Consider the following 72,089-nt stretch of genomic DNA (forward strand, 5'->3'; position numbering starts at 1 on the left):
GACTCCCCCACTATAGGAAACATCCTCTCCACATCCACTCTATCTGTGTCCTCTTGTCCTAGACTCCCCCACTATAGGAAACATCCTCTCCTCATCCACTCTATCCGTGTCCTCTGGTCCTAGACTCCTCCACTATGGGAAACATCCTCTCCACATCCACTCTATCTGTGTCCTCTGGTCCTAGACTCCCCCCATTATAGGAAACATCCTCTCCACATCCACTCTATCTGTGTCCTCTGCTCCTAGACTCCCCCACTATAGGAAACATCCTCTCCAGATCCACTCTATCCATGTCCTCTGGTCCTCGACTCCCCCCATTATAGGAAACATCCTCTCCACATCCACTCTATCTGTGCCCTTTGGTCCTTGACTCCCCCACTATAGGAAACATCCTCTCCACATCCACTCTATCTGTGTCCTCTGGTCCTAGACTCCCCCCTATAGGAAACATCCTCTCCACTTCCACTCTATCTGTGTCCTCTGGTCCTAGACTCCCCCCTATAGGAAACATCCTCTCCACATCCACTCTATCTGTGTCCTCCTGTCCTAGACTCCCCCACTATAGGAAACATCCTCTCCACATCCACTCTATCCATGTCCTCTGGTCCTAGACTCCCCCACTATAGGAAACATCCTCTCCACATCCACTCTATCTGTGTCCTCTGGTCCTAGACTCCCCCACTATAGGAAACATCCTCTCCACATCCACTCTATCTGTGCCCTCTGGTCCTATACTCCCCCACTATAGGAAACATCCTCTCCACATCCACTCTATCTGTGTCCTCTGGTCCTAGACTCCCCCCATTATAGGAAAGATCCTCTCCACATCCACTCTATCTGTGCCCTCTGGTCCTAGACTCCTCCACTATAGGAAACATCCTCTCCACATCCACTGTATCTGTGTCCTCTGGTCCTAGACTCCCCCCATTATAGGAAACATCCTCTCCACATCCACTCTCTCTGTGTCCTCTGGTCCTAGACTCCCCCACTATAGGAAACATCCTCTCCACATCCACTCTATCCATGTCCTCTGGTCCTAGACTCCCCCACTATAGGAAACATCCTCTCCACATCCACTCTATCTGTGTCCTCTGGTCCTAGACTCCCCCACTATAGGAAACATCCTCTCCACATCCACTCTATCTGTGCCCTCTGGTCCTAGACTCCCCCACTATAGGAAACCTCTTCTCCACATCCACTCTATCTGTGTCCTCTGGTCCTAGACTCCCCCCATTATAGGAAAGATCCTCTCCACATCCACTCTATCTGTGCCCTCTGGTCCTAGACTCCTCCACTATAGGAAACATCCTCTCCACATCCACTGTATCTGTGTCCTCTGGTACTAGACTCCCCCATTATAGGAAACATCCTCTCCACATCCACTCTCTCTGTGTCCTCTGGTCCTAGACTCCCCCACTATAGGAAACATCCTCTCCACATCCACTCTATCTGTGTCCTCTGGTCCTAGACTCCCCCACTATAGGAAACATCCTCTCCACATCCACTCTATCTGTGTCCTCTGGTCCTAGACTCCCCCCTATAGGAAACATCCTCTCCACATCCACTCTATCTGTGCCCTCTGGTCCTAGACTCCCCCCTATAGGAAACATCCTCTCCACATCCACTCTATCCGTGTCCTCTGGTCCTAGACTCCCCCCATTATAGGAAACATCCTCTACACATCCACTCTATCTGTGTCCTCTTGGTCCTAGACTCCCCCACTATAGGAAACATCCTCTCCACATCCACTCTATCTGTGTCCTCTGGTCCTAGACTCCCCCACTATAAGAAACATACTCTCCACATCCACTCTATCTGTGTCCTCTGGTCCTAGACTCCCCCACTATAGGAAACATCCTCTCCACATCCACTCTATCTGTGTCCTCCTGTCCTAGACTCCCCCTCTATAGGAAACATCCTCTCCACATCCACTCTATCCATGTCCTCTGGTCCTAGACTCCCCCACTATAGGAAACATCCTCTCCACATCCACTCTATCTGTGTCCTCTGGTCCTAGACTCCCCCACTATAGGAAACATCCTCTCCACATCCACTCTATCTGTGCCCTCTAGTCCTAGACTCCCCCACTATAGGAAACATCCTCTCCACATCCACTCTATCTGTGTCCTCTGGTCCTAGACTCCCCCCATTATAGGAAAGATCCTCTCCACATCCACTCTATCTGTGCCCTCTGGTCCTAGACTCCTCCACTATAGGAAACATCCTCTCCACATCCACTGTATCTGTGTCCTCTGGTCCTAGACTCCCCCCATTATAGGAAACATCCTCTCCACATCCAGTCTCTCTGTGTCCTCTGGTCCTAGACTCCCCCACTATAGGAAACATCCTCTCCACATCCACTCTATCCATGTCCTCTGGTCCTAGACTCCCCCACTATAGGAAACATCCTCTCCACATCCACTCTATCTGTGTCCTCTGGTCCTAGACTCCCCCACTATAGGAAACATCCTCTCCACATCCACTCTATCTGTGCCCTCTGGTCCTAGACTCCCCCACTATAGGAAACCTCCTCTCCACATCCACTCTATCTGTGTCCTCTGGTCCTAGACTCCCCCCATTATAGGAAAGATCCTCTCCACATCCACTCTATCTGTGCCCTCTGGTCCTAGACTCCTCCACTATAGGAAACATCCTCTCCACATCCACTGTATCTGTGTCCTCTGGTACTAGACTCCCCCCATTATAGGAAACATCCTCTCCACATCCACTCTCTCTGTGTCCTCTGGTCCTAGACTCCCCCACTATAGGAAACATCCTCTCCACATCCACTCTATCTGTGTCCTCTGGTCCTAGACTCCCCCACTATAGGAAACATCCTCTCCACATCCACTCTATCTGTGTCCTCTGCTCCTAGACTCCCCCCTATAGGAAACATCCTCTCCACATCCACTCTATCTGTGCCCTCTGGTCCTAGACTCCCCCCTATAGGAAACATCCTCTCCACATCCACTCTATCCGTGTCCTCTGGTCCTAGACTCCCCCCATTATAGGAAACATCCTCTACACATCCACTCTATCTGTGTCCTCTTGGTCCTAGACTCCCCCACTATAGGAAACATCCTCTCCACATCCACTCTATCTGTGTCCTCTGGTCCTAGACTCCCCCACTATAGGAAACATCCTCTCCACATCCACTCTATCCATGTCCTCTGGTCCTAGACTCCCCCACTATAGGAAACATCCTCTCCACATCCACTCTATCTGTGTCCTCTGGTCCTAGACTCCCCCACTATAGGAAACATCCTCTCCACATCCACTCTATCTGTGCCCTCTGGTCCTAGACTCCCCCACTATAGGAAACCTCCTCTCCACATCCACTCTATCTGTGCCCTCTGGTCCTAGACTCCTCCACTATAGGAAACATCATCTCCACATCCACTGTATCTGTGTCCTCTGGTACTAGACTCCCCCCATTATCGGAAACATCCTCTCCACATCCACTCTCTCTGTGTCCTCTGGTCCTAGACTCCCCCACTATAGGAAACATCCTCTCCACATCCACTCTATCTGTGTCCTCTGGTCCTAGACTCCCCCACTATAGGAAACATCCTCTCCACATCCACTCTATCTGTGTCCTCTGGTCCTAGACTCCCCCCTATAGGAAACATCCTCTCCACATCCACTCTATCTGTGCCCTCTGGTCCTAGACTCCCCCCTATAGGAAACATCCTCTCCACATCCACTCTATCCGTGTCCTCTGGTCCTAGACTCCCCCCATTATAGGAAACATCCTCTCCACATCCACTCTATCCATGTCCTCTGGTCCTAGACTCCCCCACTATAGGAAACATCCTCTCCACATCCACTCTATCTGTGTCCTCTGGTCCTAGACTCCCCCACTATAGGAAACATCCTCTCCACATCCACTCTATCTGTGCCCTCTGGTCCTAGACTCCCCCACTATAGGAAACCTCCTCTCCACATCCACTCTATCTGTGTCCTCTGGTCCTAGACTCCCCCCATTATAGGAAAGATCCTCTCCACATCCACTCTATCTGTGCCCTCTGGTCCTAGACTCCTCCACTATAGGAAACATCCTCTCCACATCCACTGTATCTGTGTCCTCTGGTACTAGACTCCCCCCATTATAGGAAACATCCTCTCCACATCCACTCTCTCTGTGTCCTCTGGTCCTAGACTCCCCCACTATAGGAAACATCCTCTCCACATCCACTCTATCTGTGTCCTCTGGTCCTAGACTCCCCCACTATAGGAAACATCCTCTCCACATCCACTCTATCTGTGTCCTCTGGTCCTAGACTCCCCCCTATAGGAAACATCCTCTCCACATCCACTCTATCTGTGTCCTCTGGTCCTAGACTCCCCCCTATAGGAAACATCCTCTCCACTTCCACTCTATCTGTGTCCTCTGGTCCTAGACTCCCCCCTATAGGAAACATCCTCTCCACATCCACTCTATCTGTGTCCTCCTGTCCTAGACTCCCCCACTATAGGAAACATCCTCTCCACATCCACTCTATCCGTGTCCTCTGGTCCTAGACTCCCCCACTATAGGAAACATCCTCTCCACATCCACTCTATCTGTGTCCTCTGGTCCTAGACTCCCCCACTATAGGAAACATCCTCTCCACATCCACTTTATCTGTGCCCTCTGGTCCTAGACTCCCCCACTATAGGAAACATCCTCTCCACATCCACTCTATCTGTGTCCTCTGGTCCTAGACTCCCCCCATTATAGGAAAGATCCTCTCCACATCCACTCTATCTGTGTCCTCTGGTCCTAGACTCCACCACTATAGGAAACATCCTCTCCACATCCACCCTATCCGTGTCCTCTGGTCCTAGACTCCCCCCATTATAGGAAACATCCTCTCCACATCCACTCTATCTGTGTCCTCTGGTCCTAGACTCCCCCCTATAGGAAACATCCTCTCCACATCCACTCTATCCGTGTCCTCTGGTCCTAGACTCCCCCCATTGTAGGAAACATCCTCTCCACATCCACTCTATCTGTGTCCTCTGGTCCTAGACTCCCCCACTATAGGAAACATCCTCTCCACATCCACTCTATCTGTGTCCTCTGGTCCTAGACTCCCCCACTATCGGAAACATCCTCTCCACATCCACTCTATCCGTGTCCTCTGGTCCTAGACTCCCCCTTATAGGAAACATCCTCTCCACATCCACTCTATCTGTGTCCTCTGGTCCTAGACTCCCCCCTATAGGAAACATCCTCTCCACATCCACTCTATCTGTGCCCTCTGGTCCTAGACTCCCCCCTATAGGAAACATCCTCTCCACATCCACTCTATCCGTGTCCTCTGGTCCTAGACTCCCCCACTATAGGAAACATACTCTCCACATCCACTCTATCTGTGTCCTCTGGTCCTAGACTCCCCCACTATAGGAAACATCCTCTCCACATCCACTCTATCTGTGTCCTCTTGTCCTAGACTCCCCCACTATAGGAAACATCCTCTCCTCATCCACTCTATCCGTGTCCTCTGGACCTAGACTCCTCCACTATGGGAAACATCCTCTCCACATCCACTCTATCTGTGTCCTCTGGTCCTAGACTCCCCCCATTATAGGAAACATCCTCTCCACATCCACTCTATCTGTGTCCTCTGCTCCTAGACTCCCCCACTATAGGAAACATCCTCTCCAGATCCACTCTATCCATGTCCTCTGGTCCTCGACTCCCCCCATTATAGGAAACATCCTCTCCACATCCACTCTATCTGTGCCCTTTGGTCCTTGACTCCCCCACTATAGGAAACATCCTCTCCACATCCACTCTATCTGTGTCCTCTGGTCCTAGACTCCCCCCTATAGGAAACATCCTCTCCACTTCCACTCTATCTGTGTCCTCTGGTCCTAGACTCCCCCCTATAGGAAACATCCTCTCCACATCCACTCTATCTGTGTCCTCCTGTCCTAGACTCCCCCACTATAGGAAACATCCTCTCCACATCCACTCTATCCATGTCCTCTGGTCCTAGACTCCCCCACTATAGGAAACATCCTCTCCACATCCACTCTATCTGTGTCCTCTGGTCCTAGACTCCCCCACTATAGGAAACATCCTCTCCACATCCACTCTATCTGTGCCCTCTGGTCCTATACTCCCCCACTATAGGAAACATCCTCTCCACATCCACTCTATCTGTGTCCTCTGGTCCTAGACTCCCCCCATTATAGGAAAGATCCTCTCCACATCCACTCTATCTGTGCCCTCTGGTCCTAGACTCCTCCACTATAGGAAACATCCTCTCCACATCCACTGTATCTGTGTCCTCTGGTCCTAGACTCCCCCCATTATAGGAAACATCCTCTCCACATCCACTCTCTCTGTGTCCTCTGGTCCTAGACTCCCCCACTATAGGAAACATCCTCTCCACATCCACTCTATCCATGTCCTCTGGTCCTAGACTCCCCCACTATAGGAAACATCCTCTCCACATCCACTCTATCTGTGTCCTCTGGTCCTAGACTCCCCCACTATAGGAAACATCCTCTCCACATCCACTCTATCTGTGCCCTCTGGTCCTAGACTCCCCCACTATAGGAAACCTCTTCTCCACATCCACTCTATCTGTGTCCTCTGGTCCTAGACTCCCCCCATTATAGGAAAGATCCTCTCCACATCCACTCTATCTGTGCCCTCTGGTCCTAGACTCCTCCACTATAGGAAACATCCTCTCCACATCCACTGTATCTGTGTCCTCTGGTACTAGACTCCCCCATTATAGGAAACATCCTCTCCACATCCACTCTCTCTGTGTCCTCTGGTCCTAGACTCCCCCACTATAGGAAACATCCTCTCCACATCCACTCTATCTGTGTCCTCTGGTCCTAGACTCCCCCACTATAGGAAACATCCTCTCCACATCCACTCTATCTGTGTCCTCTGGTCCTAGACTCCCCCCTATAGGAAACATCCTCTCCACATCCACTCTATCTGTGCCCTCTGGTCCTAGACTCCCCCCTATAGGAAACATCCTCTCCACATCCACTCTATCCGTGTCCTCTGGTCCTAGACTCCCCCCATTATAGGAAACATCCTCTACACATCCACTCTATCTGTGTCCTCTTGGTCCTAGACTCCCCCACTATAGGAAACATCCTCTCCACATCCACTCTATCTGTGTCCTCTGGTCCTAGACTCCCCCACTATAGGAAACATACTCTCCACATCCACTCTATCTGTGTCCTCTGGTCCTAGACTCCCCCACTATAGGAAACATCCTCTCCACATCCACTCTATCTGTGTCCTCCTGTCCTAGACTCCCCCTCTATAGGAAACATCCTCTCCACATCCACTCTATCCATGTCCTCTGGTCCTAGACTCCCCCACTATAGGAAACATCCTCTCCACATCCACTCTATCTGTGTCCTCTGGTCCTAGACTCCCCCACTATAGGAAACATCCTCTCCACATCCACTCTATCTGTGCCCTCTGGTCCTAGACTCCCCCACTATAGGAAACATCCTCTCCACATCCACTCTATCTGTGTCCTCTGGTCCTAGACTCCCCCCATTATAGGAAAGATCCTCTCCACATCCACTCTATCTGTGCCCTCTGGTCCTAGACTCCTCCACTATAGGAAACATCCTCTCCACATCCACTGTATCTGTGTCCTCTGGTCCTAGACTCCCCCCATTATAGGAAACATCCTCTCCACATCCAGTCTCTCTGTGTCCTCTGGTCCTAGACTCCCCCACTATAGGAAACATCCTCTCCACATCCACTCTATCCATGTCCTCTGGTCCTAGACTCCCCCACTATAGGAAACATCCTCTCCACATCCACTCTATCTGTGTCCTCTGGTCCTAGACTCCCCCACTATAGGAAACATCCTCTCCACATCCACTCTATCTGTGCCCTCTGGTCCTAGACTCCCCCACTATAGGAAACCTCCTCTCCACATCCACTCTATCTGTGTCCTCTGGTCCTAGACTCCCCCCATTATAGGAAAGATCCTCTCCACATCCACTCTATCTGTGCCCTCTGGTCCTAGACTCCTCCACTATAGGAAACATCCTCTCCACATCCACTGTATCTGTGTCCTCTGGTACTAGACTCCCCCCATTATAGGAAACATCCTCTCCACATCCACTCTCTCTGTGTCCTCTGGTCCTAGACTCCCCCACTATAGGAAACATCCTCTCCACATCCACTCTATCTGTGTCCTCTGGTCCTAGACTCCCCCACTATAGGAAACATCCTCTCCACATCCACTCTATCTGTGTCCTCTGCTCCTAGACTCCCCCCTATAGGAAACATCCTCTCCACATCCACTCTATCTGTGCCCTCTGGTCCTAGACTCCCCCCTATAGGAAACATCCTCTCCACATCCACTCTATCCGTGTCCTCTGGTCCTAGACTCCCCCCATTATAGGAAACATCCTCTACACATCCACTCTATCTGTGTCCTCTTGGTCCTAGACTCCCCCACTATAGGAAACATCCTCTCCACATCCACTCTATCTGTGTCCTCTGGTCCTAGACTCCCCCACTATAGGAAACATCCTCTCCACATCCACTCTATCCATGTCCTCTGGTCCTAGACTCCCCCACTATAGGAAACATCCTCTCCACATCCACTCTATCTGTGTCCTCTGGTCCTAGACTCCCCCACTATAGGAAACATCCTCTCCACATCCACTCTATCTGTGCCCTCTGGTCCTAGACTCCCCCACTATAGGAAACCTCCTCTCCACATCCACTCTATCTGTGCCCTCTGGTCCTAGACTCCTCCACTATAGGAAACATCATCTCCACATCCACTGTATCTGTGTCCTCTGGTACTAGACTCCCCCCATTATCGGAAACATCCTCTCCACATCCACTCTCTCTGTGTCCTCTGGTCCTAGACTCCCCCACTATAGGAAACATCCTCTCCACATCCACTCTATCTGTGTCCTCTGGTCCTAGACTCCCCCACTATAGGAAACATCCTCTCCACATCCACTCTATCTGTGTCCTCTGGTCCTAGACTCCCCCCTATAGGAAACATCCTCTCCACATCCACTCTATCTGTGCCCTCTGGTCCTAGACTCCCCCCTATAGGAAACATCCTCTCCACATCCACTCTATCCGTGTCCTCTGGTCCTAGACTCCCCCCATTATAGGAAACATCCTCTACACATCCACTCTATCTGTGTCCTCTTGGTCCTAGACTCCCCCACTATAGGAAACATCCTCTCCTCATCCACTCTATCTGTGTCCTCTGGTCCTAGACTTCCCCACTATAGGAAACATACTCTCCACATCCACTCTATCTGTGTCCTCTGGTCCTAGACTCCCCCACTATAGGAAACATCCTCTCCACATCCACTCTATCTGTGTCCTCTGGTCCTAGACTCCCCCACTATAGGAAACATCCTCTCCTCATCCACTCTATCCGTGTCCTCTGGTCCTAGACTCCTCCACTATGGGAAACATCCTCTCCACATCCACTCTATCTGTGTCCTCTGGTCCTAGACTCCCCCCATTATAGGAAACATCCTCTCCACATCCACTCTATCTGTGTCCTCTGCTCCTAGACTCCCCCACTATAGGAAACATCCTCTCCACATCCACTCTATCCATGTCCACTGGTCCTAGACTCCCCCCATTATAGGAAACATCCTCTCCACATCCACTCTATCTGTGTCCTCTGGTCCTAGACTCCCCCACTATAGGAAACATCCTCTCCACATCCACTCTATCTGTGTCCTCTGGTCCTAGACTCCCCCCTATAGGAAACATCCTCTCCACTTCCACTCTATCTGTGTCCTCTGGTCCTAGACTCCCCCCTATAGGAAACATCCTCTCCACATCCACTCTATCTGTGTCCTCCTGTCCTAGACTCCCCCACTATAGGAAACATCCTCTCCACATCCACTCTATCCATGTCCTCTGGTCCTAGACTCCCCCACTATAGGAAACATCCTCTCCACATCCACTCTATCTGTGTCCTCTGGTCCTAGACTCCCCCACTATAGGAAACATCCTCTCCACATCCACTCTATCTGTGCCCTCTGGTCCTAGACTCCCCCACTATAGGAAACATCCTCTCCACATCCACTCTATCTGTGTCCTCTGGTCCTAGACTCCCCCCATTATAGGAAAGATCCTCTCCACATCCACTCTATCTGTGCCCTCTGGTCCTAGACTCCTCCACTATAGGAAACATCCTCTCCACATCCACTGTATCTGTGTCCTCTGGTCCTAGACTCCCCCCATTATAGGAAACATCCTCTCCACATCCACTCTCTCTGTGTCCTCTGGTCCTAGACTCACCCACTATAGGAAACATCCTCTCCACATCCACTCTATCCATGTCCTCTGGTCCTAGACTCCCCCACTATAGGAAACATCCTCTCCACATCCACTCTATCTGTGTCCTCTGGTCCTAGACTCCCCCACTATAGGAAACATCCTCTCCACATCCACTCTATCTGTGCCCTCTGGTCCTAGACTCCCCCACTATATGAAACCTCCTCTCCACATCCACTCTATCTGTGTTCTCTGGTCCTAGACTCCCCCCATTATAGGAAAGATCCTCTCCACATCCACTCTATCTGTGCCCTCTGGTCCTAGACTCCTCCACTATAGGAAACATCCTCTCCACATCCACTGTATCTGTGTCCTCTGGTACTAGACTCCCCCCATTATAGGAAACATCCTCTCCACATCCACTCTCTCTGTGTCCTCTGGTCCTAGACTCCCCCACTATAGGAAACATCCTCTCCACATCCACTCTATCTGTGTCCTCTGGTCCTAGACTCCCCCACTATAGGAAACATCTTCTCCACATCCACTCTATCTGTGTCCTCTGGTCCTAGACTCCCTCCATTATAGGAAACATCCTCTCCACATCCACTCTATCTGTGTCCTCTGGTCCTAGACTCCCTCCATTATAGGAAACATCCTATGTCCCCTCTATCTCAGCCTTTCCATATTCCATCGGTTTCAATGAGATCCCCCGTCATTCTTTGAAATTCCAGTGAGTCCCGGCCCAGAGCCTTCAAATGCTCCTGATGTTCATCTTTTCATTCCCAGGGTTATTCTCGTGAACCTCCTCTGGACCCCCTCCAATGCCAGCATATTCTCTCTTCGATAAAGGGCCCAAAACTACTCACAATACTGCAGGTGTGGTCCGACCTTATAAAGCCTCAGCATTACATCCTTGAGTTTATATTCTAGTCCTTTCAAAGTGAATGCTACCATTGCACTTGGCTTCTTTACCACTGGCTCAAACTGCAGGTTAACCTTGAGGGAATCCTGCACATGGACTCCCATGTCCCTTTGCACCTCTGTCTGGTGCCAGTATTTTGCCACTGATTAGTCAGTGTCAGAATATCGTCCAAACCACTTGGTGAGATTTGAAGTGTGTGGAAGATTAAGGAGGGAAAATCGTTCCCTCTTTCAGACACTTCAAATATTACCAAGTCTGGATGGGGGTTAGGGGGTGGGAGGTCGACAGCAAAGATCGAAGCCTGAAGGTTGTTTGAAGTCTAGAAGCAGATGCCAGATGATCGAAGCCATGGACCTGCGAGTTGAAGACCTGATGTCTGCTAGTCCTGCAGTGAAGGCCCAAAGCCTGCTAGTCCACACTTGAAGGCCCAAAGCCTGCTAGTCCACACCTGAAGGCCCAAAGTCTGCCAGTCCTGCAGTGAAGGCCCAAAGCCTGCTAGTCCATACCTGAAGGCCCAAAGTCTGCCAGTCCTGCAGTGAAGGCCCAAAGCCTGCTAGTCCACACCTGAAGGCCCAAAGTCTGCCAGTCCTGCAGTGAAGGCCCAAAGCCTGCTAGTCTATACCTGAAGGCCCAAAGTCTGCCAGTCCTGCAGTGAAGGCCCAAAGCCTGCTAGTCCACACTTGAAGGCCCAAAGCCTGCTAGTCCACACTTGAAGGCCCAAAGTCTGCCAGTCCTGCAGTGAAGGCCCAAAGCCTGCTCGTCCACACTTGAAGGCCAAAGCCTGCTAGTCCACACCTGAAGGCCCAAAGTCTGCCAGTCCTGCAGTGAAGGCCCAAAGCCTGCTAGTCCATACCTGAAGGCCCAAAGTCTGCCAGTCCTGCAGTGAAGGCCCAAAGCCTGCTAGTCCACACTTGAAGGCCCAAAGCCTGCTAGTCCACACTTGAAGGCCCAAAGTCTGCCAGTCCTGCAGTGAAGGCCAAAGCCTGCTAGTCCACACCTGAAGGCCCAAAGCCTGCTAGTCCACACTTGAAGGCCAAAGCCTGCTAGTCCACACCTGAAGGCCCGAAGTCTGCCAGTCCTGCAGTGAAGGCCCAAAGCCTGCTAGTCCACACCTGAAGGCCCAAAGCCTGCTAGTCCATACCTGAAGGCCAAAGCCTGCTAGTCCACACCTGAAGGCCCAAAGCCTGCTAGTCCACACTTGAAGGCCAAAGCCTGCTAGTCCATACTTGAAGGCCCATTGTCTGCTCATCAACACGTGATGCTCCAAAGTCTGCTCCTCCACAAGAGTAGGTCCGAAGTCTGTTTGTACACAGGTGAACTCATGTTTCCTACTCCATGAGTGAAGCCCAATGTCCGCTAGTCTATGCGAGAAGGCACGTTGCCTGTTCATGCACAAGTGAAGGCCTAGTGCCTGGTAGTTGAGGGGTGAAGGCCCAATAGCAGATAGATGACAAACCGTTCTCTGCAAGACCACTGAGGCCTGGAGGCAGCTTGTCCTGGGCTTAGCGGACTGTGTATGTGTGTGTGTGCGCGCGTGCGCGATGGAAGGAACTTGTTTTTGTAGCCTATGTATCCTGTGGACCTTCCCTCCCCTCAGCCAACATCCAAACCTTCCCTCCCCTCGGCCAACATCCAAACCTTCCCTCCCCTCGGCCAACATCCAAACCTTCCCTCCCCTCGGCCAATATCCAAACCTTCCCTCCCCTCTGCCAACATCCAAACCTTCCCTCACCTCGGCCAACATCCAAACCTTCCCTCACCTCGGCCAACATCCAAACCTTCCCTCCCCTCGGCCAACATCCAAACCTTCTCACCCATCGGCCAATATCCAAACACATAGACAACAGACAATAGACAACAGGTGCAGGAGTAGGCCATTCGGTCCTTCTAGCCAGCACCGCCATTCACTGTGATCATGGCTGACCATACACAATCAGTACCCCGTTCCTGCCCTCTCCCCATATCCCTCGACCCTGCTATCTATAAGAGCACTATCTAACTCTCTCTTGAATGCATCCAGAGACTTGGCCTCCACTGCCTTCTGGGGCAGAGCATTCCACATATCCACCACTCTCTGAGTGAAAAAGTTTTACTGCACCTCAGTTCTAAATGGCCTACCCCTTATTCTTAAACTGTGGCCTCTAGTTCTGGACTCACCCATCAGCGGGAACATGCTTCCTGACTCCAGCGTGTCCAATCCCTTAATAATCTTATATGTTTCAATCAGATCCCCTCTCATCCTTCTAAATTCCAGTGTATACAAGCCCAGTCGCTCCAATCTTTCAACATATGGCAGTCCCGCCATTCCGGGAATTAACCTTGTGAACCTACACTACACTCCCTCAATAGCAAGAATGTCCTTCCTCAAATTTGGAGACCAAAACTGCACACAATACTCCAGGTGGGGTCTCACCAGGGCCCTGTACAGCTGCAGAAGGACCTCTTTACCCCTATACTCAATTCCTCTTGTTATAAAGGCCAGCATGCCATTAGCTTTCTTCACTTCCTGTTGTACCTGCATGCTTGCTTTCATTGACTGATGTACAAGAACACCTAGATGTCAGTGTACATCCCCTTTTCCTAACTTGACTCCATTTAGATAGTAATCTGCCTTCCTGTTCTTGCCACCAAAGTGGACAACCTCTCATTTCTCCACATTAAACTGCATCTGCCATACATTTGCCCACTCACCCAACCTGTCCAAGTCACCCTGCATTCTCACAACATCCTCCTGACATTTCACACTGCCACCCAGCTTTGTGTCATCGGCAAATTTGCTAATGTTACTTTTAATCCCTTCATCTAAATCTTCCCTCTAAACCTTCCCTCCCTTTGGCCAATATCCAAACCTTCTCTCTCCATGGCCAACATTCCAACCTTCCGTCCCCTTGTCCAATATTCAAACCTTCCCTCCCCTCGCCCAATATTCAAACCTTCCCTCCCCTCATCCAATATCCAAACCTTCTCTCCCCATCGTTGAATATCCAAACCTTCTGCCCCATCGGTGAATATCCAAACCTTCTCTCCTCACGACCAATATCCAAACCTTCTCTCCTCACGGCCAATATCCAAACCTTCTCTCCCCTTGGCCAATATCCAAATCTTCTCTCCCCTCGGCCAATATCCAAACCTTCTCTCCCCATCAGTGAATATCCAAACCTTCTCTCCCCATCAGTGAATATCCAAATCTTCTCTCTCCACGGCCAGTATCCAAACCTTCTCTCCCCTCGGCCAATATCCAAACCTTCTCTCCCCTCGGCCAACTTCCAAACGTTCCCTCCCCACAGCCAATATCCAAACCTTCTCTCTCCATGGACAATATCTGAACCTTCCCTCCCCTCCGCCAATATCCAAACCTTCTCTCCCCACAACCAATATCCAAACCTTCTCTCCTCTCGGCCAATATCCAAATCTTCTCTCCTCACAGCCCATATCCAAACCTTCTCTCCCCTCGACCAACATTCAAACCTTCCCTCCCCTCATCCAATATCCAAACCTTCTCTCCACGGCCAATATCCGAACCTTCCCTCCCCTCCGCCAATATCCAAACCTTCTCTCCCCACAACCAATATCCAAACCTTCTCTCCTCTTGGCCAATATTCAAACCTTCTCTCCTCTCGGCCAATATCCAAACCTTCTCTCCCCTTGGCCAATATCCAAATCTTCTCTCCCCTCGGCCAATATCCAAACCTTCTCTCCCCATCGTTGAATATCCAAACCTTCTCTCCCCATCGGTGAATATCCAAATCTTCTCTCTCCACGGCCAGTATCCAAACCTTCTCTCCCCTCAGCCAATATCCAAACCTTCTCTCCCCATCGGTGAATATCCAAAACTTCTCTCCTCATGGCCAATATCCAAATCTTCTCTCCTCACAGCCAATATCCAAACCTTCTCTCCCCTCGGCCAACTTCCAAACGTTCCCTCCCCACAGCCAATATCCAAACCTTCTCTCTCGACGGACAATATCCAAACCTTCCCTCCCCTCCGCCAATATCCAAACCTTCTCTCACCACAACCAATATCCAAACCTTCTCTCCTCTCGGCCAATATCCAAACCTTCTCTCCTCTCGGCCAATATCCAAATCTTCTCTCCTCACAGCCCATATCCAAACCTTCCCTCCCCTCCGCCAATATCCAAACCTTCTCTCCCCACAACCAATATCCAAACCTTCTCTCCTCTCGGCCAATATCCAAACCTTCTCTCCTCTCGGCCAATATCCAAATCTTCTCTCCTCACAGCCAATATCCAAACCTTCTCTCCCCTCGACCAATATTCAAACCTTCTCTCTCCACGGCCAACATTCAAACCTTCCCTCCCCTCATCCAATATCCAAACCTTCTCTCCTCACAGCCAATATCCGAACCTTCTCACCCCTCGGCCAACTTCCAAACGTTCCCTCCCCACAGCCAATATCCAAACCTTCTCTCTCCATGGCCAATATCCGAACCTTCCCTCCCCTCCGCCAATATCCAAACCTTAACTCCCCACAACCAATATCCAAACCTTCTCTCCTCTCGGCCAATATTCAAACCTTCTCTCCTCTCGGCCAATATCAGAACCTTCTCTCCCCTCGGCCAACTTCCAAACGTTCCCTCCCCACAGCCAATATCCAAACCTTCTCTCCCCACAACCAATATCCAAACCTTCTCTCCTCTCGGCCAATATCCAAATCTTCTCTCCTCACAGCCCATATCCAAACCTTCCCTCCCCTCCGCCAATATCCAAACCTTCTCTCCCCACAACCAATATCCAAACCTTCTCTCCTCTCGGCCAATATCCAAACCTTCTCTCCTCTCGGCCAATATCCAAATCTTCTCTCCTCACAGCCCATATCCAAACCTTCCCTCCCCTCCGCCAATATCCAAACCTTCTCTCCCCACAACCAATATCCAAACCTTCTCTCCTCTCGGCCAATATCCAAACCTTCTCTCCTCTCGGCCAATATCCAAATCTTCTCTCCTCACAGCCCATATCCAAACCTTCTCTCCCCTCGACCAATATTCAAACCTTCTCTCTCCACGGCCAACATTCAAACCTTCCCTCCCCTCATCCAATATCCAAACCTTCTCTCTCCATGGCCAATATCCGAACCTTCCCTCCCCTCCGCCAATATCCAAACCTTAACTCCCCACAACCAATATCCAAACCTTCTCTCCTCTCGGCCAATATTCAAACCTTCTCTCCTCTCGGCCAATATCAGAACCTTCTCTCCCCTCGGCCAATATCCAAACCTTCTTGCCCCACAGCCAATATCCAAACATTCCCTCCCCTCGGCCAACATCTAAAACTTCTCTCTCCATGGCCAATATCCGGACCTTCTCTCCCCACAGCCAATATCCAAACCTTCTCTCTCCACGGCCAATATCCGAACCTTCTCTCCCCTTGGTCAATATCCGATCCTTCTCTCCCCATAGCCAATATCCAAACCTTCTCTCTCCACGGCCAATATCCGAACCTTCTCTCCCCTTGGTCAATATCCGATCCTTCTCACACCTCGGCCAATATCTGAACCTTCTCTCCCCACAGCCAATATCCAAACCTCCTCTCACCTTGGCCAATATCCGAACCTTCTCTCCCCTTGGCCAATATCCGATCCTTCCCTCCCTTTGGACAAATATCCAAACCTTTCTTTTCTCAGCCGATATCTAAACCTTCCCTTTCTCGGCCAATAGCCAAACCTTCTCTCTCCACGGCCAATATCCAAACCTTCTCTCACCTCGGCCAATATCCGAACCTTCTCTCACCTTGGCCAATATCTGATCCTTCCCTCCCTTTGGCCAATATCCAAACCTTTCTTTTCTCAGCCGATATCTAAACCTTCCCTTTCTCGGCCAATATCCAAACCTTCTCTTTCTCGGCCAATATCCAAACCTTCTCTCCCATCGACCAACATCCAAGCACATAGACAATAGACAATAGACAACAGGTGCAGGAGTAGGCCATTTGGTCCTTCTAGCCAGCACCGCCATTCACTGTGATCATGGCTGACCATACACAATCAGTACCCCGTTCCTGCCCTCTCCCCATATCCCTCGACCCTGCTATCTATAAGAGCTCTATCTAACTCTCTCTTGAATGCATCCAGAGACTTGGCCTCCACTGCCTTCTGGGGCAGAGCATTCCACATATCCACCACTCTCTGAGTGAAAAAGCTTTTCTGCACCTCAGTTCTAAATGGCCTACCCCTTATTCTTAAACTGTGGCCTATAGTTCTGGACTCACCCATCAGCGGGAACATGCTTCCTGTCTCCAGCGCTTCCAATCCCTTAATAATCTTATATGTTTCAATCAGATCCCCTCTCATCCTTCCAAATTCCAGTGTATACAAGCCCAGTCGCTACAATCTTTCAACATACGACAGTCCCGCCATTCCAGGAATTAACCTTGTGAACCAACGCTGCACTACCTCAATAGCAAGAATGTCCTTCCTCAAATTTGGAGACCAAAACTGCACACAATACTCCAGGTGGGGTCTCACCAGGGCCCTGTACAGCTGCAGAAGGACCTCTTTACTCCTATACTCAATTCCTCTTGTTATAAAGGCCAGCATGCCATTAGCTTTCTTCACTTCCTGTTGTATCTGCATGCTTGCTTTCATTGACTGATGTACAAGAACACCTAGATGTCAGTGTACATCCCCTTTTCCTAACTTGACTCCATTTAGATAGTAATCTGCCTTCCTGTTCTTGCCACCAAAGTGGACAACCTCACATTTATCCACATTAAACTGCATCTGCCATACATTTGCCCACTCACCCAACCTGTCCAAGTCACCCTGCATCCTCACAACATCCTCCTGACATTTCACACTGCCACACAGCTTTGTGTCATCGGCAAATTTGCTATTGTTACTTTTAATCCCTTCATCTAAATCTTCCCTCTAAACCTTCCCTCCCTTTGGCCAATATCCAAACCTTCTCTCCCCACAACCAATATCCAAACCTTCTCTCCTCTTGGCCAATATTCAAACCTTCTCTCCTCTCGGCCAATATCCAAACCTTCTCTCCTCTCGGCCAATATCCAAACCTTCTCTCCCCTTGGCCAATATCCAAATCTTCTCTCCCCTCGGCCAATATCCAAACCTTCTCTCCCCATCGTTGAATATCCAAACCTTCTCTCCCCATCGGTGAATATCCAAATCTTCTCTCTCCACGGCCAGTATCCAAACCTTCTCTCCCCTCAGCCAATATCCAAACCTTCTCTCCCCATCGGTGAATATCCAAAACTTCTCTCCTCATGGCCAATATCCAAATCTTCTCTCCTCACAGCCAATATCCAAACCTTCTCTCCCCTCGGCCAACTTCCAAACGTTCCCTCCCCACAGCCAATATCCAAACCTACTCTCTCCACGGACAATATCCAAACCTTCCCTCCCCTCCGCCAATATCCAAACCTTCTCTCACCACAACCAATATCCAAACCTTCTCTCCTCTCGGCCAATATCCAAACCTTCTCTCCTCTCGGCCAATATCCAAATCTTCTCTCCTCACAGCCCATATCCAAACCTTCCCTCCCCTCCGCCAATATCCAAACCTTCTCTCCCCACAACCAATATCCAAACCTTCTCTCCTCTCGGCCAATATCCAAACCTTCTCTCCTCTCGGCCAATATCCAAATCTTCTCTCCTCACAGCCAATATCCAAACCTTCTCTCCCCTCGACCAATATTCAAACCTTCTCTCTCCACGGCCAACATTCAAACCTTCCCTCCCCTCATCCAATATCCAAACCTTCTCTCCTCACAGCCAATATCCGAACCTTCTCACCCCTCGGCCAACTTCCAAACGTTCCCTCCCCACAGCCAATATCCAAACCTTCCCTCCCCTCCGCCAATATCCAAACCTTAACTCCCCACAACCAATATCCAAACCTTCTCTCCTCTCGGCCAATATTCAAACCTTCTCTCCTCTCGGCCAATATCAGAACCTTCTCTCCCCTCGGCCAACTTCCAAACGTTCCCTCCCCACAGCCAATATCCAAACCTTCTCTCTCCATGGACAATATCTGAACCTTCCCTCCCCTCCGCCAATATCCAAACCTTCTCTCCCCACAACCAATATCCAAACCTTCTCTCCTCTCGGCCAATATCCAAATCTTCTCTCCTCACAGCCCATATCCAAACCTTCTCTCCCCTCGACCAACATTCAAACCTTCCCTCCCCTCATCCAATATCCAAACCTTCTCTCCACGGCCAATATCCGAACCTTCCCTCCCCTCCGCCAATATCCAAACCTTCTCTCCCCACAACCAATATCCAAACCTTCTCTCCTCTTGGCCAATATTCAAACCTTCTCTCCTCTCGGCCAATATCCAAACCTTCTCTCCCCTTGGCCAATATCCAAATCTTCTCTCCCCTCGGCCAATATCCAAACCTTCTCTCCCCATCGTTGAATATCCAAACCTTCTCTCCCCATCGGTGAATATCTAAATCTTCTCTCTCCACGGCCAGTATCCAAACCTTCTCTCCCCTCAGCCAATATCCAAACCTTCTCTCCCCATCGGTGAATATCCAAAACTTCTCTCCTCATGGCCAATATCCAAATCTTCTCTCCTCACAGCCAATATCCAAACCTTCTCTCCCCTCGGCCAACTTCCAAACGTTCCCTCCCCACAGCCAATATCCAAACCTTCTCTCACCACAACCAATATCCAAACCTTCTCTCCTCTCGGCCAATATCCAAACCTTCTCTCCTCTCGGCCAATATCCAAATCTTCTCTCCTCACAGCCCATATCCAAACCTTCCCTCCCCTCCGCCAATATCCAAACCTTCTCTCCCCACAACCAATATCCAAACCTTCTCTCCTCTCGGCCAATATCCAAACCTTCTCTCCTCTCGGCCAATATCCAAATCTTCTCTCCTCACAGCCAATATCCAAACCTTCTCTCCCCTCGACCAATATTCAAACCTTCTCTCTCCACGGCCAACATTCAAACCTTCCCTCCCCTCATCCAATATCCAAACCTTCTCTCCTCACAGCCAATATCCGAACCTTCTCACCCCTCGGCCAACTTCCAAACGTTCCCTCCCCACAGCCAATATCCAAACCTTCTCTCTCCATGGCCAATATGCGAACCTTCCCTCCCCTCCGCCAATATCCAAACCTTAACTCCCCACAACCAATATCCAAACCTTCTCTCCTCTCGGCCAATATTCAAACCTTCTCTCCTCTCGGCCAATATCAGAACCTTCTCTCCCCTCGGCCAACTTCCAAACGTTCCCTCCCCACAGCCAATATCCAAACCTTCTCTCCCCACAACCAATATCCAAACCTTCTCTCCTCTCGGCCAATATCCAAATCTTCTCTCCTCACAGCCCATATCCAAACCTTCCCTCCCCTCCGCCAATATCCAAACCTTCTCTCCCCACAACCAATATCCAAACCTTCTCTCCTCTCGGCCAATATCCAAACCTTCTCTCCTCTCGGCCAATATCCAAATCTTCTCTCCTCACAGCCCATATCCAAACCTTCTCTCCCCTCGACCAATATTCAAACCTTCTCTCTCCACGGCCAACATTCAAACCTTCCCTCCCCTCATCCAATATCCAAACCTTCTCTCTCCATGGCCAATATCCGAACCTTCCCTCCCCTCCGCCAATATCCAAACCTTAACTCCCCACAACCAATATCCAAACCTTCTCTCCTCTCGGCCAATATTCAAACCTTCTCTCCTCTCGGCCAATATCAGAACCTTCTCTCCCCTCGGCCAATATCCAAACCTTCTTGCCCCACAGCCAATATCCAAACATTCCCTCCCCTCGGCCAACATCTAAAACTTCTCTCTCCATGGCCAATATCCGGACCTTCTCTCCCCACAGCCAATATCCAAACCTTCTCTCTCCACGGCCAATATCCGAACCTTCTCTCCCCTTGGTCAATATCCGATCCTTCTCTCCCCATAGCCAATATCCAAACCTTCTCTCTCCACGGCCAATATCCGAACCTTCTCTCCCCTTGGTCAATATCCGATCCTTCTCTCACCTCGGCCAATATCTGAACCTTCTCTCCCCACAGCCAATATCCAAACCTCCTCTCACCTTGGCCAATATCCGAACCTTCTCTCCCCTTGGCCAATATCCGATCCTTCCCTCCCTTTGGACAAATATCCAAACCTTTCTTTTCTCAGCCGATATCTAAACCTTCCCTTTCTCGGCCAATAGCCAAACCTTCTCTCTCCACGGCCAATATCCAAACCTTCTCTCACCTCGGCCAATATCCGAACCTTCTCTCACCTTGGCCAATATCTGATCCTTCCCTCCCTTTGGCCAATATCCAAACCTTTCTTTTCTCAGCCGATATCTAAACCTTCCCTTTCTCGGCCAATATCCAAACCTTCTCTTTCTCGGCCAATATCCAAACCTTCTCTCCCATCGACCAACATCCAAGCACATAGACAATAGACAATAGACAACAGGTGCAGGAGTAGGCCATTTGGTCCTTCTAGCCAGCACCGCCATTCACTGTGATCATGGCTGACCATACACAATCAGTACCCCGTTCCTGCCCTCTCCCCATATCCCTCGACCCTGCTATCTATAAGAGCTCTATCTAACTCTCTCTTGAATGCATCCAGAGACTTGGCCTCCACTGCCTTCTGGGGCAGAGCATTCCACATATCCACCACTCTCTGAGTGAAAAAGCTTTTCTGCACCTCAGTTCTAAATGGCCTACCCCTTATTCTTAAACTGTGGCCTATAGTTCTGGACTCACCCATCAGCGGGAACATGCTTCCTGTCTCCAGCGCTTCCAATCCCTTAATAATCTTATATGTTTCAATCAGATCCCCTCTCATCCTTCCAAATTCCAGTGTATACAAGCCCAGTCGCTACAATCTTTCAACATACGACAGTCCCGCCATTCCAGGAATTAACCTTGTGAACCAACGCTGCACTACCTCAATAGCAAGAATGTCCTTCCTCAAATTTGGAGACCAAAACTGCACACAATACTCCAGGTGGGGTCTCACCAGGGCCCTGTACAGCTGCAGAAGGACCTCTTTACTCCTATACTCAATTCCTCTTGTTATAAAGGCCAGCATGCCATTAGCTTTCTTCACTTCCTGTTGTATCTGCATGCTTGCTTTCATTGACTGATGTACAAGAACACCTAGATGTCAGTGTACATCCCCTTTTCCTAACTTGACTCCATTTAGATAGTAATCTGCCTTCCTGTTCTTGCCACCAAAGTGGACAACCTCACATTTATCCACATTAAACTGCATCTGCCATACATTTGCCCACTCACCCAACCTGTCCAAGTCACCCTGCATTCTCACAACATCCTCCTGACATTTCACACTGCCACCCAGCTTTGTGTCATCGGCAAATTTGCTATTGTTACTTTTAATCCCTTCATCTAAATCTTCCCTCTAAACCTTCCCTCCCTTTGGCCAATATCCAAACCTTCTCTCCCCACAACCAATATCCAAACCTTCTCTCCTCTTGGCCAATATTCAAACCTTCTCTCCTCTCGGCCAATATCCAAACCTTCTCTCCTCTCGGCCAATATCCAAACCTTCTCTCCCCTTGGCCAATATCCAAATCTTCTCTCCCCTCGGCCAATATCCAAACCTTCTCTCCCCATCGTTGAATATCCAAACCTTCTCTCCCCATCGGTGAATATCCAAATCTTCTCTCTCCACGGCCAGTATCCAAACCTTCTCTCCCCTCAGCCAATATCCAAACCTTCTCTCCCCATCGGTGAATATCCAAAACTTCTCTCCTCATGGCCAATATCCAAATCTTCTCTCCTCACAGCCAATATCCAAACCTTCTCTCCCCTCGGCCAACTTCCAAACGTTCCCTCCCCACAGCCAATATCCAAACCTTCTCTCTCCATGGCCAATATGCGAACCTTCCCTCCCCTCCGCCAATATCCAAACCTTAACTCCCCACAACCAATATCCAAACCTTCTCTCCTCTCGGCCAATATTCAAACCTTCTCTCCTCTCGGCCAATATCAGAACCTTCTCTCCCCTCGGCCAACTTCCAAACGTTCCCTCCCCACAGCCAATATCCAAACCTTCTCTCCCCACAACCAATATCCAAACCTTCTCTCCTCTCGGCCAATATCCAAATCTTCTCTCCTCACAGCCCATATCCAAACCTTCCCTCCCCTCCGCCAATATCCAAACCTTCTCTCCCCACAACCAATATCCAAACCTTCTCTCCTCTCGGCCAATATCCAAACCTTCTCTCCTCTCGGCCAATATCCAAATCTTCTCTCCTCACAGCCCATATCCAAACCTTCTCTCCCCTCGACCAATATTCAAACCTTCTCTCTCCACGGCCAACATTCAAACCTTCCCTCCCCTCATCCAATATCCAAACCTTCTCTCTCCATGGCCAATATCCGAACCTTCCCTCCCCTCCGCCAATATCCAAACCTTAACTCCCCACAACCAATATCCAAACCTTCTCTCCTCTCGGCCAATATTCAAACCTTCTCTCCTCTCGGCCAATATCAGAACCTTCTCTCCCCTCGGCCAATATCCAAACCTTCTTGCCCCACAGCCAATATCCAAACATTCCCTCCCCTCGGCCAACATCTAAAACTTCTCTCTCCATGGCCAATATCCGGACCTTCTCTCCCCACAGCCAATATCCAAACCTTCTCTCTCCACGGCCAATATCCGAACCTTCTCTCCCCTTGGTCAATATCCGATCCTTCTCTCCCCATAGCCAATATCCAAACCTTCTCTCTCCACGGCCAATATCCGAACCTTCTCTCCCCTTGGTCAATATCCGATCCTTCTCTCACCTCGGCCAATATCTGAACCTTCTCTCCCCACAGCCAATATCCAAACCTCCTCTCACCTTGGCCAATATCCGAACCTTCTCTCCCCTTGGCCAATATCCGATCCTTCCCTCCCTTTGGACAAATATCCAAACCTTTCTTTTCTCAGCCGATATCTAAACCTTCCCTTTCTCGGCCAATAGCCAAACCTTCTCTCTCCACGGCCAATATCCAAACCTTCTCTCACCTCGGCCAATATCCGAACCTTCTCTCACCTTGGCCAATATCTGATCCTTCCCTCCCTTTGGCCAATATCCAAACCTTTCTTTTCTCAGCCGATATCTAAACCTTCCCTTTCTCGGCCAATATCCAAACCTTCTCTTTCTCGGCCAATATCCAAACCTTCTCTCCCATCGACCAACATCCAAGCACATAGACAATAGACAATAGACAACAGGTGCAGGAGTAGGCCATTTGGTCCTTCTAGCCAGCACCGCCATTCACTGTGATCATGGCTGACCATACACAATCAGTACCCCGTTCCTGCCCTCTCCCCATATCCCTCGACCCTGCTATCTATAAGAGCTCTATCTAACTCTCTCTTGAATGCATCCAGAGACTTGGCCTCCACTGCCTTCTGGGGCAGAGCATTCCACATATCCACCACTCTCTGAGTGAAAAAGCTTTTCTGCACCTCAGTTCTAAATGGCCTACCCCTTATTCTTAAACTGTGGCCTATAGTTCTGGACTCACCCATCAGCGGGAACATGCTTCCTGTCTCCAGCGCTTCCAATCCCTTAATAATCTTATATGTTTCAATCAGATCCCCTCTCATCCTTCCAAATTCCAGTGTATACAAGCCCAGTCGCTACAATCTTTCAACATACGACAGTCCCGCCATTCCAGGAATTAACCTTGTGAACCAACGCTGCACTACCTCAATAGCAAGAATGTCCTTCCTCAAATTTGGAGACCAAAACTGCACACAATACTCCAGGTGGGGTCTCACCAGGGCCCTGTACAGCTGCAGAAGGACCTCTTTACTCCTATACTCAATTCCTCTTGTTATAAAGGCCAGCATGCCATTAGCTTTCTTCACTTCCTGTTGTATCTGCATGCTTGCTTTCATTGACTGATGTACAAGAACACCTAGATGTCAGTGTACATCCCCTTTTCCTAACTTGACTCCATTTAGATAGTAATCTGCCTTCCTGTTCTTGCCACCAAAGTGGACAACCTCACATTTATCCACATTAAACTGCATCTGCCATACATTTGCCCACTCACCCAACCTGTCCAAGTCACCCTGCATTCTCACAACATCCTCCTGACATTTCACACTGCCACCCAGCTTTGTGTCATCGGCAAATTTGCTATTGTTACTTTTAATCCCTTCATCTAAATCTTCCCTCTAAACCTTCCCTCCCTTTGGCCAATATCCAAACCTTCTCTCCCCACAACCAATATCCAAACCTTCTCTCCTCTTGGCCAATATTCAAACCTTCTCTCCTCTCGGCCAATATCCAAACCTTCTCTCCTCTCGGCCAATATCCAAACCTTCTCTCCCCTTGGCCAATATCCAAATCTTCTCTCCCCTCGGCCAATATCCAAACCTTCTCTCCCCATCGTTGAATATCCAAACCTTCTCTCCCCATCGGTGAATATCCAAATCTTCTCTCTCCACGGCCAGTATCCAAACCTTCTCTCCCCTCAGCCAATATCCAAACCTTCTCTCCCCATCGGTGAATATCCAAAACTTCTCTCCTCATGGCCAATATCCAAATCTTCTCTCCTCACAGCCAATATCCAAACCTTCTCTCCCCTCGGCCAACTTCCAAACGTTCCCTCCCCACAGCCAATATCCAAACCTTCTCTCTCCACGGACAATATCCAAACCTTCCCTCCCCTCCGCCAATATCCAAACCTTCTCTCACCACAACCAATATCCAAACCTTCTCTCCTCTCGGCCAATATCCAAACCTTCTCTCCTCTCGGCCAATATCCAAATCTTCTCTCCTCACAGCCCATATCCAAACCTTCCCTCCCCTCCGCCAATATCCAAACCTTCTCTCCCCACAACCAATATCCAAACCTTCTCTCCTCTCGGCCAATATCCAAACCTTCTCTCCTCTCGGCCAATATCCAAATCTTCTCTCCTCACAGCCAATATCCAAACCTTCTCTCCCCTCGACCAATATTCAAACCTTCTCTCTCCACGGCCAACATTCAAACCTTCCCTCCCCTCATCCAATATCCAAACCTTCTCTCCTCACAGCCAATATCCGAACCTTCTCACCCCTTGGCCAACTTCCAAACGTTCCCTCCCCACAGCCAATATCCAAACCTTCCCTCCCCTCCGCCAATATCCAAACCTTAACTCCCCACAACCAATATCCAAACCTTCTCTCCTCTCGGCCAATATTCAAACCTTCTCTCCTCTCGGCCAATATCAGAACCTTCTCTCCCCTCGGCCAACTTCCAAACGTTCCCTCCCCACAGCCAATATCCAAACCTTCTCTCTCCACGGACAATATCCAAACCTTCCCTCCCCTCCGCCAATATCCAAACCTTCTCTCCCCACAACCAATATCCAAACCTTCTCTCCTCTCGGCCAATATCCAAACCTTCTCTCCTCTCGGCCAATATCCAAATCTTCTCTCCTCACAGCCCATATCCAAACCTTCCCTCCCCTCCGCCAATATCCAAACCTTCTCTCCCCACAACCAATATCCAAACCTTCTCTCCTCTCGGCCAATATCCAAACCTTCTCTCCTCTCGGCCAATATCCAAATCTTCTCTCCTCACAGCCCATATCCAAACCTTCTCTCCCCTCGACCAATATTCAAACCTTCTCTCTCCACGGCCAACATTCAAACCTTCCCTCCCCTCATCCAATATCCAAACCTTCTCTCTCCATGGCCAATATCCGAACCTTCCCTCCCCTCTGCCAATATCCGAACCTTAACTCCCCACAACCAATATCCAAACCTTCTCTCTTCTCGGCCAATATTCAAACCTTCTCTCCTCTCGGCCAATATCAGAACCTTCTCTCCCCTCGGCCAATATCCAAACCTTCTTGACCCACAGCCAATATCCAAACATTCCCTCCCCTCGGCCAACATCTAAACCTTCTCTCTCCATGGCCAATATCCGGACCTTCTCTCCCCACAGCCAATATCCTAACCTTCTCTCTCCACGGCCAATATCCGAACCTTCTCTCCCATTGGTCAATATCCGATCCTTCTCTCACCTCGGCCAATATCTGAACCTTCTCTCCCCACAGCCAATATCCAAACCTCCTCTCACCTTGGCCAATATCCGAACCTTCTCTCCCCTTGGCCAATATCCGATCCTTCCCTCCCTTTGGCCAAATATCCAAACCTTTCTTTTCTCAGCCGATATCTAAACCTTCCCTTTCTCGGCCAATAGCCAAACCTTCTCTCTCCACGGCCAATATCCAAACCTTCTCTCCCCTCGGCCAATATTCAAACCTTCCCTCCCCTTGTCCAATATTCAAACCTTCCCTCCCCTCATCCAATATCCAAACCTTCTCTCTCCTCTGCCAATATCCAAACCTTCTCTCACCTCGGCCAATATCCGAACCTTCTCTCACCTTGGCCAATATCTGATCCTTCCCTCCCTTTGGCCAATATCCAAACCTTTCTTTTCTCAGCCGATATCTAAACCTTCCCTTTCTCGGCCAATATCCAAACCTTCTCTTTCTCGGCCAATATCCAAACCTTCTCTCCCATCGACCAACATCCGAACACATAGACAATAGACAATAGACAACAGGTGCAGGAGTAGGCCATTTGGTCCTTCTAGCCAGCACCGCCATTCACTGTGATCATGGCTGACCATACACAATCAGTACCCCGTTCCTGCCCTCTCCCCATATCCCTCGACCCTGCTATCTATAAGAGCTCTATCTAACTCTCTCTTGAATGCATCCAGAGACTTGGCCTCCACTGCCTTCTGGGGCAGAGCATTCCACATATCCACCACTCTCTGAGTGAAAAAGCTTTTCTGCACCTCAGTTCTAAATGGCCTACCCCTTATTCTTAAACTGTGGCCTATAGTTCTGGACTCACCCATCAGCGGGAACATGCTTCCTGTCTCCAGCGCTTCCAATCCCTTAATAATCTTGTATGTTTCAATCAGATCCCCTCTCATCCTTCCAAATTCCAGTGTATACAAGCCCAGTCGCTACAATCTTTCAACATACGACAGTCCCGCCATTCCAGGAATTAACCTTGTGAACCAACGCTGCACTACCTCAATAGCAAGAATGTCCTTCCTCAAATTTGGAGACCAAAACTGCACACAATACTCCAGGTGGGGTCTCACCAGGGCCCTGTATAGCTGCAGAAGGACCTCTTTACCCCTATACTCAATTCATCTTGTTATAAAGGCCAGCATGCCATTAGCTTTCTTCACTTCCTGTTGTACCTGCATGCTTACTTTCATTGACTGATGTACAAGAACACCTAGATCTCGTTGTACTTCCCCTTTGCCTAACTTGACTCCATTTAGAGAGTACTCTGCCTTCTTATTCTTGTAACCGAAGTGGACAACCTCACAGTTCTCCACATTAAACTGCATCTGCCATACATTTGCCCACTCACCCAACCTGTCCAAGTCACCCTGCATTCTCACAATATCCTCCTGACATTTCACACTGCCACCCAGCTTTGTGTCATCGGCAAATTTGCTAAAGCTACTTTTAATCCCTTCATCTAAATCTTCCCTCCAAACCTTCCCTCCCTTTGGCCAATATCCAAACCTTCTCTCTCCACGGCCAACATTCAAACCTTCCCTCCCCTCGTCCAATATCCAAACCTTCTCTCCCCTCGGCCAATATTCAAACCTTCCCTCCCCTTGTCCAATATTCAAATGTTCCCTCCCCTCATCCAATATCCAAATCTTCTCTCTCCTCTGCCAATATCCAAACCTTCTCTCACCTCGGCCAATATCCAAACCTTCCCTCCCTTTCGCCAATATCCAAACCTTCCCTCCCCTCATCCAATATCCAAACCTCCTCTCACCTCGGCCAATATCCGAACCTTCTCTCCCCTTGGCCAATATCTGATCATTCCCTCCCTTTGGCCAATATCAAAACCTTTCTTTTCTCAGCCGATATCCAAACCTCCTCTCCTCTTGGCCAATATCCAAACCTTCTCTCCCTTCAACCAATATCCAAACCTTCCCTTTCTCGGCCAATATCCAAACCTTCTCTCACATTGGCCAATATCCAAACACATAGACAATAGACAATAGACAACAGGTGCAGGAGTAGGCCATTTGGTCCTTCTAGCCAGCACCACCATTCACTGTGATCATGGCTGATCATACACAATCAGTACCCCGGTCCTGCCCTCTCCCCACATCCCTCGACCCCGCTATCTATAAGAGCTCTATCTAACTCTCTCTTGAATGCATCCATAGACTTGGCCTCCACTGCCTTCTGGAGCAGAGCATTCCACATATCCACCACTCTCTGAGTGAAAAAGTTTTACTGCACCTCAGTTCTAAATGGCCTACCCCGATTCTTAAACTGTGGCCTCTAGTTCTGGACTCACCCATCAGCGGGAACATGCTTCCTGACTCCAGCGTGTCCAATCCCTTAATAATCTTATATGTTTCAATGAGATCCCCTCTCATCCTTCTAACTTCCAGTGTATACAAGCCCAGTCGCTACAATCTTTCAACATACGACAGTCCCGCCATTCCAGGAATTAACCTTGTGAACCAACGCTGCACTCCCTCAATAGTAAGAATGTCCTTCCTCAAATTTGGAGACCAAAACTGCACACAATACTCCAGGTGGGGTCTCACCAGGGCCCTGTACAGCTGCAGAAGGACCTCTTTACCCCTATACTCAATTCCTCTTGTTATAAAGGCCAGCATGCCATTAGCTTTCTTCACTTCCTGTTGTACCTGCATGCTTACTTTCATTGACTGATGTACAAGAACACCTAGATCTCGTTGTACTTCCCCTTTGCCTAACTTGACTCCATTTAGAGAGTAATCTGCCTTCCTGTTCTTGTAACCAAAGTGGACAACCTCACATTTCTCCACATTAAACTGCATCTGCCATACATTTGCCCATTCATCCAACCTGTCCAAGTCACCCTGCATTCTCACAGCATCCTCCTGACATTTCACACTGCCACCCAGCTTTGTGTCATCGGCAAATTTGCTAAAGCTACTTTTAATCCCTTCATCTAAATCTTCCCTCCAAACCTTCCCTCCCTTTGGCCAATATTCAAACCTTCCCTCCCCTCATCCAATATCCAAACCTTCTCTCTCCTCTGCCAATATCCAAACCTTCTCTCACCTCGGCCAATATCTGAACCTTCCCTCCCTTTGGCCAATATCCAAACCTTTCTTTTCTCAGCCGATATCTAATCCTTCCCTTTCTCGGCCAATATCCAAACCTTCTCTCTCCACGGCCAATATCCAAACCTTCTCTCTCCACGGCCAATATCCGAACCTTCCCTTCCTTTGGTCAATATCCAAACCTTTCTTTTCTCAGCCGATATCTAAACCTTCCCTTTCTTGGCCAATATCCAAACTTTCTCTCTCCACGGCCAATATCCAAACCTTCTCTCTCCACGGCCAATATCTGAACCTTCCCTCCCCTCCGCCAATATCCAAACCTTCCCTCCCCTCCGCCAATATCCAAACCTTCTCTTCCCTCGGCCAATATCCAAACCTTCTCTCCCCTCGGCCAATATCCAAACTTTCCCTCCCTTTGGCCAATATCCAAACCTTTCTTTTCTCAGCCGATATCCAAACCATCCCTTTCTTGGCCAATATCCAAACCTTCCCTCCCTTTCGCCAATATCCAAACCTTCCCTCCCCTCGGCCAATGTCCTGTATCTCCTCCCATTTGGCAGGAGGGGTCTTTTCCTTTCAATTAGCTTAACGTTTCGGAGTTTACAAAACAACAACTCTGGCATGGTGATGTGGCGGTTAGCCTGGTGGTGTAGTGGTCAGCCCGGTGGTGTGGCGGTCAGTACGGTGGTGTGGAGGTCAGCACGGTGATGTGGTGGTCAGCACAGTGAAATGGTGGTCAGCACGGTGGTGTGGTGGTCAGCCCGGTGGTGTGGTGGTCAGCACGGTGATGTGGTGGTCAGCACGGTGGGGTGGCGGTCAGCCCGGTGATGTGGCGGTCAGCACGGTGGCGTGGTAGTCAGCACGGTGGTGTGGCGGTCAGCACGGTGGTGTGGCGGTTAGCACGGTGATGTGGCGGTCAGCCCGGTGATGTGGCGGTCAGCACGGTGGTGTGGCGGTCAGCCCGGTGGTGTGACGGTCAGCACGGTGATGTGGCGGTCAGCACGGTGGCGTGGCGGTCAGCACGGTGCTGTGACGGTCCGCACGGTGGTGTGGCGGTCAGCCCGGTGATGTGGCGGTCAGCACGGTGGTGTGGCGGTCAGCACGGTGACGTGGCGGCCAGCACGGTGGCGTGGCGGTCAGCACGGTGATGTGGCGGTCAGCACGGTGATGTGGTGGTCAGCCTGGTGATGTGGGGGTCAGCACGGTGACGTGGCGGTCAGCACGGTGATGTGGCGGTCAGCCCGGTGGTGTGGTGGTCAGCACGGTGATGTGGTGGTCAGCACGGTGGTGTGGTGGTCAGCACGGTGACGTGGTGGTCAGCCCGGTGGTGTGGTGGTCATCACGGTGGTGTGGTGGTCAGCATGGTGATGTGGCAGTCAGCCTGGTGGTGTGGTGGTCATCACGGTGGTGTGGTGGTCAGCACGGTGATGTGGGGGTCAGCACGGTGGTGTGGCAGTCAGCACGGTGGTGTGGTGGTCAGCACGGTGGTGTGACGGTCAGCACGGTGATGTGGCGGTCAGCCCGGTGGTGTGGTGGTCAGCCCGGTGATGTGGCGGTCAGCATGGTGATGTGGTGGTCAGCACGGTGGTGTGACGGTCAGCACGGTGATGTGGCGGTCAGCACGGTGATGTGGCGGTCAGCACGGTGATGTGACGGTCAGCACGGTGACGTGGCGGTCAGCACGGTGGTGTGGCGGTCAGCATGGTGATGTGGTGGTCAGCACGGTGGTGTGACGGTCAGCACAGTGATGTGGCGGTCAGCACGGTGATGTGGCGGTCAGCCCGGTGATGTGGTGGTCAGCACGGTGATGTGGCGGTCAGCACGGTGATGTGGTGGTCAGCCCGGTGATGTGGCGGTCAGCCCGGTGGTGTGGCGGTCAGCCCGGTGATGTGGCGGTCAGCATGTCACTTTACAGTAATGGCGACCCGGCTCCGATTCCCACCGCTGCCTGTGAGGAGGTTGTAGGTTCTCCCCATGACCGGGTGGGTTTACTCCGGATGGCCCCGGTTTTCCCTCCCGCGTTTCAAAGACGTACCCGGTTGGTAGGTTAGTCAGACGTTGTAAGTAGTCCCGCAATTAGGCCAGGATTAAATTGGGGAGGGTGGGGATCGCTGGGTGCCGCGGCTCAAAGGAAGGGCCTATTCCGCGCTGTATCTCAGTAAGAAAAAAAATTAATGCTAACCCATGCGTCTTTGGGATGTGGGAGGAGACCGGAGCACCCAGAGGAGAATCTACAAACTTTACGGGCAACAGTGGGAATCGAACCCTGGTTTTCCAATTGCTGGGCGCTGTAAAGAGTCACGCCATGCGACGTGCTGCCCCAATGAATGATGGGAGAGGTTTGAGGAGCCAAGTGGCCCATTCCTGCTCCAATATCCTTCTGTTCCTGAAACTCACCTTCCGAAATAGGAACACTATTCTTCCTTACGGTCGCCATAGCTGGAACGGTTGGGATGGTGGTGTAGTGGGAATGAGTTCCCACTAGCTGTTAAATCGGGTGGTGGGGTGGAGATACGTCTCCACCAAAGGAGGTGTGAGGCACTCCTTCCCTCCGCTCACCTGCAGGTCACCCTTGGGCGAGGTGTAGCACCTGCTTACCCCCCCGATCAGGGTCAGGTGAAACCGTGGGAGCAGGTGGTGGACGGTCGTACGAGCAGCCGGTGCGGATCACAAGTCCTGGTGATGCGACCGCTGACGCCAGGCGGACAATCTCTGAAGAGTATTGATAATGGCCGGGGGGTCACCCGTCTTGTAAAGACACCGCCCCAGAAGAAGAAAATTGCAAACCACTTTGCTCAAAAAATCTGCCAAGAACAATCATGGCCATAGATAGACTGCATCATGTGACACGGCGCACAATGATGATGTCATACAACATGGCTCATAATGATGGTGATGATGACCTGTTAACTGCTCCCAGTGGCATGTGTCTCAAACAGACTCTGACAACCAAGTCCAGCTCCCGGCCTTCACCTGTGGTTTAGCTAAGCCCGGCGGAGCCGTTTCTACCGACAGGAGAAGGGGCAAAGGCGAGTTATTGGCGTCTTAAAACCAGTCGCTCCGGGCAGATGGGGCTCATCAGCTGTGGTTGGCGGCTCATCTAGGAGAGGGAAAACCCTGATCTCAAACCTCCCGCTGCCTTGCGGCTCTACCCGCTCACGGGGGAGGCTTCGGGAGTGAACCCCGAGGGAAAAATCCGGAGCTGGAGTCCCTGAGGCAGTCCTACGCTGAGTTCAACGCTGACCTGCAACTCCCGGTGTCAAACTGTATCGGTCTCTGCCTGTGGGTTCATCAGCTGTGTGGAGAGGGGGAGCCCGCTACACGGGCGACAGCTCACTCTCCGTATCGTACCGCCCTGGCTTGCGTATCGAGACAGCTGGGACACAACATCCATGGTTTACCAATGAATATCCTGGGTTCAGATCACAGTCCTGATGGGACCGCTAACAACCATTAAATCCCTTCACACCTCACAGTAGCAACAGGAACACCACTGAAGTATGACTAGATTACACCTGGAGGGCCCCAGGTTTAAGGACTCTTAGGGAGCATTGCGAGCACTTCTGGGCCCCTTATCTAAGAGGAGAAGTGCTGGCATTGGAGAGGGTCCGGAGGAGGTTCACAAGGATGATTCTGGGAGTGAAATTGTTAACAGGTGAGGAGCGTTTGATGGCTCTGGGCCTGTACTCACTGGAGTTAAGATGAATGAAGTGGGATATCTCATTGAAAACTATTGAATTTTGAAAGGCCTAGACAGAGTGGATGTGGAGAGGATGTTTCCTATAGTGGGGGAGTCTAGGACCAGAGGACACAGATAGAGTGGATGTGGAGAGGATGTTTCCTATAATGGAGGAGTCTAGGACCAGAGGACACAGATAGAGTGGATGTGGAGAGGATGTTTCCTATAGTGGGGGAGTCTAGGACCAGAGGACACAGATAGAGTGGATGTGGAGAGGATGTTTCCTATAGTGGGGGAGTCTAGGACCAGAGGACACAGATAGAGTGGATGTGGAGAGGATGTTTCCTATAGTGGGGGTCTCTAGGACCAGAGGACACAGATAGAGTGGATGTGGAGAGGATGTTTCCTATAGTGGGGGAGTCTAGGACCAGAGGACAAGTGGAGGCCAAGTCATTGGGTATATTTAAAGTAAGGTTGATTGGTTCTTGATTAGTCAGGGCTTTCCATGAGCCAATGATCCAATAGATCCCTCTGAGATTTCCGCAGAAACCTTCCCCTGGACTGCAGGGCCGGAGATGAGGCTCGCTCCCGTGACCACAGCAGAGACAGATCTGGATTTATTTATCACGCGTCCATCAAACCAGACCATGAAGTGTAGTGTTTTAACAGCCAAGGGCAGAGTGGGCCAGCCTCACATTCTGGGGCCAATATACCTCGCCTTGATGAAGCAGCGTCTGTTGTCAGGGACCCCACCACCCAGGGCATGCTCTCTTCTCACTGCTGCTATCAGGAAGGAGGTACTGGAGCCTCAGGACCCACACCACCAGGTTCAGGGACAGTTATTACCCCTCAACCATCAGGAAGGAGGTACAGGAGCCTCAGGACCCACACCACCAGGTTCAGAAACAGTTATTACCCCTCATCCATCAGGAAGGAGGTACAGGAGCCTCAGGACCCACACCACCAGGTTCAGAAACAGTTATTACCCCTCAACCATCAGGAAGGAGGTACAGGAGTCTCAGGACCCACACCACCAGGTTCAGAAACAGTTATTACCCCTCATCCATCAGTAAGGAGGTACAGGAGCCTCAGGTCCCACACCACCAGGTTCAGGGAGAGTTATTAACCCTCAACCATCAGAAAGGAGGTACAGGAGCCTCAGGACCCACACCACCAGGTTCAGGGAGAGTTATTAACCCTCAACCATCAGGAAGGAGGTACAAGAGCCTCAGGACCCACACTACCAGGTTCAGAAACAGTTATTACCCCTCAACCATCAGGAATGAGGTACAGGAGCCTCAGGACCCACACCACCAGGTTCAGGAACAGTTATTACCCCTCAACCATCAGGAAGGAGGTACAGGAGCCAGTACTCTAAGTGGGGCAATTAAAGTCTGCCAGTGACCAAGGCCTTCCTCCAAAATCAGCTCAAACTTATTCCACGTCTGTCCTTCTGTGCCCCACCCCTCACCATCTCCCACTGTTCCTGGCAGACTCCACCGAACCAGAGGCTGGAGGCCAGAGGCGGCCCGTCCTGGGGTCGGTGTGGGTGGGCGGGAGGGAGGAACGGGGTTGCCTCTCTGCCGCCGCTGTTTCATTGCTTGTTCTGCTCTGAGTTGCTCTGCCGATCAGGGTACAACGTTCAAAGTTGAAACTAAACTTTTAACCAAGGTGCATGCACGTGTACGAACCTGAGGTTCGTTCCCCTGCGGGCAGTCACAGCCGTTCCAAGGAGCGCAATAGAACCCATGAAATACCCCACCCAAAAGGGCCGACAGACAACCAGAGAGCAAAAGACAACAAACTGTGTAAATCTTTTAAAAATGGAATAATAATAAGCTGTAAATATCAAGAAAATGAGACAAAGAGTCCTTTAAAGTCACTCAGTTAATTGTGGGAACATTTCAGTGAGGGGGCAAGTGAAGTTGAGTAAAGTTATCCCCTTTGGTTCAGGAACATGATAGTTGACAGGGTGATAACTGTTCCTGAACCTGGTGGTGTGAGTCCTGAGGCTCCTGTACCTCCTTCCAGATGGTTGAGGGGTAATAACTGTTTCTGAACCTGGTGGTGTGGGTCCTGAGGCTCCTGTACCTCCTTCCTGATGGTTGAGGGGTTATAACTGTTCCTGAACCTGGTGGTGTGGGTCCTGAGGCTCCTGTACCTCCTTTCTGATGGTTGAGGGGTTATAACTGTTCCAGAACCTGGTGGTGTGGGTCCTGAGGCTCCTGTACCTCCTTTCTGATGGTTGAGGGGATCATAACTTTTCCTGAACCTGGTGGTGTGGGTCCTGAGGCTCCTGTACCTCCTTCCTGATGGTTGAGGGGTTATAACTGTTCCTGAACCTGGTGGTGTGGGTCCTGAGGCTCCTGTACCTCCTTCCTGATGGTTGAGGGGTTATAACTGTTCCTGAACCTGGTGGTGTGGGTCCTGAGGCTCCTGTACCTCCTTCCTGATGGTTGAGGGGTAATAACTGTTCCTGAACCTGGTGGTGTGGGTCCTGAGGCTCCTGTACCTCCTTCCTGATGGTTGAGGGGTTATAACTGTTCCTGAACCTGGTGGTGTGGGTCCTGAGGCTCCTGTACCTCCTTCCTGATGGTTGAGGGGTTATAACTGTTCCTGAACCTGGTGGTGTGGGTCCTGAGGCTCCTGTACCTCCTTCCTGATGGTTGAGGGGTAATAACTGTTCCTGAACCTGATAATGTGGGGCCTCAGACTCCTGTACCCCCTTCCTGATGGTTGAGGGGTAATAACTGTTCCTGAACCTGGTGGTGTGGTTCCTGAGGCTCCTGTATCTCCTTCCTGATGGTTGAGGGGTAATAACTGTCCCTGAACCTGGTGGTGTGGGTCCTGAGGCTCCTGTACCTCCTTCCTGATGGTTGAGGGGTAATAACTGTTCCTGAACCTGGTGGTGTGGGTCCTGAGGCTCCTGTACCTCCTTCCTGATGGTTGAGGGGTAATAACTGTTCCTGAACCTGGTGGTGTGGGTCCTGAGGCTCCTGTACCTCCTACCTGATGGTTGAGGGGTTATAACTGTTCCTGAACCTGGTGGTGTGGGTCCTGAGGCTCCTGTACCTCCTTCCTGATGGTTGAGGGGTAATAACTGTCCCTGAACCTGGTGGTGTGGGTCCTGAGGCTCCTGTACCTCCTTTCTGATGGTTGAGGGGTTATAACTGTTCCAGAACCTGGTGGTGTGGGTCCTGAGGCTCCTGTACCTCCTTTCTGATGATTGAGGGGATCATAACTTTTCCTGAACCTGGTGGTGTGGGTCCTGAGGCTCCTGTACCTCCTTCCTGATGGTTGAGGGGTTATAACTGTTCCTGAACCTGGTGGTGTGGGTCCTGAGGCTCCTGTACCTCCTTCCTGATGGTTGAGGGGTTATAACTGTTCCTGAACCTGGTGGTGTGGGTCCTGAGGCTCCTGTACCTCCTTCCTGGTGGTTGAGGGGTAATAACTGTTCCTGAACCTGGTGGTGTGGGTCCTGAGGCTCCTGTACCCCCTTCCTGATGGTTGAGGGGTTATAACTGTTCCTGAACCTGGTGGTGTGGGTCCTGAGGCTCCTGTACCTCCTTCCTGATGGTTGAGGGGTTATAACTGTTCCTGAACCTGGTGGTGTGGGTCCTGAGGCTCCTGTACCTCCTTCCTGATGGTTGAGGGGTAATAACTGTCCCTGAACCTGATAATGTGGGGCCTCAGACTCCTGTACCCCCTTCCTGATGGTTGAGGGGTAATAACTGTTCCTGAACCTGGTGGTGTGGTTCCTGAGGCTCCTGTATCTCCTTCCTGATGGTTGAGGGGTAATAACTGTCCCTGAACCTGGTGGTGTGTGTCCTGAGGCTCCTGTACCTCCTTCCTGATGGTTGAGGGGTAATAACTGTTCCTGAACCTGGTGGTGTGGGTCCTGAGGCTCCTGTACCTCCTTCCTGATGGTTGGGGGGTAATAACTGTTCCTGAACCTGGTGGTGTGGGTCCTGAGGCTCCTGTACCTCCTTCCTGATGGTTGAGGGGTAATAACTATTCCTGAACCTGGTGGTGTGGTTCCTGAGGCTCCTGTACCTCCTTCCTGATGGCTGAGGGGTAATAACTGTCCCTGAACCTGGTGGTGTGGGTCTTGAGGCTCCTGTACCTCCTTCCTGATGGTTGAGGGGTAATAACTATTCCTGAACCTGGTGGTGTGGTTCCTGAGGCTCCTGTACCTCCTTCCTGATGGTTGAGGGGTAATAACTGTCCCTGAAACTGGTGGTGTGGGTCCTGAGGTTCCTGTACCTCCTTCCTGATGGTTGAGGGGTAATAACTGTTCCTGAACCTGGTGGTGTGGGTCCTGAGGCTCCTGTACCTCCTTACTCATGGCAGTGGTGAGATGGGCCAAATGGACTTATTCTGCGACTATGTCTTACGGTGTGACATAGGAGGGCGCAGAAGATGAACTGGTTAAGTTAGGGACTCTGCACATGAAAGACCGACTGCAGTCCCGACGCCTGCCAGTATTGGGACCGCTGCTTTTCACAATGTTTGTCAGTGATTTAGAAAATGGAACTGATGGTTTTGTGGCAAAGTTTGCGGATGACACGGAGATCGGTGGAGGGGTCGGTATGGTGAGGAAGCAACGCGATTGCAGCAGGACTTCGACGAATGGGAAGAATGGGCAAAACAGTGGGAGATGGGACACAGTGTTGGGAAATGTGTGGTAATGCATTTTAGTAAAAGGAACAATAGTGCGGACTATTATCTCAATGGGGAGAAGGTTCAAACATCAGAGGTGCAAAGGGACTTAGGAGCCCTCGTGCAAGACTCCCAGAGGGTTAGTTTACAGGTTGAGTCTGTGGTAAAGAAGGCAAATGCAGTGTTGGCATTTATTTCAAGGGAAATAGAATCTAAAAGCAGGGAGATGATGCTGAGGCTTTATAAGACACTAGTCAGGCCGCACTTGGAGTGTTGTCAACAGTTTTGGGCCCCATGTCTCAGACAGGATGTGTTGTCATTGGAGAGAGTCCAGAGGAGGTTCACGAGGCTGATACTGGGATTGAAGGGGTTAACATACGAGGAGCGTTTGGCAGCTTTGGGCCTGGACTTGCTGGAATTCAGAAGAATGCGGGGTGGTGGGGGGTGGGGGTGAAATCTCATTGAAACCTACCGAATGTCGAAATGATTAGATAGGGTGGATGCGGAGAGGATGTTTCCTGTGGTGGGGGTATCCAGAGCTAGAGGGCACAGCCTCAATATTGAGGGGCGACCCTTTAGAACGGAGGTAAGGAGGAATTTCTTTTAGCCGGAGAGTAGTGAATCTGTGAAACAGACTGCGGTGGAGGCCAGGTCCGTGGGTGCATTGAAGGTGGAAGTTGATCGTTTTCTGATCGGTCGGGGGCATCAAAGGATACGGTGAGAAGGGAGGTGTGTGGGGTTGAGTGGGATCCGGGATCAGCCATGTTGGAATGGCGGAGCAGACTCGATGGGCTGAATGGCCTAATTCTGCTCCTGCGTCTTATGGGATCTTGGGATCCGATCCTTTCCTGTGCCCCCCCCCCCTGGTAGAAAAGGCAAGGTTAAAAAAAAGGGGGCTCCCATCTTTTCACAGTTTGATTTTGTCTCCCCCCCCCCACCCCGCGAGATGCCGCTTACAATTTATTTTGTCAGAGTGGATTGTCTTTTTCTGCAAAACTTCAAATGCTGTGATAAACAGGAGGAGCAGAGACAGTGTCTCACAGCTGCTCCGATGCAGATTAAATTCCAATTTGCATGAAATCTCCAGTCTCCGTCCCGCTGCCCAATGGCGTTTGTCCTTTTTAGACGTGGAGAGACGACAGTTTGACAAAGGGCAGGTTATTCTGTGATTTTTGGAGTGGGGACAGGGCCCAGATGAATGATTTGACATTAACTGATTGCAAAAAGTGTACCCTGCTTATCCTGTTTCTCTCCCTCCCTCTCTCTCTCATTCACTCTCTGTCTCCTTTTCTCTCTCTCTCTCTCCCTCTCTCTGTCTGTCTCCCACCCTCTCTCCCTGTCCCCCTCTCTGTCTCCCACCCTCTCTCCATCTCTCTCCCTCTCTCCCCCCTCTATCTCCCTCTCTCTCTCCATCTCATTCACTGTCTCCCTCTCTGTTTCTCTATCCCTCTCTCCCTCACTCTCCCTTTCTCTTTCACTCCCCCTCTCTGTTTCTCTCTTTCTCGCTCCCGTCCTCTCTGTCCCTCTCTCTCTTTCTCTCTCTCCCTCTGTCTCTGACCCCTCTCTTTCTCCCTCTCTCTCCCTCTCACTCTCCCTCTCTCTCTTTCTCCCCCTCCCTCTCTCTCTCTTTCTCTCTCACTCTGACCCCCTCTCCCTCCCATTCTCCCTCTCTCTCTCCCCCTCTCTCTCTCTTGCTCTCCCTTTTCTCTCCCTCTCTTCTTTCATCCCTCTAATACTCTTTCTCTGTCTCTCTCCCTCTCTCGCTTTTTCAATCCTGCCGTGGTAACGTCCCCCCCCCACCCCACCCTCCAGCCCGTCAAATCTCCAGAGGCAACCCTCCCCACTCACCCCTCCCATTCTCCCTCTCCAGCTCGGGCGATTAATCTGACCCGTCACTCAGGAGTCAGGGCCGTGTCCCGGCTCTCAGGGGCTGCTGTCCCCGGGCCAGCGCTGATAACGAGCGGGGGGGCGGGAGATAATGAGAGATGCCACTCCACTTTTCAGCCTGAACAATAGCCCGTTACGCCAGTCAAGCGGGAGCGTGACGACTCATGAATCAGGCAGCCTACTATGAAATTAAAATCCAATTATCAGTGGCGTTCAGGGGCTACCTGTTACCACAGCAGGTAGGGGCAAGGCTGGAGACGGGGTGTCTGGTGAGGCAGGGAGAGAGGGAGGGGGCTGAGGAGGGGGAGAGGGAAGAACTGGGGCGAGAGAGAGAGAGGGAGATGGGGGAGAGAGAAAGAGAGAGGGGGAGAGAGAGTGAGAGGGGGAGAGAGAGAAGGGAGAGAGAGAGGGAGAGAGAGGGAGAGGGGAGAGAGAGTGAGAGAGTGGGAGAGAGAGGGAGATGGGGGAGAGAGAAAGAGAGAGGGAGAGAGAGAGGGAGAGAGAGATAGAGAGAAAGAGAGAGTGAGAGAGGGAGATAGAGGGGGAGAGAGAGAGTGAGAGAGAGGGGAGAGAGAGAGGGAGAGAGAGATAGAGAGAGAAAGAGAGAGTGAGAGAGGGAGATAGAGGGGGAGAGAGAGAGTGAGAGAGAGGGGGAGAGAGAGAAAGGGAGAGAGAGGGGGGAGGGAGAGAGAGAGGGAGAGAGGGAAAGAGAGAGAAAGAGAGAGAGAGAGAGTGAGAGAGGGCCAGAGAAATGGAGACAGAAAGGAATAGAGAAGAATTAAAGAAAGGGGGAGTTAAAAAGACACAGAAGGAGGGAGTAAAGGACAGAAAAGAGAGGGAGAGAAAAGAAAATGCAAGAAGGGCAAGAGAAAAGGGGAGAAAATAATAGGGAAAAGAGGGAGAAACAGAGAGAGAGAGGGAGAAAGAGAGAATGATGAGGAGAAGGGAGGAGGGGATGAATAAAGAGAGAGCAGGAGAGATGGAGACAGAAAAGAAGATCGGAGAACTAGAGAAGAGAGAGAGAGGGAGAGAAAAAAGAGATAGAAGGAGAAAGGAAAGAATGGGAAAGAGAGGGAGAGAGAGAAAGCAAATGAGAGAAAAGAATAGGGAAGAGTGGGGGAGAGGAAGAGAGAGGGGAGAGGGAAGGAGGAAAAGAGATGAATGAGAGAAGAGAGAGGGGGACAGAAGAAATGAAGAAAAAGGGAGGGAAGAACAGGAAAGAAAGGGCGAGGAGGGAAGAAGGGAGGAGAATGAGGAAGAAATGGAAGAGAGTTTAAGGTGGGGTTTATATGGGAGGCAGGGTTTAAGGGTCAGCATGACATTGGGCTGAAGGGCCTGTACTGTGCTGTATTGTTCTATGTTTCTATGTTTAGAAGGGACGGTAGAGAAGAGGTGGAGGGATGGAAGAATTGGGAAGAGAGAGGGGAGGATGAGAAAAGAATGAGAGAAGAGAAAAAGGAGAGAGAAAAGGGGTTGAAAAGATGAAGGGACTGGGAAAGAAGAGTGGGAGGAAGAAATGGGGAGAGAGGGAGAGATACAGAGAGGGGGAAGAGAGAAGAATGAGAAGAGGGAGAGAAGTGTAAAGAGAGAGAGAGAAATAGAGTGAGAGAGAGGGAAAGAGAGAGATAGCCAGCAAAATGAAAACAGAAATGAAGAGAGAATTAAAGAGAGGGAAGGAGGGAGGAAAGAATAGGAAAGAGTAGAAAGAGAGAGAGTGAGGGAGAAAAAATAGGGAAGAGAGGGGTTGCAAGAAAGGGAGAAAGAAAGAGAGAGTGAGGAGACAATAATAGGGAAGGGGAAGAGAAAAAGAGAGAGGGGAGAAGAGAGAAGAATGAGAAGGGAAAAGGGAGGGAAGAATAAAGAGAGAGAGAGCAGGAGACAGAAAGGAAGAGAGGAGAGTTAGAGAAGAGAGGGGGAGAGAAAAATGAGAGGGAAGGAGGGAGGAAAGAATAGGAAAGAGAGGGAGAGAGAGAAAGAGAGAGTGAGTGACAGAGAAAAGAGAGGGGGAGAAAGGAGGAGAGAAAGAGAGAGGGAGAGAGGGAAAGAAAGGGGGAGAGGGAGAGAGATGAATGAGAGAAGAGAGAGTGGGACAGAAGAAAGGAGAAAAAAGGGAGGGAAGAATAGGAAAGAAAGGGAGAGATGGAGGGAAGAAGAGAGGAGAATGAGGAAGAAATGGAAGAGAAGGGGGATGAGAGAGAAGAGGGGAAGGGATGGAAGAACTGGGAAGAGAGACGAGAATGAGAAAAGAATGAGAGAAGAGAGAGAAAGAGGAGGATGAAAAGATGAAGGGAAGATTGGGAAAGAAGAAGAGTGGCAGGGAGGAAGAAATGGAGGGAGGGAGAGAGGCACAGAAGGGGAAGAGAGAAGAATGAGAAGAGGGAGAGAAGAGGAGAACAGAGAGAGAGAGAAGGGGTGAGCCAGATAAATTGCGATAGAAAGGAAGAGAGAAAAATTAAAGGGGGGAGTTAAAAAAGAAAGGGAAGGAGGGAGGAAAGAATAGGAAAGAGAGGGAGAGAAAAGAGAGAAAAGAAGAGGGAAGAGAGGGAATGCAAGAAGGAAGAGAGAAAGGGGAGAAAATAATAGGGAAAAGAGGGAGAGAAACAGAGAGAGGGAGAAAGAGAGAATGATGAGGAGAAGGGAAAAGGGAGGGAAGAATAAAGAGAAAGCAGGAGAGACAGAGACAGAGAAAGGAAGATCAGAGAACTAGAGAAGAGACAGGGAGAAAAAATGGGAGGGAAAAAGGAAGGAAAGAATATGAAATGGAGAGAGAGAAAGAGAGAGCGTGTGAGAGAGAAAAGAATAGAATAGAAGGAGAGAAAGAAAGGGAGAGAGGGGTAGAGGGGAGAAAGTAATAGGCAGGGAGGGAGAAAGAAAGAGAAGGAGATGGGGCAGAGAGAGAGGAATAGGGCAGGTGATAGAGGGAGAGAGAGAGGGAATGAGAAAGAGAGTGAGAAGGAGGGGAGAGAGAAAGAAAGGGATAGATAGATAGGGAAAGAAAGAAAGAAAAGATTTTCACTAGCAGATTAAAGGTGAACTTTCTACACCTGTGTTTCAGCCTCCCAGCCTCCCAATCCCAACTGGAAGTTCAGAGAATCTTGACTGACAGCCGTCAATCATCTCCTCTCCTGAGGTATTAGAGTAAGATCTCAATTAGTTGTCTACCAGATAGAGCAACGTCGCCACAGGAACCTTCTTACTGAGGGCACCCAGCCCAACCTGCATCTGCCAGCTCTAGGAACGAGCCTTTCGTCCCATCTCATTCTCTGAATTTTCCTCGAATCCCTGCAACCTTCCCCTTTCAAGATGTTCTCTCATTCCTCACTACTGAAACTGTCTGTAGTCTCAGGGTGTACCAAACCATACACCCACCCCCCACTGTACAAAAAAAATCCCTCCATTTTCCACTGAAAGTTCAAAGTAAAACGCACCATTATCGAAATGCAGCCTTGCACAGATCTCCGAAACCAGTACTCGCCCTCATGGAGAGGTCACCAGGATTTGTCCACGGGGCCATATAACCTTGGTCATTAACCAGGAGTATCGCTGGTCTTTGTCCACAGCATATGCTAAGGTGACATCCATCCATAGGGATCACTGGCATTTGCTCCTGGAATCTGGCCTGACAGCTAACTTAGCCTCATTCCTCTCCCTAGACACTAACCTGACTGTTAACTCCCTGCTGACCTCTAAATTGTCCCTCAGTGCTGGCTGACATTGACTTCCAGTCAGCCAAGCTATGCATGAAAACCTACAACCATCAGCTTTCCAACCTAAAACCATCAGGATCACAACCTACAACCATCAGATTCCTGAACTACAACTGCCAGGATCACAACCTACAAGCATCAGAAACCCAAACTACAACCATCAGATCCAAACCTACAACCATCAGGATCCCAGCCTACAACCATCAGGTTCCCAACCTACAACCATCAGGATCCCAAAATACAACCATCAGGATCCCAACCTGCAACCATCAGGTGTCAAAACGACAACCATCAGATTGAAACCTACAACCATCAGGATCCCAACCTGCAACCATCAGGTGTCAAAATGACAACCATCAGATTGAACCCTACAACCATCAGGATCCCAACCTGCAACCATCAGGTGTCAAAACGACAACCATCAGATTGAAACCTACAACCATCAGGATCCCATCCTACAACCATCAGGATCCCAACCTGCAACCAACAGATTCCCAACCTACAACAATCAGGTTCCAAACCTAAAACCATCAGGATTGTGCTGGTCAGAAGAAATTACAGTCTGGTTAAGGACAGGGGAAGCAGACAAGCCAGTTGTCTTTGTTTCCTCCATTTTGTGGACCCTGAACAGTTTCTTGCTCTTGGATCATCTAATCAGAGCAACTGAATGTGGACACAGGAAGCTTCGGGTAATGATCTGCTAAACCTGAGACCATTCTCAAACAAGTAGTAGCCATTTGTAATGTAAAGGGCATGGACTCTGAACTGATTCTTGACTCTGGGACAATCTGATCAGAGAAATAAATCTGAGACCATTCTCATTGGAGTAACTACTTGCTATATAAAGTGCCAGTCCTAACAAAGATGCGATCTGTAATCTCGTTCGACTCTGTCAGCGTTGCCTCATTTAACTGGTTTGGACCCGTCAAAGTATAAAGGCACAAATACACAAGGCTGGGGTAGGCAGAGCCAGGAAACAACGTTGGCTGTAGCCCTGTACAATGACCAGTAAGACGGTGACCCAGGTAGGTCAGGTGACCTAGAGCCAATGGGATGGAGATCCAATGGTTCAATTGATGAGGAACTGCATAAGACTCAGGAGCTCCAAATACACAGGGGTGATAACTCTCCAGCACCCAGATAAAGAGGACCCCACGGACACGTGGAGATCGGGACCGCGAGGAACGCCTGGATAGTGTGGAACCGTTCAGGAACCTGATGGCAGAGGGGAAGAAGATGTCGCTAAGAAGTTCGGGGTTCCTGTACCTCCTTCCTGATGGTAGTACTGAGAAGCGGGCATGGAACTTTCGGACCATTCTAGTGGTGTTATTGTGGGTTTCTGAAGATTCACTCAGACATTGCTGAGTAGCTTTAATTGTTTAATGCCATTGTGTAGTTACTTTGGGATGACACCAGTTGTAGACATTACCCTCGGGACAATGTCTGCCCTGTTCATGTTCCATCGTCTTTCAATTTCCTCTTTTAATTCAGCTTATTGCTGGTGCTTTTCACTTACTGATTTCTGTATGTTATCTGTGTTTGGAGAGACTATGTCTATTAAGTAAGTCGTTCTTGCCTGTTCATCCTGTGAGATTATATCCAGTCAGTTATTCTGAATTGACCGTATGTAATAATGGATTGATCGTAATATAATTTTTGGGACTCTACCTCTAAAACTGGATCAGGCTTGCGTTCATAATAAGCTGTGCTTTCTTTTATGATCTTTTATTTTAAAGCAAAATTCTGATGAATTATTGATTCTTCTTATTATCTTTTTTTATTTGCGTTTGCACAGTTTGCATTTTTTGTGTGTTTCTCTGAAGCCGCTGATGTAAAGTACTTTATTTATCACAACGGGTAGGCATTCTCCCGGAGACCCACTTGGTCGAACCTCCCAAACTCGGAGAACATCACAGTCGAGCTTGTTTAATCTCATTTCCAGTACACAAGTGTAGAGGGGGGAAAAATTATTGTTACTCCAGATCCGATTGTGGTGAACTACATATACCTGTCTGGACACGCCCCCCCCCTGCTGACTGCTCCTCCCACAGACCCCGGTATAAAGGCAATTGGAGACACAGCCCCAGCCTCAGTCTCCAGGATGTTGTGTGGTGGTCAATTGCTGCTTGTGCTTTCTTCCAGCCAATAAAAGCATATATCTCGCCTCACGTCTCTGAGAGTTATTGATGGTGCATCACCGATGCGGCCCAAAAAAACACAATAAGATAAAGAACACAGTAATAAAAATCACAACAAATGTAAATCCATAAGATAGCTGATATACACAGATTGATTCTCATCACATTCTACTGGGGTTGTACTGAGAGCATCCTGAGCAGCTGAATCACTGCCTGGTTCGGAAATTGCACCGTCTCGGATCGCAAGACCCTGCAGCGGATAGTGAGGTCAGCTGAGAAGATCATCAGGGTCTCTCTTCCCGCCATCACTGACATTTACACTACACGTTGCATCCGCAAAGGAAATAGCATTATGAAGGACCCCACACACCCCTCATACAAACTCTTCTCCCTCCTGCCATCTGGGAAAAGGCTCCGAAGCATTCGGGCTCTCACGACCAGACTGTGTAACAGTTTCTTCCCCCAAGCTATCAGACTCCTCAATACCCAGAGCCTGGACTGACACCTTACTGCTCTATCGTCCTGTTTATTATTTATTGTAATGCCTGCACTGTTTTTGTGCACTTTATGCAGTCCTGTGTAGGTCTGTAGTCTAGTGTAGCTTTCTCTGTGTTGTTTTTTTACGTCGTTCAGTCTAGTTTTTGTACTGTTTCATGTAACACTGTGGTCCTGAAAAACGTTGTCTCATTTTTACTGTGTACTGTACCAGCAGTTATGGTCGGAATGACAATAAAAAGTGACTTGACTTGAATTGACTTGATTGTGTGTCCATAAAGTGACGCTGGGCACAGGAGTGTCTGTACACAAGGTGACTCTGACAGGAAATGATAAAGTAATGGTGGTTGGGGGTGTGGACGGGTGGGTCAGTGGGTGATTGGGGGTGTGGAGGGGTGGGTCAGTGGGTGATTGGGGATGTGGAGGGGTGGGTCAGTGGGTGGTTGGGGTGTGGAGGGGTGAGTCAGTGGGAGGTTGGGGGTGTGTGGAGGAGTGGGTCAGTGGGTGATTGGGGGTGTGTCAGTGGGTGGTTGGGGGTGTGGAGGTGGGTCAGTGGGTGATTGGGGGTGTGGAGGGGTGGGTCAGTAGGTGATTGGGGTTGTGGAGGGGTGGGTCAGTGGGTGATTGGGGGTGTAGAGGGGTGGGTCAGTGGATGATTGGGGGTGTAGAGGGGTGGGTCAGTGGGTGCTTGGGGGTGTGGAGGGGTGGGTCAGTGGATGATTGGGGGTGTAGAGGGGTGGGTCAGTGGATGATTGGGGGTGTAGAGGGGTGGGTCAGTGGGTGCTTGGGGGTGTGGAGGGGTGGGTCAGTGGATGATTGGGGTTGTGGAGGAGTGGGTCAGTGGGTGATTGGGGGTGTGTGGAGGGGTGGGTCAGTGGGTGATTGGGGGTGTGGAGAGGTGGGTCAGTGGGCTTGCAGCCTCTTACCTTACCGATGTCCAGCACTGCCATCGCGCGAGAGACGTCCCAGCCGATCACTCGCGGTTGGCCAGGATACCGCCTTCACACACCGACTCAGATCCCCACCCGCAGCGCGCAGTTACGCGCTCCGCACCAAGTCCAGCCTCTCCGCCAACCAGCGCCTCACCGCTGGAACGGCTCTGCGGCACCTGAAGTTCTTAACGTCCCGCATTGCCCGCATAGAGAAGAAAAGATGTTTTAAAAGACAGAGCCGCCTCTGGTTGGCCCCTGAGCATGCCACCATCTTACCAGAAATTTCATGCCGCGCGGCAGTGAAATTAAACCCGATTCTGATTGTGAATCAGCTGGAACTGGCTCTTGCCCCTCAATTGTTATCTAGTTATGACAGTAATGACCCGGAGAGGGGTATTACAAAGAAAACACGGCAGCGACTCCACTTCCATAGGAGTTTGCAGAGGTTCGTCACGATATCCAAAACTTAGACAGACTTCTATAGTGCAGAGTATTTTGACTGGCTGCATTGCTGCCAAACTGGCACGGAAACAGCAAAGCCCTTGGAACAGAAGATCCTATAAAAAGTAGAGGGTACGGCCCAGTCCGTCACAGTTCCAAGTCCTCCCCACCACTGAGTGCATCTACATGAAACGCTCTCGCAGGAAAGCAGCGTCCATCGTCAGGAACCCCCACCACCCAGGAAATGTGCCTTTCTCACTGCTGCGATCAGGAAGGAGGTACAGGAGCCTCAGGACCCACACCACCAGGTTCAGGAACAGTTATTACCCCCTCAACCACCAGGAAGGAGGTACAGGAGCCTCAGGACCCACACCACCAGGTTCAGGAACAGTTATTACCCCCTCATCCATCAGGAAGGATGTACAGGAGACTCAGGACCCACACCACCAGGTTCAGGAACAGTTATTACCCCTCAACCACCAGGAAGGAGGTACAGGAGCCTCAGGACCCACACCACCAGGTTCAGGAACAGTTATTAACCCTCAGCCATCAGGAAGGATGTACAGGAGCCTCAGGACCCACACCACCAGGTTCAGGAACAGTTATTACCCCTCAACCATCAGGAAGGAGGTACAGGAGCCTCAGGACCCACACCACCAGGTTCAGGAACTGTTATTACCCCTCAACCATCAGGAAGGAGGTACAGGAGCCTCAGGACCCACACCACCAGGTTCAGGACAGTTATTACCCCTCAACCATCAGGAAGTAGGTATGAGAGCCTCAGGACCCACACCACCAGGTTCAGGAACAGTTATTAACCCTCAACCATCAGGAAGGACGTACAGGAGCCTCAGGACCCACACCACCAGGTTCAGGAACAGTTATTACCCCTCAACCATCAGGAAGCAGGTACAGGAGCCTCAGGACCCACACCACCAGGTTCAGGAACAGTTATTACCCCCTCAACCATCAGGAAGGAGGTACAGGAGCCTCAGGACCCACACCACCAGGATCAGGAACAGTTATTACCCCTCAACCACCAGGAAGGATGTACAGGAGACTCAGGACCCACACCACCAGGTTCAGGAACAGTTATTACCCCTCAACCACCAGGAAGGATGTACAGGAGCCTCAGGACCCACACCACCAGGTTCAGGAACAGTTATTACCCCTCAACCATCAGGAAGGAGGTACAGGAGCCTCAGGACCCAAACCACCAGGTTCAGGGAAAGTTATTACCCCTCAACCACCAGGAAGGAGGTACAGGAGCCTCAGGACCCACACCACCAGGTTCAGGAACAGTTATTACCCCTCAACCATCAGGAAGGAGGTACAGGAGCCTCAGGACCCACACCACCAGGTTCAGGAACATTTATTACCCCCTCATCCATCAGGAAGGATGTACAGGAGACTCAGGACCCACACCACCAGGTTCAGGAACAGTTATTACCCCTCAACCACCAGGAAGGAGGTACAGGAGCCTCAGGACCCACACCACCAGGTTCAGGAACAGTTATTAACCCTCAGCCATCAGGAAGGATGTACAGGAGCCTCAGGACCCACACCACCAGGTTCAGGAACAGTTATTACCCCTCAACCATCAGGAAGGAGGTACAGGAGCCTCAGGACCCACACCACCAGGTTCAGGAACTGTTATTACCCCTCAACCATCAGGAAGGAGGTACAGGAGCCTCAGGACCCACACCACCAGGTTCAGGACAGTTATTACCCCTCAACCATCAGGAAGTAGGTATGAGAGCCTCAGGACCCACACCACCAGGTTCAGGAACAGTTATTAACCCTCAACCATCAGGAAGGACGTACAGGAGCCTCAGGACCCACACCACCAGGTTCAGGAACAGTTATTACCCCTCAACCATCAGGAAGCAGGTACAGGAGCCTCAGGACCCACACCACCAGGTTCAGGAACAGTTATTACCCCCTCAACCATCAGGAAGGAGGTACAGGAGCCTCAGGACCCACACCACCAGGTTCAGGAACAGTTATTACCCCTCAACCACCAGGAAGGATGTACAGGAGCCTCAGGACCCACACCACCAGGTTCAGGAACAGTTATTACCCCTCAACCACCAGGAAGGATGTACAGGAGCCTCAGGACCCACACCACCAGGTTCAGGAACAGTTATTACCCCTCAACCATCAGGAAGGAGGTACAGGAGCCTCAGGACCCAAACCACCAGGTTCAGGAACAGTTATTACCCCTCAACCACCAGGAAGGAGGTACAGGAGCCTCAGGACCCACACCACCAGGTTCAGGAACAGTTATTACCGCTCAGCCATCAGGAAGGATTTACAGGAGCCTCAGGACCCACATCACCAGGTTCAGGATTGGCTATTACCCCTCAACCATCAGGAAGGATGTACAGGAGCCTCAGGACCTACACCACCAGGTTCAGGAACTGTTATTACCCCTCAACCATCAGGAAGGAGGTACAGGAGCCTCAGGACACACACCACCAGGTTCAGGAACTGTTATTACCCCTCAACCATCAGGAAGGAGGTACAGGAGCCTCAGGACCCACATCACCAGGTTCAGGAACAGTTATTACCCCTCAACCATCAGGAAGGAGGTACAGGAGCCTCAGGACCCAAACCACCAGGTTCAGGAACAGTTATTACCCCTCAACCATCAGGAAGGAGGTACAGGAGCCTCAGGACCCACACCACCAGGTTCAGGAACAGTTATTACCCCTCAACCATCAGGAAGGAGGTACAGGAGCCTCAGGACCCACACCACCAGGTTCAGGAACAGTTATTACCCCTCAACCATCAGGAAGTAGGTATGAGAGCCTCAGGACCCACACCACCAGGTTCAGGAACAGTTATTACCCCTCAACCATCAGGAAGTAGGTATGAGAGCCTCAGGACCCACACCACCAGGTTCAGGAACAGTTATTAACCCTCAACCATCAGGAAGGAGGTACAGGAGCCTCAGGACCCACACCACCAGGTTCAGGACAGTTATTACCCCTCAACCATCAGGAAGTAGGTATGAGAGCCTCAGGACCCACACCACCAGGTTCAGGAACAGTTATTACCCCACAACCATCAGGAAGGAGGTACAGGATCCTCAGGACTCACACCACCAGGTTCAGGAACAGTTATTACCCCTGAACCATCAGGAAGGAGGTACAGGAGCCTCAGGACCCACACCACCAGGTTCAGGAACAGTTATTACCCCTCAACCATCAGGAAGGAGGTACAGGAGCCTCAGGACCCACATCACCAGGTTCAGGATTGGCTATTACCCCTCAACCATCATGAAGGAGGTACAGGAGCCTCAGGACCCACATCACCAGGTTCAGGAACAGTTATTATTCCTCAACCATCAGGAAGGAGGTACAGGAGCCTCAGGACCCACAACACCAGGTTCAGGAACAGTTATTACCCCTCAACCATCAGGAAGGAGGTACAGGAGCCTCAGGACCCACACCACCAGGTTCAGGAACAGTTATTACCCCTCAACCATCAGGAAGTAGGTATGAGAGCCTCAGGACCCACACCACCAGGTTCAGGAACAGTTATTACCCCTCAACCATCAGGAAGTAGGTATGAGAGCCTCAGGACCCACACCACCAGGTTCAGGAACAGTTATTAACCCTCAACCATCAGGAAGGAGGTACAGGAGCCTCAGGACCCACACCACCAGGTTCAGGACAGTTATTACCCCTCAACCATCAGGAAGTAGGTATGAGAGCCTCAGGACCCACACCACCAGGTTCAGGAACAGTTATTACCCCACAACCATCAGGAAGGAGGTACAGGATCCTCAGGACTCACACCACCAGGTTCAGGAACAGTTATTACCCCTGAACCATCAGGAAGGAGGTACAGGAGCCTCAGGACCCACACCACCAGGTTCAGGAACAGTTATTACCCCTCAACCATCAGGAAGGAGGTACAGGAGCCTCAGGACCCATATCACCAGGTTCAGGATTGGCTATTACCCCTCAACCATCAGGAAGGAGGTACAGGAGCCTCAGGACCCACACCACCAGGTTCAGGAACAGTTATTACCCCTCAACCATCAGGAAGGAGGTACAGGAGCCTCAGGACCCACACCACCAGGTTCAGGAACAGTTATTACCCCTCAACCATCAGGAAGTAGGTATGAGAGCCTCAGGACCCACACCACCAGGTTCAGGAACAGTTATTACCCCTCAACCATCAGGAAGTAGGTATGAGAGCCTCAGGACCCACACCACCAGGTTCAGGAACAGTTATTAATCCTCAACCATCAGGAAGGAGGTACAGGAGCCTCAGGACCCAAACCACCAGGTTCAGGAACAGTTATTACCCCTCAACCACCAGGAAGGAGGTACAGGAGCCTCAGGACCCACACCACCAGGTTCAGGAACAGTTATTACCCCTCAGCCATCAGGAAGGATTTACAGGAGCCTCAGGACCCACATCACCAGGTTCAGGATTGGCTATTACCCCTCAACCATCAGGAAGGAGGTACAGGAGCCTCAGGACCTACACCACCAGGTTCAGGAACTGTTATTACCCCTCAACCATCAGGAAGGAGGTACAGGAGCCTCAGGACCCACATCACCAGGTTCAGGAACAGTTATTACCCCTCAACCATCAGGAAGGAGGTACAGGAGCCTCAGGACCCACAGCACCAGGTTCAGGAACAGTTATTACCCCTCAACCATCAGGAAGGAGGTACAGGAGCCTCAGGACCCACACCACCAGGTTCAGGAACAGTTATTACCCCTCAACCATCAGGAAGGAGGTACAGGAGCCTCAGGACCCACACCACCAGGTTCAGGAACAGTTATTACCCCTCAACCATCAGGAAGTAGGTATGAGAGCCTCAGGACCCACACCACCAGGTTCAGGAACAGTTATTACCCCTCAACCATCAGGAAGTAGGTATGAGAGCCTCAGGACCCACACCACCAGGTTCAGGAACAGTTATTAACCCTCAACCATCAGGAAGGAGGTACAGGAGCCTCAGGACCCACACCACCAGGTTCAGGACAGTTATTACCCCTCAACCATCAGGAAGTAGGTATGAGAGCCTCAGGACCCACACCACCAGGTTCAGGAACAGTTATTACCCCACAACCATCAGGAAGGAGGTACAGGATCCTCAGGACTCACACCACCAGGTTCAGGAACAGTTATTACCCCTGAACCATCAGGAAGGAGGTACAGGAGCCTCAGGACCCACACCACCAGGTTCAGGAACAGTTATTACCCCATAACCATCAGGAAGGAGGTACAGGAGCCTCAGGACCCACACCACTAGGTTCAGGAAGTTATTACCCCTCAACCATCAGGAAGGAGGTACAGGAGCCTCAGGACCCACACCACCAGGTTCAGGAACAGTTATTACCCCCTCAACCATCAGGAAGGATGTACAGGAGACTCAGGACCCACACCACCAGGTTCAGGAGCGGTTATTACCCCTCAACCATCAGGAAGGAGGTACAGGATCCTCAGGACTCACACCACCAGGTTCAGGAACAGTTATTACCCCTGAACCATCAGGAAGGAGGTACAGGAGCCTCAGGACCCACACCACCAGGTTCAGGAACAGTTATTACCCCTCAACCATCAGGAAGGAGGTACAGGAGCCTCAGGACCCACATCACCAGGTTCAGGATTGGCTATTACCCCTCAACCATCAGGAAGGAGGTACAGGAGCCTCAGGACCCACACCACCAGGTTCAGGAACAGTTATTACCCCTCAACCATCAGGAAGGAGGTACAGGAGCCTCAGGACCCACACCACCAGGTTCAGGAACAGTTATTACCCCTCAACCATCAGGAAGTAGGTATGAGAGCCTCAGGACCCACACCACCAGGTTCAGGAACAGTTATTACCCCTCAACCATCAGGAAGTAGGTATGAGAGCCTCAGGACCCACACCACCAGGTTCAGGAACAGTTATTAACCCTCAACCATCAGGAAGGAGGTACAGGAGCCTCAGGACCCACACCACCAGGTTCAGGACAGTTATTACCCCTCAACCATCAGGAAGTAGGTATGAGAGCCTCAGGACCCACACCACCAGGTTCAGGAACAGTTATTACCCCACAACCATCAGGAAGGAGGTACAGGATCCTCAGGACTCACACCACCAGGTTCAGGAACAGTTATTACCCCTGAACCATCAGGAAGGAGGTACAGGAGCCTCAGGACCCACACCACCAGGTTCAGGAACAGTTATTACCCCATAACCATCAGGAAGGAGGTACAGGAGCCTCAGGACCCACACCACTAGGTTCAGGAAGTTATTACCCCTCAACCATCAGGAAGGAGGTACAGGAGCCTCAGGACCCACACCACCAGGTTCAGGAACAGTTATTACCCCCTCAACCATCAGGAAGGATGTACAGGAGACTCAGGACCCACACCACCAGGTTCAGGAGCGGTTATTACCCCTCAACCATCAGGAAGGAGGTACAGGATCCTCAGGACTCACACCACCAGGTTCAGGAACAGTTATTACCCCTGAACCATCAGGCTCCCGTGCCAGTGTGTATAATTTCACCCACCTGGACTCTGAACTGGTCCCATGCACTTTCGAGGGCTCTACAACTGATGTTCTCAGGATTATTTATTTATTATTTTGAAACTTACTCGCAATGTTTGTCTTCCTTTGCACATTGGTGGCTTGTCAATCTTTGTTTACGAATAGCTTTTCATAAAGTCCACTGTATTTCGTTACTTCTCCTGTGATTGCCCGCAGGAAAATAAATCTTCAAGTCAAGTCAAGTCACTTCTTATTGTCATTTCAACCATAACTGCTGGTACAGTACACAGTAAAAACGAGACAACGTTTTTCAGGACCATGGTGTTAGATGACACAGTACAAAAACTAGACTGAATTAAGTAAAAACAACACAGAGAAAGCTACACAAGACTACAGACCTACTGACAGGACTGCATAAAGTGCACAAAACAGTGCAGGCATTACAATAAATAATAAACAGAACAATAGGACAGTAAGGTGTCAGTCCAGGCTCTGGGTATTGAGGAGTCTGATGGCTTGGGGGAAGAAACTGTTACACAGTCTGGTCGTGAGAGCCCGAATGCTTCGGAGCCTTTTCCCAGACGGCAGGAGGGAGAAGAGATTGTATGAGGGGTGTGTGGGGTCCTTCATAATGCTGTTTGCTTTGCGGATGCAGCGTGTAGTGTAAATGTCCGTGATGGCGGGAAGAGAGACCCCGATGATCTTCTCAGCTGACCTCACTATCCGCTGCAGGGTCTTGCGATCTGAGATGGTGCAATTTCCGAACCAGGCGGTGATGCAGCTGCTCAGGATGCTCTCGATACAACCCCTGTAGAATGTGATGAGGATGGGGGGTGGGAGATGGACTTTCCTCAGCCTTCGCAGAAAGTAGAGACGCTGCTGGGATTTCTTTGCTATGGAGCTGGTGTTGAGGGACCAGGTGAGATTCTCCGTCAGGTGAACACCAAGAAATTTGGTGCTCTTAACGATCTCTACCGAGGAGCAGTCGATATTTAGCGGAGAGTGGACGCTCCGTGCCTTCGTGAAGTCAACAACCATCTCTTTTGTTTTGTTCACATTCAGGGACAGGTTGTTGGTTCTGCACCAGTCCGTTAGCCGCTACACCTCCTCTCTGTAAGCTGACTCGTCGTTCTTGCTGATGAGACCCACCACGGTCGTGTCATCGGCGAACTTGATGATATGGTTCGAGCTGGGTGTTGCAGCACAGTCGTGGGTCAGCAGAGTGAACAGCAGTGGACTGAGCACACAGCCCTGGGGGGCCCCCGTGCTCAGTGTGATGGTGTTGGAGATGCTGCCTCCAATCCGGACTGACTGAGGTCTCCCAGTCAGGAAGTCTAGGATCCAGTTGCAGAGGGAGTGTTCTCGGGGTTGTACATGGTGACGTGTAAGTACTTAGATATTAAATTTGACTTCTTTCATCTTTAAGAGTGCATGTCTTGGTTGGTGAGGGTCCTTAATGACCTGCCTTCCTGAGGCACAACCTTTTGAAGATGTCCTGGATGGTGGAAGGTTATGTCAGTGTTGGACCTACTGCAGCCTCTTTCGATCCTGGTGATGGCAGCCTCCGTACCAGAGACCAACAGTGACTCCAGGAGAAAGCTCCCGCCCTAGAGAGCGAGGGAACGGCGGCAATACAACCAGTCAGGACGCTCTCCAAACGTACACCTGCAGATGTACCAGGTCTCCCCCTCCCGTTACAATGGCCCCGAGTTTCAGGCGAGGTGGCTGCTCACTTCAAACTGCCTCGGATTCTCCTTCACACCGTGGTCACCGCGCTCCAAGGGGAACTTTAACCAACAAGATCTCTTATTAATCTTCCTTCATCACTGAAGCATCTCGGTCCCAGGTGGGTCTGTGACAAGCCTTCCAAAAAATACTCATCAGCATATCGGGGCAGCAAGGTAGGTTAGTGGTTAGCACAGTCCCTTGCCAGCACTGGCGACCCGGGTTCAATTCCCGCCGCGGTCCGTACGTTCTCCCCCGACTGCCTGGGGTTTTCCCCAGATGCTCCAGTTTCCTCCCACGGTCCAAAGACGTACCGGTTGATAGGTTAATTGGTCGTTGTAAACTGTCCCGTGATTGGGCTAGGGTTGAACCGGGGGGAACTGCTGGGCGGACCGGCTCGAAGGACCGGAAGGCCTTGTCTCGCCTTAGCTCTCAATAAATAAATAAATTAATAAATACGTAAAATCATCAACAAACTTTTAAAACTAAGATCCTTAGTATTGCAAAATATCCCAAGGAGTTCCCATCGGAGCGTTTTCAAGCATGACTTGATATCAGACCCACTGAAAGAGTTACTGGATTTGCCCAGACAAATTGGTTCGGGTTGAGGCAGCATGGTAGTGTAGTGGTGAGGACAGCGCCTTACCATACCCGTGACCCCGGGTTCAAATCCCGCCGCTGCCTCTCTCCGTGATTCCCGCGTGGGTTTTAGCGCAATTAGGCATTGTAAATTGAAGAGAAACCCTGCAGATGCAGGTCATACCATCTGATGAAGTGTCTCGGCCCAAAATGTCGACTGTTTACTCTTTTCCATAGACGCTGCCTGGCCTGCTGAGTTCCTCCAGCATTTTGGGTGTGTTGCCTCTGACATCCCCCTGGACTTTCTACCAATGACCTTAAAATTATTTCGCATGGTATTAGATATTTCCAGCCTGGGTAAAAGCCTCTGACTGTCCTCTCGCCCTGTGCCTCTTATCATCTTGTATGAAGTTGCTTCATCCTCCTTCACAACAAACAGAAAAGCTCTCTAACGCTCAACCTGTTCTCGGAAGCATGGACTCTAACCCAGGCAGCATCCCGGTGAATCTCCCTCTGCACCCTCGCTAATCCAGGCAGCATCCTGGTGATTCTCCTCTGCGCCCTCTCCAATCCAGGCAGCATCCCGGTGAATCTCCTCTGCGCCCTCTCCAATCCAGGCAGCGTCCTGGTGAATCTCCTCTGCACCCTCTCTAATCCAGGCAGAATCCTGGTGAATCTCCTCTGCACTCTCTCTAATCCAGGCAGCATCCTGGTGAATCTCCTCTGCACTCTCTCTAATCCAGGCAGCATCCTGGTCAATCTCCTCCACACCCTCTCTAATCCAGACAGCATCTTGGTGAATCTCCTCTGCTACCTCTCTAATCCAGGCAGCATCCTGGTGAATCTCCTCTGCACCCTCTCTAATCTGGGCAGCATCCTGGTGAAACTCCTCCGCACCCTCTCTAATCCAGACAGCGTCCTGGTGAATCTCCTCTGCACCCTCTCTAATCCAGGCAGCATCCTGGTGAATCTCCCTCTGCACCCTCTCTAATCCAGGCAGCATCCTGGTGAATCTCCTCTGCACCCTCTCTAATCCAGGCAGCATCCTGGTGAATCACCTCTGCACCCTCTCTAATCCAGGCGGCATCCTGGTGAATCTCCTCTGCACCCTCTCAAATCCAGACAGCATCCTGGTGAATTTCCTCTGCACTCTCTCTAATCCAGGCAGCATCCTGCTGAATCTCCTCTGCACCCTCTCTAATCCAGCCAGCATCCAGGTGACTCTCCTCTGCACCCTCTCTAATCCAGTCAGCATCCTGGTGAATCTCCCTCTGCACCCTCTCTAATTGGGTGGAGAATCATCTGTATTAAACAAGGTGTGAGGTGCTCCTTCCCTCCGCTGGCCTGCAGGTCACCCTTGGGTGAGGGGTAGCACCTGCTCAGCCCCCGACCAGGTTCATGCAAAACCGTGGGAGCAGGTGGTGGACGGTCGTACGAGCAGCCGGTGCGGATCACAAGTCCTGGTGATGCGACCACTGACGCCAGGCAGACAATCTCTGAAGAGTATTGATAATGGCTGAGGTGTTGGGGTGGGGGGTCACCCGTCTTGCCCCAGAAGAAGGCAATGGCAAACCACTTCCCTCTCTAAACTTGTCAAGAACTGCACTTTGCACAGAGGTATACAAGGTTATGAGGGTATGGGTAAATGCAATGGGGCAAATGTAAACAGGCTTTTCCTGCTGAGGTTCAGTGGAACTGCAACTGGAGGTCATGGGTTATGGGTGAAAGGTGAAATGTTTCAGGGGAATATGAGGGGGGGAGTTTCTTCACTCAGAGAGTGGTGAGTGTGTGGAACAAGCTGTCAGCACATAACGGTGCACGCCCGCCAAATTTCAACGTTTAAAACTAGTTTGGATAGGTACGCGGATGGGAGGGCTATCGTCCCAGTGAAGAAGTTTCCCCTCGTGGTTCCCCTTAAACTTCTCACCTCTCGCCCTCAACCCATGACCTCTGGTTGCCACCCCACTGTTTGCTTTTACCCCCTCGGAACTGAGGAGGACAAGAGCAAGAAGGCTGCGGTGGAACGGCTGAGGATTTCCGGAGCGAAAGCAGTTCTACGTACTCGGGGTAAAAGGGGGGCCGTGTGACATCAGCCAGTAGAGCGGGAGAAGTTTAAGAAGAAAACCGCCATATCCATCGGGCAGCGTTCGGGGCGAGAGGCAGCAGAGTGGTAGGGCTTTGGCTCGACGGGCTTAGGCCTGTGTTAATTGCGGAAAGAAAGTATGTGTGTGTGTGTGTGTGTGAGGCCAGTTTTCTGTGCTCGGTGTCAGATGTGGGAGGTCCTGGAGTCTCCCGGCCTCCCGGACGGCAACATCTACACCAGGTGCGCCGAGCTGCAGCTCCTGAGGGACTGCGTTAGGGAACCAGGAGATGCAGCTCGATGATCTTCATCTGGTCAGGGAGAGCAAGGAGGTGATAGAGAGGAATTATAGGCAGGTAGTCACACCGGGGCCACGGGAGACAGACAAGTGTGTCACAGTCAGGAGAGGGAAGGGCAAGAGGCAGATGCTAGAGAGTACCCCTGTGGCTGTACCCCCTGACAATATGTACTCCTGTTTGAGTACTGTCGGCAGGGAACAGCCTACCTGGGGGAAGTGGCAGGGGCCATGCCTCTGGCACAGAGTCTGGCCCTGTGGCTCAGAAGGGTAGGGAAGGGAAGAGGAAGGTAGTAGTGATAGGGGATTCTATAGTCAGGGGTTCAGACGGGCGATTCTGTGGATGCAGGAAAGAAACTCGGATGGTAGTTTGCCTCCCAGGTGCCAGGGTCCGGGACGTTTCTGATCGCGTCCGAGATATCCTGCGGTGGGAGGGAGAACAGCCAGAGGTTGTGGTACATATTGGTACCAATGACATATGTAGGAAAAGGGAAGAGGTCCTGAAAACAGACTACAGGGAGTCAGGAAGGAAGTTGAGAAGCAGGATCTCAAAGGTAGTAATCTCGGGATTACTGCCTGTGCCACGCGACAGTGAGAATAGGAATAGAGTGAGGTGGAGGGTAAACGCGTGGCCGAGGGATTGGTGCGGGGGCAGGGATTCAGATTTCTGGATCATTGGGATCTCTTTTGGGGCAGGTGTGACCTGTACAAAAGGGACGGGTTGCACTTGAATCTGAGGGGAACCAATATCCTGGCGGGGAGGTGTGTTAAGGCTACTGGGGAGAGTTTAAACTAGAATTGCTGGGGGGGTGAGAACAGAATTGGAGAGACTGGGGAAGAGGCGGTTGGCTCACAAATAGAGAAAGCTTGGAGACAGTGCGAGAGGGAGGATAGGCAGGTGATAGAGAAGGGACGCACTCAGACCGAAGGCTTGAGATGTGTCTATTTTAATGCAAGGAGTGTTGTGAACAAAGCGGATGAGCTTAGAGCGTGGATCAGTACTTGGAGATATGATGTGGTCGCCATTACAGAGACTTGAAATGGTTACTTCAAGGGCTGGGTTTTAGATGTTTCAGAAAGGACAGGGAGGGAGGCAAAAGAGGTGGGGGCTTGGCACTGTTGATCAGAGATAGTGTCACAGCTGCAGAAAAGGTGGATGCCATGGAGGGATTGTCTACGGAGTCTCTGTGGGTGGAGGTTAGGAACAGGAAAGGGTCAATAACTTTACTGGGTGTTTTTTATAGGCCGCCCAATAGTAACAGGGATATCGAAGAGCAGATAGGGAGACAGATTCTGGAAAGGAATAATAATAACAGAGTTGTCATAATGGGAGATTTTAATTTCCCAAATATCAATTGGCATCTCCCTAGAGTGAGGGGTTTAGATGGGGTGGAGTTTGTTAGGTGTGTTCAGGAAGGTTTCTTGACACAATATGTAGATAAGCCTACAAGAGGAGAGGCTGTACTTCATCTGGTATTGGGAAATGAACCTGGTCAGGTGTCAGATCTCTCAGTGGGAGAGCATTTTGGAGATAGTGTTCATAATTCTGTCTGCTTTACAGTAGCTTTGGAGAGAGATAGGAACAGACAAGTTAGAAAAGTGTTTAATTGGAGTAAGGGGAACTATGAGGCTATCAGGCAGGAAGTTGGAAAGAGATGTCCTCAGGGAAAAGTACAGAAGAAATGTGGCAAATGTTCAGGGGATATTTGTGTGGAGTTCTGCACAGGTACGTTCCAATGAGACAGGGAAGTTATGGTAGGGTACAGGAACCGTGGTGTACAAAGGCTGTTGTAAATCTAGTCAAGAAGAAAAGAAAAGCTTACAAAAGGTTCAAAGAGCTAGGTAATGTTAGAGATCTAGAAGATTATAAGGCTAACAGGAAGGGGTTTAAAAAGGAAATTAGGAGAGCCAGAAGGGGCCATGAGAAGGCCTTGACAGGCAAGATTAAGGAAAACCCCAAGACATTCTACATGTATGTGAAGAGCAAGAGGATAAGACATGAAAGAATAGGACCAATCAAGTGAGACAGTGGGAAAGTGTGTGTGGAACCAGAGGAAATAGCAGAGGTACTTAATGAATACTTTACTTCAGTATTCACTATGGAAAAGGATCTTGGTGATTGTAGTGATGACTTGCAGCAGACTGAAAAGCTTGAGCATGTAGATATTAAGAAAGAGGATGTGCTGGAGCTTTTGGAAAGCATCAAGTTGGATAAGTCGCCAGGACCGGATGGGATGTACCACAGGCGGAGATTGCTGAGCCTCTGGCGATGATCTTTGCATCATCAATGGGATGGGAGAGGTTCCAGAGGATTGGAGGGTTGCAGATGTTGTTCCCTTATTCAAGAAAGGGAGTAGAGATATCCCAGGAAATTATAGACCAGTGAGTCTTACTTCAGTGGTTGGTAAGTTGACGGAGAAGATCCTGAGAGGCAGGATTTATGAACATTTGGAGAGGCATAATATGATTAGGAATAGTCAGCATGGCTTTGTCAAAGGCAAGTCATGCCTTATGAGCCTGATTGAAGTTTTTGAGGATGTGACTAAACACATTGATGAAGGAAGAGCAGTAGATGTAGTGTATATGGATTTCAGCAAGGCATTTGGTAAGGGAGGAAGTGTAAGGGCAGGTGTAGCACTTGTTCTGCTTACAAGGATAAGTGCCAGGAGGGAGATCGGTGGGAAGAGATGGGGGGGGGGACAAATGGACAAGGGAGTCACTTAGGGAGCGATCCCTGCGGAAAGCAGAAAGGGGGGGAGGGAAAGATGTGCTTGGTAGTAGGATCCTGATGGAGCTGGCGGAAGTTATGGAGAATTATACGTTGGACCTGGAGGCTGGTGGGGTGGTAGGTGAGGACAAGGGGAACCCTATCCCGAGTGGGGTGGCGTGCGGGTGGGGCGAGGGCAGATGTGTGGGAAATGGGAGGGATGCGTTTGAGAGCAGAGTTGATGGTGGAAGAAGGGAAGCCCCTTTGTTTAAAAAAGGAAGACATCTCCTTCGTCCTGGAATGAAAAGCCTCATCCTGAGAGAAGATGCGGCGGAGGCGGAGGGATTGAGAGAAAGGGCTAAGGGGAAGCCTAGTAAATTCTAAGGTAGGGACGTTGTGGGCCGAAGGGCCTGTATTGTGCTGTAGGTTTTCTTTGTTTCTATGACCGAGTGGACATGGTCAAGCGCAGAGAAGTGGGGAAAAGAAACAAAGCTAATTTTAAAATCACAGCATACCCTAGTTAGCTCTGGGGACAGTGGAACGAGGGGGGGGTCTGTGTTAATAGAACCCAGAACATTACGGAAAATACAGGCCCTTCGGCCCACACTATTGTGCTGACCTACAATATTGTGCAACCTACTCTAAAATCAATCTAACCCTTCCCTCCTACATAACCCCGACCCGCATCTTCCTATCATCCAGGTGCCTTGTCTTAACTGTCCCTAATTCACCTGCCTCCACCACCACCCCCTGGCAGGGCGTTCCACCCCCCCCCCACCCTCCGTGTGAAAGAACACTACCTCTGACATCACCCCCCAATACCTCCTTCCAATCACCTTAAAATTATGACCCCCCCTCCCCCTCGGAATTAGCCATAATCAATGGTCCAATCAATGGACAGCCCTATAAACACCCTCTCCCTCGTTTGACCTGGTTTGACCTCGCCCCCCGCCAATACAATTCTCTCTCTCTATCTGTCCGCTTAATAGACTGTTGGAAAGATCAGAGGCCGGGGTGGGGGGGTTGCTTGATATTCTGGGAAGCGAGTCCTTTAACTTTAATTGAAAATTGATTGTCGGTGTGTTTGGTCATTAAGGGCGATTACTGTCTTGAGAACGCGGTGATTGGATTTATGCAAATCCCCGCGCACGATACGGGGTCCCAAGCACCTCGGCGGGAGGTAGAACCCCATCACCTCGGTGACTTTTAAATTTAAGCCTGCATGGAGACCATAAAACCTTGTCGGAGCAAAAGGATAACTGTTGCGTTTCTCGGCATCCTTTGAATTCAGGGGGCTGAGAATATATATATATTTTTAATTAATTATGATTCCTAGTTGGGGCATTTTCTAGGCGGGTCGTGAAAAGTTATTGCAAGCAGAGGTCCGAACTATGAGAGGTGGCACAAAGACAGCTTTAACCCTGTGCGGGGCATTCCCTCCGAGGCATTCCTTTCCCCAGCACAGGGGCGACTCGGTCTCCGGGAAACAAGCGGAGAGGAACGCGGCTTTGAGCAGACAAGAGGTGGGGGGGTGGGGGCATGAACTGGGGAGAGAGACGAAGGGACATAGGTCAGGCTGTCAGGGGGCAGACCGAATTGATCAGCGGACAAGCTAGGTGAGACCTTTTGTACCCGCCCAATGTGAAAGCCTTTGGCTGTCACGGCCCAGGACGAGCGCTCGGACTCGCCCCTCCGCAGGGGACCCCGTCGACAATGCGGCGAGGGGAGCGGGGGGCCACGATTCCGGGGCTGGGGGGTGGGGGGAGAGGTTCAGATTCTTTCCCCCCCACCTGGTTGCTGCGTGTTTAATCCCGCGAGCGACTGAAAGCGGGCCGCTGAACCGGAAAGGTCAAGCGGCCCAGACCCGAGGGGGGACTGGCCCCTTCAACTGGTGACCCCCACCAGTCAATCAGCCGTCAACGGGGAGCGAGCCCGTCCATTATCCACCCGCCTCGCCCGACAAACGCAGGCAGCACCCAGCATGGGATGTTGTTCAAATATTATCATAACAATGACATTACGATGCCCTTTTATACAGAAAGAGTCACAGCCTCACGCAATTCCCAACCACATTAAAGGTCCGGCTACTGCTGTATAATGTCGAACGTGCGGGAGTTTACCACACAGAACCGAGCCATTCGGCCCATCGAATTCGCTCTACTATTCCATCATGGCTGATTATTTTTTATCCCCCTCAACGCCACGCTCCTGGCTTCTCCCCGTAACCTAGTCAAGTACTTGTGAACCTCTGCTTTAAATATACCCAAAGACTTGGCCTCCACATCCGCCCGTGTTCCACAGATTCGCCGCCCTCTGGCTAAAGAAATTCATCTTCACCTCCGTTCAAAAGGGTCGTGAGTGTGTGTCCCCTGGTCCTAGACTCCCCCACTATAGGAAACATCCTCTCCACATCCACTCTATCTGTGCCCTCTGCTCCTAGACTCCCCCACTACAGGAAACATCCTCTCCACATCCACTCTATCTGTGTCCTCTGGTCCTAGACTCCCCCCACTATAGGAAACATCCTCTCCACATCCACCATATCTGTGTCCTCTGGTCCTAGACTCCCCCACTATAGGAAACATCCTCTCCACATCCACCCTATCTGTGTCCTCTGGTCCTAGACTCCCCCACTATAGGAAACATCCTCTCCACATCCACCCTATCTGTGTCCTCTGGTCCTAGACTCCCCCACTATAGGAAACATCCTCTCCACATTCACCCTATCTGTGTCCTCTGGTCCTAGACTCCCCCACTATAGGAAACATCCTCTCCACATCCACCCTATCTGTGTCCTCTGGTCCTAGACTCCCCCACTATAGGAAACATCCTCTCCACATCCACTCTATCTGTGCCCTCTGGTCCTAGACTCCCCCACTACAGGAAACATCCTCTCCACATCCACTCTATCTGTGTCCTCTGGTCCTAGACTCCCCCACTATAGGAAACATCCTCTCCACATCCACTCTATCTGTGTCCTCTGGTCCTAGACTCCCCCACTATAGGAAACATCCTCTCCACATCCACTCTATCTGTGCCCTCTGGTCCTAGACTCCCCCACTATAGGAAACATCCTCTTCACATCCACTCTATCTGTGCCCTCTGGTCCTAGACTCCCCCACTATAGGAAACATCCTCTCCACATCCACTCTATCTGTGTCCTCTGGTCCTAGACTCCCCCACTATAGGAAACATCCTCTCCACATCCACTCTATCTGTGCCCTCTGGTCCTAGACTCCCCCACTATAGGAAACATCCTCTCCACATCCACTCTATCTGTGTCCTCTGGTCCTAGACTCCCCCACTATAGGAAACATCCTCTCCACATCCACTCTATCTGTGTCCTCTGGTCCTAGACTCCCCCACTATAGGAAACATAACATTGTGTTTGCTCCATCTAGACCTATCCATATTCAATAGGATTCAATGAGATCCCTCCTCATTCTTCTAAACTCCTGTAAATACAGGCCCAGTGCCAACATCTCCATATCCAGGGCAGTACTCCAAAACTACATTGTTCACCTGGTATTCAACATACCACAGGCTCTCTCTCTCTCTTTCGCTCTAATGAGGGAGAAGGCGATGTCTCCGTTTCACAGCAAGAGGGGAGATATAACAAGCAACTCGCTAGTTTACGACGTTTGAGATCAGAGTTTTCCTTCTCCTAGATCTGGAAGCATAAATTGGGAACAGATGCTCTTTGGGAAACCATTGGATCTACGTAGCACCGGTGGTGATCGCACCGGAGACGGTGGTTGTGCTGGCTCCGGCCTGACTTGAGGTGTCAGCCCATTAGGCGTCGGTGATCCCTCATGGGTGTGCGAGGCGCCCGATATGGGAGTGTCGTGAGGAGTCTGTGTAGGGCTTGGTGTGTGCGGTGTCTCCTGGGTATACACCTCGGTGGGTACAGGGTTCATAGTCACCGTGGAGTGTTCGGGGTAGGGGTCTGGTGCTCCTGCGGGTGCCAGGTCACAGACGGAGACCGTGTCCTCCCGCCCATCAGGTAAGACCACGTAGGCATACTGGGGGTTCACATGAAGTAGGTGAACCCTCTCAACCATCGGGGAGTATTTATTGCTCCTCACATGTTTCCGGAGCAGCACTGGCCCTGGGGATGTCAGCCAAGCTGGTAGGGTGGTCCCAGTGGCAGACTTCCTGGGAAAAGAAAAGAGTCGCTCATGAGGGGTGGCATTAGTGGATGTACATAACAGAGAGCGGATGGAGTGGAGTGCCTCGGGGAGGACTTCCTGCCAGCGAGAGACCGGCAATCCCTTTGACCTAAGGGCTAAGAGTGTGGCCTTCCACACAGTGGCATTCTCCCTCTCCACCTGTCCATTCCCCCGGGGATTATAGCTCGTGGTCCTACTAGTAGCAATGCCCCTAGCCAGCAGGTATTGGCGCAGCTCATCACTCATAAAGGAGGACCCTCTATCACTGTGGATATAGCAGGGATATCCGAACAGAGTGAAGAGCTGGCGCTGGGCTTTTATGATGGACATGGCAGTGGTATCGGGGCAGGGGATGGCAAAGGGGAACCGCGAGTACTCGTCGATAATGTTGAGAAAGTACACATTGTGGTCGGTGGAGGGAAGGGGGTCCTTAAAGTCAACACTCAGTCGCTCAAAGGGGCGGGTGGCCTTGATAAGTTGCGCCTTTTCAGGACGGTAGAAGTGCGGTTTGCACTCAGTGCAGACTTGGCAGTCCCTGGTCATCGTCCTGATTTCCTCAAGCGAGTAAGGCAGGTTCCGGGCTTTCACAAAATGGTAAAGTCGGGTGATCCCCGGGTGGCAAAGATGTGCATGGAGGGTGTATAGCCGGTCGAGCTGCGTGCTGGCACACGCTCCCTGGGATAGGGCATCAGGGGGCTCATTGAATCTGCCAGGCCGGTACAGGATATCATAGTTGTAGGTGGAGAGTTCTATTCTCCACCGCAAAATTTTATCATTTTTGATTTTGCCCAGCTGTTGGTTGCTGAACATGAACGCAACTGAGCGCTGGTCGGTCAGCAAGGTGAACCTTTTGCCGGCGAGATAGTGCCTCCAGTGCCTAATAGCTTCCACTATGGCCTGGGCTTCTTTCTCCACCGTGGAGTGCCGAAGTTCAGAGTCTTGAAGGGTACGAGAGAAGAATGCTACTGGTCTGCCTGCCTGATTGAGGGTAGCAGCCAGCGCGAAGTCAGAGGCGTCACTCTCTACTTGGAAGGGAATGGTCTCATCCACCGCATGCATCGTTGCTTTGACAATGTCCCCTTTAATGCAGCTGAAGGCCACGCAGGCCTCGGCAGAGAGGGGAAATGCGGTGGACTTGATCAGGGGGCGGGCCTTGTTGACATAGTGAGGAACCCATTGGGCGTAATAGGAAAAGAAGCCCAGGCACTGTCTGAGGGCTTTGAGAGTGGTGGGAAGAGGGAGTTCTAACAGGGGGCGCATACGGTCGGGGTCAGGGCCAATGACCACGTTCTCCATGACATACCCAACGATAGCGAGTCGGCTTGTTCCAAACACACACTTGTCCCTGTTATAGGTAAGGTTAAGAGCTTTGGCCGCTTGGAAAAATCGTTGGAGGTTGGTGTTGTGATCCTGCCAGTCGTGACCGCAGATGGTGATGTTATCCAGATATGGGAACGTGGCCTTCAGTTGGCACTGGTCCACCATCTGGTCCATTTCCCCCTGGAAGACAGAGACACCATTTGTGACACCGAAGGGGACGCGCAGGAAGTGATAGAGCCTGCCGCCCGCCTCGAAGGCGGTGTAGGGGCGGTCCTCCGGGCGGATGGGGAGCTGATGGTAAGCGGATTTCAGGTCTATGGTCGAGTACGCCTTGTACTGAGCTATCTGGTTGACCATATCCGCGATGAGGGGTAGGGGGTACGCGTCAAGCTGCGTGAACCTATTGATGGTCTGACCATAAGACAAAGGAGAAGCCGGCCATTCGGCCCGTCGAGTCTGCTCCGCCATTTCATCACGAGCTGATCCAATCTCCCCTTTAGTCCCGTTCCCCCACCTTCTCACCATAACCTTTGATACCCTGACTACTCAGATACCTATCAATCTCTGCCTTAAATACCCCCAATGACTTGGCCTCCACTGCCGCCCGTGGCAACAAATTCCACAGATTCACCACCCTCTGGCTAAAAAAAATGTTTTCGCATCTCCATTCTGAATGGGTGCCCTGCAATCCTTGAGTCATGTCCTCTCGTACTAGACTCCCCCACCATGGGAAACAACTTTGCCACATCCACTCTGTCCATGCCTTTCAACACTCGAAATGTTTCTATGAGGTCCCCCCTCATTCTTCAGAACTCCAAGGAGTACAGTCCAAGACCGGTCAAACGTTCCTCATATGTTAACACTCTCATTCCCGGAATCATTCTAGTGAATCTTCTCTGAACTCTCTCCAATGTCAACACATCCTTTCTTAAATTAAGAGCCCAAAACTGCACACAGTATTCCAAGTGAGGTCTTACCAGTGCCTTATAGAGCCTCAACATCACATCCCTGCTCCTATACTCTATTCCTCTAGAAATGAATGCCAACATTGCATTCGCCTTCTTCACCACTGACTCAACCTGGAGGTTAACCTTAAGGGTATCCTGCACGAGGACTCCCAAGTCCCGTTGCACCTCAGAACTTTGAATTCTCTCCCCATTTAAATAATAGTCTGCCCGTTTATTTCTTCTACCAAAGTGCATGACCGTACATTTTCCGACATTGTTAATTCATTTGTCACTTCTTTGCCCATTCCCCCAATCTATCCAAGTCTCTCTGCAGACTCTCTGTTTCCTCGGCACTACCGGCCCCTCCACCTATCTTTGTATCATCAGCAAACTTAGCCACAAAGCCATCTATTCCATAATCCAAATCGTTGATATACAACGTAAAAAGAAGCGGCCCCAACACGGACCCCTGTGGGACACCACTGGTAACTGGCAGCCAACCAGAATGGGATCCCTTTATTCCCACTCTCTGTTTCCTGCCAATCAGCCAACACTCTATCCACGTATGTAACTTTCCCATAATTCCATGGGCTCTTATCTTGTTTAGCAGCCTCATGTGTGGCACCTAGTCAAAGGCCTTCTGAAAACATACAGAAGAAATGTGGCAAATGTTCAGGGGATATTTGCGTGGGGTTCTGCAAAGGTACGTTCCAATGAGACAGGGAAAGGATGGTAGGGTACAGGAACCATGGTGCACAAAGGCTGTTGTAAATCTAGTCAAGAAGAAAAGAAGAGCTTACGAAAGGTTCAAAAAAGAGGTAATGATAGAGATCTAGAAGATGATAAGGCTAGCGGGAAGGAGATTAAGAATGAAATTAGGAGAGCCAGAAGGGGCCATGAGAAGGCCTTGGCAGACAGGATTAAGGAAAACCCCAAGGCATTCTACAAGTATGTGAAGAGCAAGGGGATAAGACGTGAGAGAATAGGACCAATCAAATGTGACAGTGGAAAAGTGTGTGTGGAACCGGAGGAGATGGCAGAGGTATTTAATGAATACTTTGCTTCAGTATTCACTATGGAAAAGGATCTTGGTGATTGTAGTGATGACTTGCAGCAGACTGAAAAGCTTGAGCATGTAGATATTAAGAAACAGGATGTGGTGGAGCTTTTGGAAAGCATCAAGTTGGATAAGTCTCTGGGACCGGACGAGATGTACCCCAGGCTACTGTGGAAGGTGAGGGAGGAGATTGCTGAGCCTCTGACGATGATCTTTGCATCGTCAATGGGGATGGGAGAGGTTCCGGAGGATTGGAGGGTTGTGGATATTGTTCCTTTATTCAAGAAAGGGAGTAGAGCTAACCCAGGAAATTATAGACCAGTGAGTCTTACTTCAGTGGTTGGTAAGTTGATGGAGAAGATCCTGAGAGGCAGGATTTATGAACATTTGGAGAGGCATAATATGATTAGGAATAGTCAGCATGGCTTTGTAAAGGGCAGGTCGTGCCCTACGAGCCTGATTGAATGTTACTAAACACATTGATGAAGGTAGAGCAGTAGATGTAGTGTATGTGGATTTCAGCAAGGCATTTGATAAGGTACTCCATGCAAGGCTTATTGAGAAAGTAAGGAGGCATGGGACCCAAGGGGACATTGCTTTGTGTATCCAGAACTGTCTTGCCCACAGAAGGCAAAGACTGATTGTAGATGGGTCATATTCTGAATGGAGATCGGTGACCAGTGGTGTGCCTCAGGGATCTGTTCTGGGACCCCTACTCTTTGTGATTTTTATAAATGACCTGGACGAGGAAGTGGAGAGATGGGTTAGTAAATTTGCTGATGACACAAAGGTTGGGGGTGTTGTGGATAGTGTGGAGGGCTGTCAGAGGTTACAGCGGGACATTGATAGGATGCAAAACTGGGCTGAGAAGTGGCAGATGGAGTTCAACCCAGATAAGTGTGAGGTGGTTCATTTTGGTAGGTCAAATATGATGGCAGAATATAGTATTAATGGTAAGACTCTTGGCAGTGTGGAGGATCAGAGGGATCTTGGGGTCCAAATCCATAGGACACTCAAAGCAGCTGTGCAGGTTGACTCTGTGGTTAAGAAGGCATACAGTGTATTGGCCTTCATCAATCGTGGGATTGAGTTTAGGAGCCGAGAGGTAATATTGCAGCTATATAGGACCCTGGTCAGACCCCACTTGGAGTACTGTGCTCAGTTCTGGTCGCCTCACTACAGGAAGGATGTGGAAACCATAGAAAGGGTGCAGAGGAGATTTGCAAGGATGTTGCCTGGATTGGGGAGCATGCCTTATGAGAATAGATTGAGTGAACTCGGCCTTTTCTCCTCGGAGCGACGGAGGATGAGAGGTGACCTGATAGAGGTGTACAAGATGATGAGAGGCATTGATCATGTGGATAGTCAGAGGCTTTTACCCCAGGGGTGAAATGGCTAGCACGAGAGGGCACAGGTTTAAGGTGCTGGGGAGTAGGTACAGAGGAGATGTCAGGGGTAAGTTTTTCTATGCAGAGAGTGGTGAGTGTGTGGAATGGGCTGCCGGCGACGGTGGTGGAGGTGGATATGATAGGGTCTTTTAAGAAACTCCTGGACAGGTACATGGAGCTCAGAAAAATAGAGGCCTATGGGTAAGCCTAGGTAGTTCTAAGGTAAGGCATGTTCGGCAGAGTTTTGTGGGCTGAAGGGCCTGTATTGTGCTGTCGGTTTTCTATGTTTCTGTGTTTTAGATGAGCTGACGAGCCCCATCTGCCCAAAGCGACTGGTTTTAAGGCGCCAGGACCCACCTTTGCCCCTTCTCCTGTCAGTTCCAGACAGACAGACAGACAGACTGACATACTTTATTGATCCCGAGGGAAACTGGGTTTCGTTACAGTCGCACCAGCCAAGAATAGTGTAGAAATATAGCAATATAAAACCACAATTAAATAATAATCAGTAAATTATTCCAAGTGGAAATATGTCCAGGACCAGCCTATTGGCTCAGGGTGTCTGACACTCCGAGGGAGGAGTTGTAAAGTTTGATGGCCACAGGCAGGAATGACTTCCTATGACGCTCAGTGTTGCATCTCGGTGGAATGATTCTCTGGCTGAATGTACTCCTGTGCCTAACCAGTACATTACGGAGTGGATGGGAGTCATTGTCCATGATGGCATGCAACTTGGACAGCATCCTCTCTTCAGACACCACCGTCAGAGAGTCCAGTTCCACCCCCCACAACGTCACTGGCCTTACGAATGAGTTTGTTGATCCTGTTGGTGTCTGCTACCCTCAGCCTGCTGCCCCAGCTCATAACAGCAAACATGATAGCACTGGCCACCACAGCCTCGTAGAACATCCTCAGCATCGTCCGGCAGATGTTAAAGGACCTCAGTCTCCTCAGGAAATAGAGACGGCTCTGACCCTTCTTGTAGACAGCCTCAGTGTTCTTTGACCAGTCCAGTTTATTGTCAATTCGTATCCCCAAGTATTTCTAATCCTCCACCATGTCTACACTGACCCCTTGGATGGAAACAGGGGTCACCGGTGCCTTAGCCCTCAAGTCCACCACCAGCTCCTTAG

This window comes from Hemitrygon akajei, chromosome 18 (genome assembly GCF_048418815.1).
Source record: "Hemitrygon akajei chromosome 18, sHemAka1.3, whole genome shotgun sequence".
Classification (NCBI taxonomy): Eukaryota; Metazoa; Chordata; class Chondrichthyes; order Myliobatiformes; family Dasyatidae; genus Hemitrygon; species Hemitrygon akajei.